Consider the following 72,089-nt stretch of genomic DNA (forward strand, 5'->3'; position numbering starts at 1 on the left):
TTTAATATTTATATTAATGTCGACGGTTTGACAATTGATAAAAGCTCAAAAAGCCAATTTTGGCCTATTATAGGACATATAATTAATATTAATCATCTTAAGCCATTTATTATTATTGCCCTTTATCATGGAACCGGAAAACCTTCTATCACAACAGAATTGTTTTAAATTTTATAGAAGAATAAGCTTTTTTAAAAACAGAATTCTTTGGAAGCCAGTGGAAGACACGATCCTAGAGTTCTTGTATTTTCCACGCGATGAAATTTGGAATTATTATCACGAAGCGAAATTTGATTCTTAGACGGAACTTTTAAGGTTCGATAAAATTGCTTTATTTTTTTTATTAATTTATTGTAATAATTCTCATTAATATGTATATATGTATTTTTTGTAGGTTTTGTCCAACTATATTTACACAAGTTTTCACAATTCTTGGAATCGTGAAAAAAGTGTGTCAGATGTTGAGGACGCACTGAAAGAAAAATATAGAAGGTACAGGCATAGTTTAGGTTATATTACCCATATAGTATTGCTGGAATAGAAACAGCCCAACACATAGGGTATTTCAACCATACCATTAGAACTAGACTTGACAGAAATTCGTAAACATAACCAAATTCCTAACATACCGTAATCATTTCTTTCAGTGCGATGCTTTTAATTACTAGGCTGCTCTCCCATTAGTATACGCTTTGCTTACATCGAAAGAATCCGTGCAATATACTGCCGTACTTAATGCTGTTCAATCTATGGCTGAGCATTATCGCATTGAAAATTGTCATCCCCAAAAATTTGTAACAGATTTTGAAAAAGCCATACACATTTCTTGTACTGAAATTTACCCCGAAGCCGAAATCTCGTGTTGTTTTTTTCACTTAGGACAATCTATATATCGTCGTGTACAAGCCGAAGGCTTACAAGAATCGTATAACAATCCACAAAATCGAGACATAAAAATTTATACGCACATGATGCTGTCCCTGGCATTTGTCCCTCAGGATGACGTAAGGGATGCATTTCAATTACTCCTAAATCAATCACCAAACGAACTTCTTCCGATATTGAACTATTTTTCCGAAAATTACATCTCCGGACGGCCAGCTCGAGGGCGAAGAAGAGCCGTGTTACCTCGATATGCCATTCGTATTTGGAATCAGTACGAAGCAGTCATACAAGGAACCAGCAAAACAAATAATGTCAGCGAAGGCTGGCACAATCGTTTCGCTGTCGTTGTTGCTAAGCATCATCCTGATTTATATTCGCTTTTAACTGAAATACAAAAGGAACAAGCCGACACGGAAGTGGCTATTGCCGAGCTAAGTCTTGGAAGAACAGTAAAAGCTGCCCCTAAAAAAAAATGGTTACTGGTGCAAAGACGAATCCAGGGAATCTGCTCAAATTATCCTGAATATAAAGCAGAGCATAGAGTTGTTGAATATTTACGCAATTTATCGCACAACGTCATTTTATAATTTTTTTATTCAATTTATATATTTTTTACTAACTTTTATATGTAACATTTATATTTTCTCATATTTTGCATATATATTTTAATAAAAAATTTGATTCCTATTTTCGGGAACATAGTCATTCGGGAAAAAGTATTCGGGAAATTCGCATTCGGGTTTTTAGATTTTCGGGAATTTCGCCATTCGGGATATTCACCATTCGGGAGATTGGATTCGGGTAATTGACCGGGAACGTACAACCACCTAACAAATCGCGATATTAAAGATTTCACGCACATGATGATGGCCCTAGCTTTCGTCTCCTCGATCAAGTAAAAACAACGTTTCAGCTTCTCGCTGCACTATGGGAAATTTGATCCTATTTTCTGGCCAAAACCTATTTTTTAAAGTTCCTTAAATTGAAAATTTTTTCTTATGACTAGAATAACCATATTCGAAATGATAAAACAGCATGTTCATTTATTTATCAAAAGTTATTTATATTTTGTAAATTCGCTGTCAAAAACTGCCTTCAGCTAACCTTTGATTTTACTGTGCAACTCGCAATTTTCAACCGTATTTTGAAAATTAATATGTAAAGAATAGAATAAGCAAATTGAAAAAAATAAAATGGATTGTAAAGAACAGAGTAAGTATTTTATGTATAATTACTTAATAGTAAACTATTTTTTTAATATGTTTTTTAAATGTTGTTTATATTGAGTGGTTTTTTTTTTAACCTGAACTTTAATAAGACTTATTCAAAATTGTCGGTATTTGGCAGTCTTCTAATTATTATAAATGTGTCACATATTTAATATTAAAGAAGCATGCCAAAGATTACCTTGCGTTTTTCAAATAAATAATTTTTTCTCAGACAACTAAGATTTAAATGGATCTTTAATTTTCGATAAAATGTTTAACTTTTAAAATATAATATTAAGTAGTTTTGAATAATGTATTGTCAATGTTTTGTTAATATATTATATCTAATAAATTTTAATAAATCTTAAATTCTAATTGCGTCTAGAGACTCCAGAACACGCTACCTACTAAATTATATACAAATAAAATGGTTTTTTAATGATTAGGATTGACAATTTGGCTCCTCCATTTTGAATTTAGAAAATTTTACTTTAAATTACAAATTAGCGACCTCAAAAACCCACAGACATGAAGTTTAAAGAGAATTCAACAATTTTTGGGACTTAGATGAGTCAAAACACGCCAAGTGAGCACCCCTTTAGACATTTTTTTATCAAATTTAATGAAACTTGGTATAAACATTGTACTAATAGAGTAGATGAAAATTTGCCAAATTTCTTTAATTAATAATAACGGGTTGCCTAGTTACAGGGTGTCAAAGTTTAACATTTTCATCGAAACGCAAGATTTCAAAAATTTCTATCTCCTATACTATTGACCGTACGAAAAAATTGCAGGCCTCTCACTCAGTTTTACAATAAAAAATAGTGTCAAAAGTGGCATAAAATGTTCAGAAAAGTGTCAAAATAGTGGCATATTATTTATTAACAAATAAATATTAAATGATTAAATTTATGTTTTAAACTGCTATAGACATTTCCCTGACTTAATTGGCAAAAAATTTTTTTTCCTGACATTTCCCTGACTTTACTGACATGTGGCCACCCTGAACTTTTCAAAAATCAAATAAAAACTCTACTATCGGCTCAAAAAAAGACTTAAAAGCTCATAACTCAGGTAAAAAATTCATATGATATTAAGACAACCTGATATCATCAACGACACTACTTCTACGTTACTATACAAAACTGTAAAATACAAAAAAAAATTTTGCCTCAATTGAGGCTCCGGATTTTAAAAGGGCACTTTCACCATGTAAAGTCTATGCGGAAAGTGCCCTTTTAAGGTCCGGAGCCTCAATTATGAATGTTTGAATTTTTGAAGTACATGGTTTGTTCTCATCATTATGAAAAGGGTCTACTCCCTTGCAAATAAAGACACAGATTTGTCATCATGAAGTGCAAATTGTGAAAAATAATATTACAGTAAGGAAATACATATTTTTTTAATTTTCAGGAATTACTGGCAATAATGATAATTATTTTTATATAATATGTTGCAAAAGGGTTCAAATATTTTATTAAAAAAATTTAGCATGCCAGTAGGATATATTTATTCTATTATTGATGCAAAAAAAAATTTTTTGTGCAGTTTTGTATAGTAAGGTAGGAATAGTGCATCTACTGATATGTATAGGTTGTTTTAAGACCAGAAGAATTTTTTTACTTAATTATGAGTTTTCAAAGTTAGAGGGTATACAAATTTTTTAAGCCGATAGTAGCTTCCTATTTCGTGAAAAATCTAAGGATAGATAATATTTATAAGATTTGTTCAATATTATAATATAATAAAATAATGTCCAATATAGCGATCAGTCAGACTGCGCAATTAGCTGTAGTAAAATTTTGCAGGTAATTAATTTAAACGTAATTTTTTTGGCATCTACGGTTTTTTCAGGTTTTTAAGAAATTTTCAAGGTTTCAAAATTGCATTCTGCATACAAAAATATAAATTTGACAAGCAGAAAAAATTATTTATTTATCAATAAAATTAGTAAAATTCAAGATTTAAGAAAAAATCAAGCATAATTCCAGGTTATTTCAAGGTTTTACAAAATTCACATCCAATTCCAAGTTTTTAAAGTTCAATGCCTGGTGGCCACCCTGAGTTAAAAATTAAACATTAAAGGTTAAAAGTTAAACATGTGAGTTGAAAATAGTGTCTTAAGTGGCCATTTTTTTACATAAAAGTGGCATTTTTTTCAAAATAGTAGCTAAATAGTGGCATCAACTGAAAAAAGTGTCAAAAAGTGTCAATAGTGGCATGAGTGGGAGGCCTGAAATTGTTTATATGTTTTTTGTAGTATTTTTATTAAACTTTTCAAAAAAAATAATTTCACTTAAAAAAATTTTTTTTTTTGAAAAATTGTATTATTTTTTTAAACAATTAACATTTTTTATGCTTTATCCACGCGAAAATTGTTTCTTTTTTACATAAATAAATACGTTGGAATCATAGGTTTAAAAATATGAAAAAAAATTCCACTGCCCGACATTTGTTCAATAGCAAACATATATTGTTTATTGCTCGCCTCGCTCCCGTGACGAGCTCCTCCCGGTACTGCGCGAGACAATAACAACCAAATTATTACATTAAGCTTTATATTGCATTAGTTTCCAATTTGTGGATAAGATCTTGCATTCATGGGTATATTTTAAGGTTTTTATTGACTTAATGGTGTTTTATATGGTGTTTTACAAAATTTTGTTTCCGTGCAAACATGCAATAATTTGTATGACATCACTGAGACTTGTTAAAACTTGTTAGTTGCATTGTTGTAACTTAAATCTTACGCGCAGTTTTACTTAATATTTTATGCTATTAATTGTATGTTTCATTTAAATTAAAACGTGTTTTACGATTTTACGGAGTTAATTTGATTTAGTGCAGTTTTATTGTGTATTATGCTATTATATCAAAAATGAATAATCGAAACAGTGCTGCAACCCGCTAAATAAAAAAAGCATAATTGTGTAAGAAAGAATTTAGTTTTTGTTACAAACATGTCTGTTACATAAGAAGAATTTTTTTAAAATTTTTTCAAATAATTCAATTCATTTAAGAAATTTAATTATAAATATATTGAGAATAATTGTTAAATTGTAATAATAAATGTTATTAAAACTTTTTTATAATATTTTAATTTTTCAAAGATTTTTTATAAAATTTTTAAAAATAATTGCAATTTTCAAGAAATTTATTTAAAATTGTATTAAAAAATAATTAAAATCATGCCTTGAATTTTATTGTTTATGAAAATGATTGAATTCTTTTATCAAATTTTGTTAAAATTTTTAAACAATTGAATTTCTGATAATAGTTTTATTATTCAATAAATATAATTGAATTCTTGTAAAGAATTTTATTAAATTTTTTTTAAATAATTGAATTCTTTCGTGAAATTTTATCAAAATAGTAGATATTTAAAATAATTAAATTTAACCAAAGATTTTCATTATTTGAGATAATAATTGAATTCTTACGAAAACTTTTCTTAAAATTTTTGAAAATAATTGAATAGTTTCAAATCATTAAATTATTTTTATAATTATTAAAATTCATCGCAGAATTTCAATTATTTTTAGTACAATTTTAAATCAACTACGCTAAAAATGCAATTATTCTTAAAATTCTTTCTTACACAATTATGCTTTTTTTATTTAGCGGGTTGCAGCACTGTTTCGATTATTCATTTTTGATATAAAAGCATAATACACAATAAAACTGCACTAAATCAAATTAACTCCGTAAAATCGTAAAACACGTTTTAATTTAAATGAAACATACAATTAATAGCATAAAACATTAAGTAAAACTGCGCGTAAGATTTAAGTTACAACAATGCAACTAACAAGTTTTAACAAGTCTCAGTGATGTCATACAAATTATTGCATGTTTGCACGGAAACAAAATTTTGTAAAACACCATATAAAACACCATTAAGTCAATAAAAACCTTAAAATATACCCATGAATGCAAGATCTTATCCACAAATTGGAAACTAATGCAATATAAAGCTTAATGTAATAATTTGGTTGTTATTGTCTCGCGCAGTACCGGGAGGAGCTCGTCACGGGAGCGAGGCGAGCAATAAACAATATATGTTTGCTATTGAACAAATGTCGGGCAGTGGAATTTTTTTTCATATTTTTAAACCTATGATTCCAACGTATTTATTTATGTAAAAAAGAAACAATTTTCGCGTGGATAAAGCATAAAAAATGTTAATTGTTTAAAAAAATAATACAATTTTTCAAAAAAAAAATTTTTTTAAAGTGAAATTATTTTTTTTGAAAAGTTTGATAAAAATACTACAAAAAACATATAAACAATTTTTTCGTACGGTCAATAGTATAGGAGATAGAAATTTTTGAAATCTTGCGTTTCGATGAAAATGTTAAACTTTCACCCCCTGTAACTAGGCAACCCGTTATTATTAATGAAAGAAATTTGGCAAATTTCATCTACTCTATTAGTACAATGTTTATACCAAGTTTCATTAAATTTGATGAAAAAATGTCCAAAGGGGTGCTCACTTGGCGTGTTTTGACTCAGATCGGACATTTTTTATCCGACATTTTGAATTTTTTAATTCTGGCTTCAAATTCGTTTTCAGCGGCCTCAAAAACACTTACACAACACCTTTTCTAATATATTTTAAGGTTTTGGCCAGAAAATAGGGTCAAATTTCCATAGTGCGCTGACCAAGTTCCTCATAAACTTCTTCCTGTTTTTGATTATTTCGACGAGAACTATATAAATGGAAGACCAGCTCCAGGTCGAAGAAAGGCAGTTCTTTCTCGTCACTCAATTAACACTTAAAACCAACACGCAGCTGCTGTCGAAGGTGCTCTTCGAACGAATAACAATAATGAAGGATAGCACAACAGATTTGCGGTACTGCTAGGGAAACACCATCCTGACTTTTTCTTCCTTCTCAAGCAGTTTCAGAAACAGCAAGCTGATACATAAATATGTATTGTGGAACTGAACTTAGGAAGGTCAATATAAGCAGCCTAAAGTTTAAAGATCTGCGGGAAAAAGGTCTTCGGGAAAATTGTATATTCAAGAAATTTAGTGTTCGGGAATTTCGCTTTCGGGGTTTTTGGATTTGGGAATTTGACTGGATACCTGAAACATGTGTAAGTGGTAAATAACTTACATTTTAAACATTATATAAATTTGTTGCAGAAAAGTTACAGAAAAGTTTTTTTTTAATTTCTTACCCTGACTTTGACTCCTGGCAAAATTTTGTAAAAGTTGATGGATAAAATTGTTACTTTTACAGAATATTTCTTGTAATCTAAGCTTTAAATAGAGACCAAGGACAGCAAGAAATATTAACGGGTTCCCGAGATATTACAAAAACAGTCGTACCCTGCAACCATCGACTCCTCTAATTTGCCGTTGAGTCAGTTGCGTGGCTGTGAAAGTCAAGGTTGAAAATTAATTTTACCAAATAAATCGTTACTGGGATCCACTTTTTAAATATAATTATATAATAAATTTTATTTAAAACACGCAACTGACTCAACGGCAAATTAAAGGAGTCGATAATTGAAAATTTCGCTTCGCACGGTACGACTGTTTTTGTAATATCTCGGGAACCCGTTAATATTTTTTGCTGTTCTTGGTCTCTATTCAAATCTTAGATTACAAGGAATAGTCTGTAAAAGTAACCATTTTTTCATCAACTTTTCCAAATTTTACCAGGAGTCAAAGTAAGGGTAAGAAATACCAAAAAAATGGAATTATTTTTTTGTGTTTATAACATGATATCTTGCTTTCCATTTAGGCAATACAAATGAAAATAGAGTCATTTCATTAAAAATTTAATAAGCTTTCGAATGCAATTTACCAAAAGTATCTAGCTTCAGTTTTGACGGAGTTATCACTGTTTTCGTGCGGGTTTTTTTAAATAGCTCGAGGTGGTAGCGGTCGCACAATTGCAGCGTAAATCTATTAGATAATTTAATCATTTCTAAAAAATTAGTATGCTGTCCTTAATTAATTAGATAATTAATTAATTACTAAAACTAATATATTATATAGCTAAAAAATGTTTTCCGTGCATGGTATTGACAATGCGTTCTGTTCATATATCGACACTAATAAAAAAAATAAAGTTGTTGTAGAAGCAGCTTTATAGAGAGACGCATGCTTATTCCCGAAATCTTTTTTGACCAAATAGGTATTTGATATATACTTAACTTAAAATTCACATAATATGCACATTATTTGACATAAATTTCATTGCACACAAAAACCATTTAACATAAATATCATTTGTCATAGAATTCATTAAACAGAAATATTATGTTACATAAAACTCAGATAACTTAATTCCCATTTGACATAAAAATTATGTCACATAAATTTCTATTGACATAAAAATCATTTAACATAAATTTCTTTTGACATAAAATTCATTTAACGTAAATTTTATTTGTTATAAAATTCATTTGACATCAATTTCATTTGGCATAAATGCCATTTAACGTAATTCTCATTTGACATAAATATCATTAGACATAAAATTAGCTTGTCATAAATTTCATTTGACGGGAATATCATTTAACATAATTATTATTTAACGCAAAATTAAATTTATATAAATTTTATTTAGCATAAATTCTACTTAACATAATTCTCATTTGGCATAAAATTTACTTGACATAAATTTCATTTGGTATAAGTCTCATTTGACATAACTTTCATTTGACATAAAGTTCACTTGACATAAATTTCATTTGACGGATAACTCATTACACATAATTCTCATTTGACATAAAATTCAGTTGTCATAGATTTTATTTTACATAAAGATCATTTGACATGGAAATGTAGGCGCGAATTTCAAAATTGGCGAATCACAGTGATGTTGATAATATCTAATTGGTTACTTTTAAAATTCGCGCCGATATTGTTATGTAAAATGTAATTTGTGTAAAATGATTTTTATGTCAAATGAGAATTTTGTTGAATGACTTTTATGACAAATAAGAATTGTGTTAAATGTCTTTTATGTCAAATGAACTTTATGTCAAATGAGAATTATGTTAAATGGGATTTATACCAAATGAAATTTATGTCAGGTAAATTTTATGCCAAATGAGAATTATGTTAAATGGAATTTATGCTAAATGAAATTTATATAAATTTAATTTTACGTTAAATAATAATTATGTTAAATGATATTCACGTCAAATGAAATTTATGTCAAGCTAATTTTATATCTAATGATATTTATGTCAAATGAGAATTACGTTAAATGGCATTTATGCCAATGAAATTGATGTCAAATGAATTTTATAACAAATAAAGTTTACGTTAAATAAATTTTATGTCAAAAGAAATTTATGTTAAATGATTTTTATGTCAATAGAAATTTATGTTACATAATTTTTATGTCAAATGGGAATTAAGATATATGAGTTTTATGTAACATAATATTTCTGTTTAATGAATTCTATGACAAATGATATTTATGTTAAATGGTTTTTGAGTACAATGAAATTTATGTCAAATAATGTGCATATTATGTGAATTTTAAGTTAAGTAGTTTTATATCAAATAACTATTTGGTCAAAAAAGATTTCGGAAATAAGCATGCGTCTCCTTTATAGATTTTCGAGTCCAATAAATGCTTTTTGACATTTAAAAATTACAAATTAATTACAAATTCTGATATTCAGTAATACGACAATTAGATCCCAACTGTTTAGTGATCGACTTCACAAATTTCAATTGTTCTTAATATGACAATTAAAATCGTCAATTTGTTGGTTATTAAATCCTAATACTTCTAATTTAAGTAGTGACCGTTTACAGAGAATGCGAGCAGCTGAACTTTAAAACTCAATAAATTAAATTCTTTAATTGGCTTGGTTCTTAGTTTTTCATATTTCAATGGAAAGCCATGGAAGGCTATAGAAATACTCCAACAATTTAGCGAACATATCCGGTAACAAAAAAAAGTTAGAGTATTATGTCATTGATTTAAAGTAAATCAGCGTGGTCAATGAATAATAATAAAAGTTTCAGTACATGGTTACATACCAAAATCTAAATACTCTTTAACAATACCACCTCTTGAACTTACAACTGATGGTTTCATTTTGAGTGCTAATGTTTTTGAGAAAATCAAAAATATTCTGTAAGAGATTGTCGAATAAGATAAAAAATGTGATATTATTAGGCATAACATTAAATGCCTATGAAGTAGAAATTTTCGCTAAAACGAAGTTCAAAACGTTTATATTCAACAATTGAAAGAAAAAACATATTTCTTTTTCAAATTAGGAAAAGTGCGCCGGTTGTGGGCACCTCCACGTAAACTTCGACGGTAAGCAGACGTTACTGATCTGCGTATTGCAAGTCGTGTTTGTTGACAGTACACAGTTTTCGTATTGATAACAAAATATATATATTTTCCTTTTCAAAAAAAAATTTTTAATACTTTTTTTAACCATAAAGTAAAAAAACGGTAAAAAATGAGATTTCTCTTCAAATAGACAATATTTTACTAAAAAAACGTTTTTAAAAAAAGGAAAACGAAAAGGCCCCCTAAATTAATCCTAGTTTAATAATTTATCTACAACTTTTTATTCAGATAACCTGGCGAGGCTGTGGATAAAAAATAATTTTAATATAATTAGGGGAAAGTGGTCCTAATTTGGCCGTGGGCCTAAGTTGGCCACCCTTCGTTTCTCAGAAATGGTATACTGGACGAATCTATAATTTCGTGGTGTGATATATTGATAAACCATGATATAATTTGTGGACCTAATTATAATTTTAATTTTTTTACAATAATTGAATTTTGCAGAAGAATTTTGTTATTTGGGTGATTCTCCACAAAGTGGTAACTTTTAAATATGTTAATTTTTTTTTAAATTAAATTTTTTGGAAATTTTTTATGTAGATCTTTTTAATAAAGCTTGAGAATGATTATTTTATAGATATTTGAGCTTAATTCTTTATTTAAATTTATATGGGGCATTCTCCACAATATTTTCATTGAAAAATTTTATTTTGTTGGAATAATTTTTTTTGGATTCTGTATCGAAAAAAAATAAATACGTATTTTTTTATTTTGTGATTTGATGAAAATTACGGAAGTTATTAATGTTTGAAATTTAATGTTTTTGGAAATAGTGACTTTTCAAAACCGTTTTTCTCCCTCAATATTTCAAGTTGGAAAATAGAATGACACATGAAATTTGTCGGAAATTTCATGAACTTTTTAAATATGCAATTATTAATAACGAATCTGCAAAGGGAATACCTAAAAACTTGAAATTAAACTTAAAAAGTGTTATTTCTCAAAGATGGACACATTCGATTTTCAATTTTTTTCTCTCCACTTAATCTTTAAAAAATGAGAAATTTTTTCCTACTTATGAGAATGTGGTGTTATTTCATTTAATTATTATTTACAATATTCTTAAATCTAAATGCTTGCATTTTAGAGTTGCATTATATAAATAAATCTTAGTTTCGTTCAATTTCTATTGAATGTCATTTGTTTTTTTTGTTGATGAATATTATTTATTTTCATAGAAGTGCAAAATAATTTGCAAATTGTATAAAATATAATTATTTATTATTAATAAAGTGTTTTATTTAACGCTCTTGCTATCCTTTTGAATTATTAAAAAAAATAATTATAAATTATATAATTTGCAAATAATTTTGACACTTCACTACAAAAAAAAAACAAATGACATTCAATAGAAATTGAACGAAACTAAGATTTATTTATATAATGCAACTCCAAAATGCAAGCATTTAGATTTAAGAATATTGTAAATAATAATTAAATGAAATAACACCACATGCTCATAAGTAGGAAAAAATTTCTCATTTTTTAAAGATTAAGTGGAGAGAAAAAAATTGAAAATCGAAAGTGTCCATCTTTGAGAAATAACACTTTTTAAGTTTAATTTCAAGTTTTTAGGTATTCCCTTTGCAGATTCGTTATTAATAATTGCATATTTGAAAAGTCCATGAAATTTCCGACAAATTTCATGTGTCATTCTATTTTCAAACTTGAAATATTGAGGGAGAAAAACGGTTTTGAAAAGTCACTGTTTCCAAAAACATTAAATTTCAAAAATTAATAACTTCCGTAATTTTCATCAAATCACAAAATAAAAAAATACGTATTTTTTTTCGATACAGAATCCAAAAAAAATTATTCTAACAAAATAAAATTTTTCAATGAAAATATTGTGGAGAATGCCCCATATACAAACAATTTAAAAATTTTTAATTTAAAGGTTAAATAACTTATTTGAAAAAGTTAATTTTCGACTGTTAATAATTATAAATAGTGTAAATAAACAAATAAAATGTACCCTGAACAAGTTTATTAAATTAAAAATAAGTAACATTCAAATCTAAAATTTTTATTTTTATTTAGATATAGAAAAAATAAATTCTAAATAAACAAACACTTTTATACAAAATATCAAATAATTTTCAAAACTCATGCCAAAATTCAAATTAAATAAACATGTTTTAATAGACAAAAATTCTTAATATTCTTTTTTTTACTTAAAACTACTTTAATTAATAAATAAATAATATTTTTACTCATACCTGTTATTGAAATTTCATGTTTTAATACAGGTTAATCGAGGTTAATAATATTCATTTAAAAAAACAAAACACTTCCATTACGCGAAACGAAATTAGGAACTAGAGTTTACAGGAACTGGAGTTTACAGGAACTGGAGTTTAGAAATCAAAGAAAAAAATTTATTAAAACCGTAAAAATTCATAAAAATAAACAATTTTTGCTGATTAGTAAAGAGATTTGCTTACTCTAAATCACTATTATTTTTATTTTTTTTATACATTTAGAATTCGGTAATTTTGGCGGAACTGGAGTTTACATACCATTAAAATACGCTATAAAATAATATTAACTTTTGCAGTTTTAAGTCTAAAAATTATATTTCTTTTTGCAAATTTAACATAAATACAACTTATTAACTTAATAACATTAATGGCAAATAAAATCGCACTAAAAAAGGGAACAAAATTAATAAAAATCAATGAAATTGTAAGCTCCAGTTCCAAATAAAAAAAGAGTGCGGAAAATATTAAAAAAATATTTTTACACAGATTTGTTAATGGAAATTAAAAAACGACACACAAATACTTAGTTTTTGAGATGAACTTTCGAATAGAATAAATTAAAAAACGTTCAAAATAAAGTTTGTGCTAAATAAAACATATTAAACTTCATGATTCATGTGTGGAGAAACGACAAATGTGCATTTTTGAACATTTGCAATTGAATTACAACTTTTGTTTTAAAATAAAATTTTTTTTTTGATTATGATATTACTAAAAAACATATTGAAGATTAATTATGCAAAAGTTTGAAGTAGATTAGATAACAATTTTTCAAGTTATTAAATAGGGAACAGTGAGGAAGCAAAAGTGACCATTGAATGAAGAATCACCCATTTATAAAGATAATTGTGATTTTGACGAGAATATTTTTTTAATTTTGAACATAATTCAACTTTTGTAAGAAGAATTTTATTATTTTTGAAAATAATTGAATTTCTGTAATCATTTGCAACTTATCCAAAATTCGATTTTTTAAAATGTTTTTAACTAAAATTTTTCTACAAATACATTATTTTTAATAACTAATTAAACATACACTACCGTCCGTGAGTATCAGGACGCCCCTTTTTTATGAGTGGAAAAATGCTTGTAACGTAAAAAATAAGAATGACAAAAATTTTTCGAATTTTTTTCCTGAAAGCTAATGAAATTATAAAAAGACTGACACCTGAACGAAAAATTTTCGTTGACTATTTTGTCAAATACAGAAAAAATACTGGATTTTGCATGCTTTTCGTAATTTTTTAATTTCTCGAAAACTAATTAACTTTTATTAGCGCTCTTGGTCTTCTTTTAATCTCTATTTAATGTAGAATCTAAATTATTAACTGGTATTGTGAAATAAATTTTTCCAAAAAAATTTGAAACTGTGAAAGTCGGATAAAAAAATTTTGAAAAACAGACTGACACTTTTTTAACAAAAAAATTTTTTTTTTAAATTAAATAATTAAGTAATTAAAAAGCTTTTTTAAATTTTAGTATATCTATTAAATGAACATATTTTACATTGACCTTTTTGACACTTTAATATTCATGATAATTTTTTGAATTTTTTTTAATCCTACTTTTACGCTTTCAAATTTTTTTGGAAAAATTTATTTCACAATACCAGTTAATAATTTAGATTATATATTAAATAGAGATTAAAACAAGACCAAGAGCGCTAATAAAAGTTAATTAGTTTACGAGAAATTAAAAAATTACGAAAAGCATGCAAAATCCAGTATTTTTTCTGTATCTGCCAGAATAGTTAACGAAAATTCTTCGATCAGGTTTCAGTCTTTTCATAATTTCATTAGCTTTCAGGAAAAAAATACGAAAAATTTTTGTCATTCTTATTTTCTACGTTTTAATTATTTTTCCACTCATGAAAAAAGGGGCGTCGCGTCCTGATACCCACGGACGGTAGTGTACATTGACAAATTTATCTAATTTCAAGAAGCAATTGAATTATTAACATTTTGCAAAAATCTGAGTTTTTTAAAATTTCTAATTAAATTAATGAAAAATTGAAATTTTATAAAATTTTAAATTAAATTAATGAAAAATTGAAATTTTATAAAATTTTAAATTAAAGCCTTTTGAAGTTCATCTATTTATGAAAATTGTAATCTCAATTCTTTTAAAAGTCAATTAATATTGAAATATTTAAGTAAAATTATTCATTAAATAATTTATAAGTAATAATTGTATGATATTTTTTCAAGAATGAAGTTATTTAAAAAGAAATATTTCTGTCACAAATAGAAAAATTTAAAGGTTTTGTATTAAAATTCGTGGTGATTTCCAAGACACAAAAATTCTGTTTCAGAAAATATGATTATTGTGGTTATAATAGTAATAATCTATATTCCAAATCATATTTTTTATTTTTATTGAACATAAGTTTGAATTAAAAATTTAAAAAATTTATTTTTTTAAAATTGCTAATTTTATTTAAAAAAAAGTATGTAAGAAGTTAGCTGCGCGATTTGTTACTGGTGCTATAGGGTCAGACCAGCTCAACTGTGTTAAAAAAATTTCATTAATTTTCTAAAATGTTAAAACTTTTATGAAAATCTGTAGTTCACAAATTTTTGTTATTTTTTTGCATTAACAAAATAGTACAAAATTTTTTTAAAAAATTAATAACTCAAAAGCCGTTTAGAATAAATTAATGAAACTTACACTGATTACACAAAATTGTTCACTCTCTTAAAAGAAAATATTTGCATGATTGTAAATTTAAAAATTCCATATTTTTAATGACAATTTTAGAAACAATTTGAATTATTAATGTGTTTTACCCCTCCAATTGCAATGAAACTCATAGGAAGTGTACTCACAATCAGTAGTCTCTTCTTGAAGCACCAAAAAAAATTTTGGTATTTTCAATTTGGAATGTACAAAACGAATTTTTTTTACAAAAAATGCGCGTCAATTCCACAGTGGGAAAAAGTTTATTGTCGTAAAAAATTTAGTCTATAGGTTACAAATATTATTTGTTTTTAATAAATTTTTTTAAAATGAAAATTTATAAAATTGCGCACCGATCAGATCAAATCTGACATCTTAACTTAAAAAAATATGAATGCTACACATTTGTTAACTAATATTTTGTTAATTTTTTCTCTTTTGTTCATATATATTGTTATATAAAAATAAATTTGTTGACAGTTTTCACTTCCTATGAGTTTCATTGCAACTGGAGGGGTAGAACACATAAATAATTCAAATCTATCTATATATATAAAATCAGACTTTTGTCTGTACATTGCTCAGAACATTAAATTTCACACATAATTATTCGTTTTGAGTATCAAGGATTCCAAATATACCAATAAAAAATTTTGTGTATGTATGTATGTATGTATGTATGTATGTATGTATGTATGTGTGTATGTATGTATGTATGTCACAAAATCTTTATTCGCGCATCACTTAAAACGGCTGAACCGGTTGAAACCAAATTTGGCAGAATGTTAGACCTTGGGCCAAGGAAGGTTTATAAATTTACAGATTTGAAAAATATTAATTAGAACGGAAGATATGCAATTTTTTCAAAAAATTCAAAAATCAAAAATTTTCAATTTTACATTTTTTTAAAAAATGCTTTCAAACTTTCTATAATTGTGTATAGTATGTTATTTAGTCACATTTTAGAATAGTTTTGCCAAAAATAATGTCCTATAACTAAGATGTAAGTAAAAAAATATTTTCAAAAATTTCAAAAAATCGAAATTTTTCAAATTTTAATTTTTTAATGAATTGCTTTAAAACTCTCTATAATTGAGTTTTACATGTTATTTAGTCAAATTTTATCATAATTTTTCAAAAGTACTGTCTTGTAACTAAGATTTAAGTATAAAAATGATTTCGAAAAATTCAAAAAATCGCAAATTTTATATTTTTTAATGGACTGCTTTTAAACTATCTATAATTAAGTATTACATGTTATTTAGTCACATTTTAGCATAATTTTTCAAAAAATAGTGTCCTAAATAACTAAGATTTAAGTATAAAAATGTATTAAAAAAGTTTAAGAAATCGCAAATTTTCAAAATTTACATTTTTTAATGAATTGCTTTTAAACGCTCTATAGTTGAGTATTAAATGTTATTTAGTCACATTTTAGCATAATTTTGCCTAAAAGAGTGTCCTATAACTAAGATTTAAGTATAAAAATGTTTTCAAATAATTTTAAAAATCACAAATTTTCAAAGTTTACATTTTGTAATGAATTGCTTTTAAACAATGACTTAAATGTAAGTATAAAAATATTTTCGATATCAAAAAATCGAATAAATTATAATTGTTATTAATTACTATCAAGCTTAATTCAGTAGTATTTTTGGGGTCTCTGATTAAGATTTTGGCATCAAAATAATGCAATTCATCCAATATTCTTTAATTGAAACTTTACTTCTAAAGATATTTTGAGCAATGTAAAGACAAAAGTTAAGCATGGGATATATGTTTGTTTAAAAAAATTCCTGGCGTTGTCCAAATTTTAACCGGTTTATTTTTTTTAAACAAATTTAAATTTACTTGATTTTAAGTTTTAGCCATAAATAAATCTGCAGATCCCAGGTAGAAATTGACGACCGGGATGGTACCGACCCGGTACAAACGGCGGATTATAAGTGCCGGGGCGGTACCGGCATAAGACCGCAATTTTCACCGTCTTAGTACCGGCAAATTGCCGGATGATAACTGCGGCAGGTATCCGGCATACGTACCGGGCCGGTACCGAATAATCCACCGGGGCGGTACTGGCCCGGTTATTGTTGGAAGGCATTTGGTGCCGGTTTATTACCGGCTGCACAACCGGCTAGGTACTGGTCCAGTACCGGCATAACTGTGTTCATTCCACCGGCGCAGTACCGGTAAATTGCCGGATGATAACTTCGGTAGGTATCCGGCAACCGTACCGGGCCGGCACTAATAAATATCTGACGCAGTACCGGGCCGGCACTAAAAAAACAACCGGTGTGGTACCGGGCCGGTTAAAAAAATTATATTTCAGTCTGATTAATTGTTTAATTATCATTATTATTATCAATGTTATTATTAATTTTAAATTGGAAACAGTAAATATATTAAATGCTGAAACAGAGAAACATAAACAATTATAGAAAAATCAGAAGACTTGAGGAATTGAACTCCGGACCCTGAGGCTGCAAAGTCGACACCACATCCGCTAACCTAAACCTGCATATGGAAAGCAAATGCAAAGTGAGCTTATAAAGTCCAACCGACATTCCACCTGGCAGCAGTACCGGGCCGGCACTAATATTCAACCGGTGCGGTACCGGGCCAGTATTTGTATTTCTAATTTATTTTAATTCAATTTAAATTATTAAAAATAAATAAATAAAAATAGTAATTATAAATAATAACAACCACCCTATTCGCCGGTTAAATACCGGGCCGGCACCAATAAGCAACCTACTCGGTATTAATATAATAGCCGGCACAACTAACTAATTAATTTATTATTAATAATTAAATTAATAAATTAATTTTCAAATTTTTTTTCTTTTCTTTAATTCTTTTTCTGATAGTTTAACATTGGCAAACAACCGGGAGGACACTGGGTTAGTACTAATATTTTTGTCGGCAAAACTTCTGTTCCAGTAGAAAGCATTAAGTAAATTATGCTGGGCCGGTGCTGGGCCGGCACAAATATTATCACCGGAAAATCTCCTTCATCCGTATAAAAACAAAACCAAATAGTAGTACCGGGCCGGTGCTGGGCCGGTAAAAATATTATCACCGGCAAATCTCCTTCGGCGGTATAAACCAGAGCGAAATGACAGTACCGGGCCGGTGATACGCCGGTGCTGGGCCGGTAAAAATATTATCACCGGCAAATCTCCTTCGGCGGTATAAAAACAGAAGTAAATTATAGTACCGGGCCGGTGATACGCCGGTGCTGGGCCGGTACAAATATTATCACCGGCAAATCTCCTTCGGCGGTATAAACCAGAGCGAAATGACAGTACCGGGCCGGTGATACGCCGGTGCTAGGCCGGTAAAAATATTATTACCGGCAAATCTCCTTCGGCGGTATAAAAAAAGAAGTAAATTATAGTACCGGGCCGGTGCTGGGCCAGATATTTTTAATCAACCGGCCCGGTACACACTACCAGTACCGGTAGAAATCCACATTTACCACCGGGCCGGTACTGGGCCGGTATTTATTTCATATCCGGCCCGGTACCTTTTTGCCGGTACCGGCATATGTCCGACTTTACAACCGGTTCGGTACCATGCCGGTCGTTAGTGCTGGCACACCTCCAACTTTTCTGCCTGGGATGGCTACAAAAATTGACTTATTTTATGAAAATACTCTTTTTTAAGTAAATATGTTATATACCAGTACCAGTCTTTGGCGGGTTTTAGTTTCTACTAAAATATATTTGACAGAGTGTCTACCAATTGCGCGGGGAAACCGATAAATAGCCGGAAATTTAATTTAACCAGGAAAAACCGGGAATTTCCTCTCCAAATTAAAAAAGTTTTATTATATTAATTTGTTTTTAAAAACTGCTTTTTCCTTTAATTTTTATTAATGTAATATTTATGTAAACAGACCCGAGTCAAAATTAAAGCCCTACTTTCAGCCTAAACATAGATTTTATTTAGGTTTTAGCATTCGTAAGGTAGGATCTAATTGCGACACAATTATTTCGAAATAGACTCTACTTTGACTCCAAAAGCTGGTGGAAAATTAGGATTAATTTTTCATATATTAATTGAAATACTACAAACGCATAAAGTACTACAAACTGACAAATACTATTCCTGAATAACAAATTTGATAGAAAACAGTCTGTCACTGATTAAAATAGTAATATTTTCCTAACGAAATAGTTAATGTTAATAACTTATTATTAGTTTTTCACAGTAAACTTTAATTTCCGGTAAACACCCTTTCAAATGTATTAGCAGAAACTAAAACCTGTCGAAGACGGGTCCGACAGCTAGTTGTTTATAAAATTGTTATTAAAAGTATGGAATTTTTAAATTTACAATCTTGCAAATATTTTCTTTAAAAAAAGTGAACAATTTTGTGTAATCAGTGTAAGTTTTATTAATTTATTATAAACGGCTTTTGAGTTATTAATTAAAAAAAAATTTTTTTTAATATTTTGTTAATGCAAAAAAAATTTAACATTTCAAAAAACGGTTAAAAGTGTTTTTTTGTTTTGTTATGAACTACAGATTTTCATAAAAGTTTTAACATTTTAGAAAATCAATTAAATTTTTTTAACACAGTTGAGCTGGTCTGACCCTATATAATATTTAAGTATATTAGTTTTTAAAGAGGGGTTAAGGTCTATTCGGTGAAAAAACGCATGTTTTTAAGAATTTTTTTTTGGCGATACGCAGAAAGTTAATTTATTTTATCGCTTTGCATATAATATTGTAACATTTGAACAATATTTCTCTAAATTTTAATTAAAAAATATTAAGAATTGAGCCAAATAATGAGATTTTCCTCAGGCGTCTCCAAAAAAAATTAACTAGAAATATTTTCTATTTAACATAAACAATTTATTAATGAAAAAAAAATTAAAAATCACCTTTGTCCATCTGTTGACAGACAATTGCACTAAATGTTTCTTTCGTTGAGCGGCTCAATTCATTATCATGAGAATAGTTTATCGATTGACCATTCTTGCCGACAGTGTGATACCTTCTACAGCTCTCCTGCAGGACATGGACGCGCTGCGCCTCCCTATTGAGGGGGTAGTAGTTAAAGTATTGATTGAAAGAGCTTCTAAAGTTGGAAGGTGTATAAAACGCTTGCGTGTACAAAAGTGAGATAGCGAACAAGTTGGAGAGCTTCTAGTAGTAAAAACAGTGAAGAGAAAAGAAGAGAGAAACAGCGCAAAATATGGAGAAAAGGCGAGCGCCATCAGGCGGGAGACCGCGGCTGTAGGGGTGGTCTGTCAATCCCCTCAGCTTATCTTTCTTTAAATTACTTGAAAAAATGGTCATGATGGCTGGCATGGACGATCACGAGCGAAAAATAGTTCTAGAATTTTGTCATTTGCTTGAAAAAAGCAAGCAATTATTTAATGGGCTGAGGGATTTGCCGCAGTACGGCCACAAACAGTGGCAGGCATACTTTGGCCGTACATTTGACATTTACACTAAACTTTGGAAGTTTCAGCAACAGCATAGGTAAGTCATTCTTCTTCTTCTTCTTATTCACGATATTAGACAAATCTTCAGTTAGTTCTCAGCACAATTTTATTATAAAGTTTCTTCTCTGTCAGAAAAATGAAATCTGCTTGCATTTTCATAACGAAGGTACATAATATTTAACTGCAAACCATGTGATACAAAAATTTTGTAATTAAGTATTTTTATTTAAATATTTCTTTATTAATACTCATAGTTTATGTTTCAAAGCTTTAAATACATTAGAAACAATTAAATTTTACGCAGAATATTATATTTGAAATGAAAAATAATTTTTATTACTTTACCTGAAGCGTTACTTAATTTGTAACATAATACTTATCTGTAAATAAATATTTAATCTCAAAAATCTTAAATTCAATAATGTATTTTACAGAAAAAATTATGCTGGGTCTTTTGTACCGATTGTACTTAATAAACCAGATGAAATAATAACCATTTATTAGATTTAACTACCTAATTCTATTAGATTTTCAGTAAATAACTTATTATTTTCACATATAACGTTTAGAATTTCTTTCTTTGAATATCAATTAAAAGTAATTAACGTTAATTATAATAATTAAAGGAATATGAAAAGATACATAGAAACTACCTAAATTAAAAAAAAATTATAAAGAGTACATGACTTATAGTTCTGCTTCTAATTATTTTGCTATGGAAGAAAATTTTATTAAACTTTTATATTTAATTTGTCTAAACTATTACATTTATTATATGAACAGATAAAAAAACATTAAAGGTTTAATAATAATAATAATTATGTACTTAATTACAATTTCAGGGCTCGAACCAGTGAAAGTATTTAAAAATACGGACTTTACGGATCAAAAATGAAAAATTACGGACCTAATAATATTCAAAAATATAACAAAAAATACAACCAGTCCGAGTCAAATAAGAGAACATTTTACTTAAAACTAGAAATTAAATTTTTCATAACTATAAAACATGAAGATATCGATAATTTTCTTCATGTTTTGTAATAATTAAAGAAAAAAATTCTTCTTTCAATCAATTATTTTTAATAATTTTCAAAAAGTCCTTTAACAATTTTCAAATCCATTTGTTTGCAATATTTAGTTTTACAAAATTTCAATTATTCGTAAATTCTTCAATTAAATATATATTAGAAAATAAAAACTTTAAATACTTTTTTTAAAAAATCCGCAATTAAACTTTTTCAAAAAAATTAATATCAAAAATTCAATTATTTCTAAAAATGTACTCTGTATTGCAATTAATATTCAATTATTATCTAAAATTTAATCTGAAATTAATTTTTATTAGAAAATTCTAGAAGAATCAATTCTATAAATACAAAAAAACCAATTTATTGAATAATTGAATGTTTTTTAAAATTCAATTCCCATAAAGAATTTTATAAATAAATTTTTCAATAATTGTATTTTATTATTTTTGAAGAATATTTCATTTTTGCGAAGAATATTATTGCTCTTAAAAATAATTGAATTTCTGCGATAATTTATAACTTTCTCCAAAATTAAATTTTATTTCGTGTTCTTAACTAAAATTCTTCTATAAATGCATTATTTTTAATAATTTTTGAAAAAGTTCTTTGAGAATTTTCAAATTCTTTTGTTGACAATTCAATTTTAGAAAATTTCAATTATTCGTAAATTCTTTAATTGAATTTGTATTAGAAAATAAAAACCTTAAATATTTTTAAAAAAAAATCCGCAATTAAACTTTCTTAAAAAAATTCATTGCACAGAATTGTTAGTTAAAAATATAAAAATTCTACTAGAATTAAATTATTTAAATACAAAAATAAATAATTAAATGTTTCTTAAAATTCAATTCCCATAAAGAATTTTATCAACAAATTTTTAAATAATTGAATTTTTCGACGAATTTTCATAAAATTTGTAAGAATTATTACATTTTTCGAGAAATTTGATTAAAATTGTATTAAAAATATATGAAATGTGAAAGAACTTAGATTTTTACCGAATAATAAATTCGTTTTCTTTAATTGTATACACAATAATTGAAATTCTGCTATGAGTTTTATTATTTGTGAAAATTATTGAATCCCTAAAAAGAATTTTATTATTTTTGAACAATATTTAGTGTTTGCGAAGAATATTATGACTCTTAAAAATAATTGAATTTCTGCAATAATTTGTAAGTTTCTCCAAAATTTAATTTTTTTTTCGTGTTCTTAACTAAAATTCTTCTATTAATGCATTATTTTTAATAATTTTTGGAAAAGTTCTTTACGAATTTTTAAATGCATTTATTTACAATTCAATTTTACAAATCTCAATTATTCGTAAATTCTTTAATTGAATATGTATTAGAAAATAAAAACCTTAAATATTTTTAAAGAAAAATCCGCAATTAAACTTTCTTTAAAAAATTCATTGCACAGAATTGTTAGTTAAAAATATGAAAAATTAAAATTTTCACAGATTTTGAATTCAAACCTTTTCAAAATTCAATTATTTCTAAAAATTCACGCTATAATGCTTTTAATATTCAATTATAAACTAAAATTTTTAATCAAATCTATTTTTAAATCAATTTTTTATAAAAATTCTTTTAGAATTCAATTATTTAAATACAAACAGAAAGAATTTATTGAATAGTTGGATGTTTCTTAAAATTTAATTCTTATAAAGAATTTTATCAATAAATTTGTAAATAATTGAATTCTTTCGACGAATTTTCATAAAATTTTTAAGAAAAATTACATTTTTCGAGAAATTGTATTAAAAATAATTAAAATTTTGCAATGAGTTTTATTATTTAAGAAAACAATTGAATTTTATTATTAACGAAACTAATTGAATCCCTGTAGAAATGAAAATAATTAAATGATTGCGAAGAGATTTATAAAAAATTTGTAAATAATTGAATTCCTGTGAAATTTTTATTATTTTATGAAAATAATTAAAGGTTTGTGTAGGATTTTATTAAATTTTTTTTAAATAATTGAATTTTTTCGGAAAATTTTATTAAAAATCATTAAAGTGAGAAAATTTTTTGGAAATAATTGAAATTTTGCCAAGAATTTTATTAAAATTTTTGAAAATAATTTAATTTTGGAGAAGAATTTAATTATTTTTAAAGATGATTTAAATTTTGACTAGAATTTTTAAAAATGTTTGAACATAATGGAATTTCTACGAAGAATTTTATCACATTCTTTAATTACGAATTTACTTTTTTTCAAAAAAACTGACTTTTACGGACTTTTACGTGATTTACGGACCTAGTTCGAGCCCTGCAATTGTAAAGACACTTTTCGCTCATTTAAATTTGTAAATTTAGAACAGGATTTACACGCTTATTTATGCTTATGTTTTTTAAGAACAATCCTAAGTTTATAAGTTACCTTTAAAGTACAATAATTTCAATTAATAGCAAAAGAAATATGTAACTTTACTCGTAAGTTTATTTATAATGTTTAAGTTTAATTTCGTATGTAACTATTATGATCTTATGTAGAAAGTTTATTTATAAATGCAGAATCATACATAAATTTAATTTAGTTATTATTACCATGCAGTATGCAAGCTTCCAGAAAGATCACTTCTTAAACTTGTAGCAAAATTGCATATAGATTTGCAAAAAAGGTTTTATTTTAAAAATCTAATACTATCGTCTTAAATAATTTTTTTTAAAACACTAATTCACGTAGTACATTCATTTAACAATACGTCAATTGTGTAGCAATGTTTTTGCTTAACATTACATTAAGCCAGATATTTTAACATGATTGTGATACTTAATAGAACAAATTTTTAATCTAATATTATCGTTATATTCAGGTAACATTTTTTGCTGTTTGAAAAGTACTATTGTTGTAATAATAGTTATACAATTAAGGGTCCCAATCAAAGAACCGCTTATAAGTTTTCGAGACTCAAAATTCTCGACATTTAAATAAAAAAGGGATTTAAAATTTCAATTTCTTGAAAACATTCCGTATTTGTATAAAGATTACCAAAATGTTTCTCAAGAAATTGGGATTAAAAACAGTTTAATTTTTGACTTACAGGGCAATGATTTTGAGCTTAAAAAAATTATAACCGGTTCATTGATTGGGACCCTCAATTATGCCAAATTTAATGTTTTTATTTCTAATATTTGTAAACTGTTCTATATTGAATGGTAAGAATAAAACTTTTTGTGTATTTTGTAGACAAGTGCTCGACACAAAGTACGGCTTGAAACGTTGGCAAATAGGCGAGATTGCTAGTAAAATTGGTCAGCTGTATTATCACTACTACTTGCGAACGAGTGAAACAAGTTACTTACATGAAGCTTATTCATTTTATGCAGCGATAAGAGGACGTGCTTATTACAGTCGTGCAGCAAAAGAAGATCGTAGTGATTTAATGGTGAAGAAGCTTAGGTATTATGCTCGATTTATTGTTGTCTGTTTGTTACTGAACAGAATGAAGCTCGTAAGGGAACTTGTACAAGAGCTTGACGCCCAAATTGCTGACTATACGAGTACTTACGAGCCTGAGGACCAAGTCGAGTGGAATTTAGTCCTAGATGAAATAAAAGCGTTTGTTAAGGCGGAGGCTGCTGTTGGGGTACTCCACACGGATGTTAGTCCAACTGTTACTTCGCATAGATTAGGTCCTCTAACGTCTCCACCAGTTGAACGATCGCCACCCATGTGCCTATCTCTACAAGAGATTTTGATCGTCGGCAATTGTACCGATCAGGTCAAGTTTAGTGAATTATCAATGGATATGTTTAGAATGTTGCAAACTTTAGAGCGCGAGCCCAGGGATGATCTAAATCATTTGCATGATGCATCGCCTGCCGGGAGACTACCATTTAGGCCAGGTCATTATCCTATGGAAAACGGTGCACCTAGACGCGACAATCCACACAAATATCTTCTTTATAAACCAACATATAGTCAAGTTCAGGTATTCCTTGCTAGTGGATTTAAAGAACTGCCAGCAAACGGGGCACTTCTTCTTTATCTTTCTGCAGATGGATGTTTTTCTACTGTTAAACGACCTGAAGAAAGTAAGTATCCTTCTATCATTAAAAAATTGCACAATGAAAAATGTTGACTCAAGTACAATTGTCATCTATTAGCAATGGAGCTGTGTAAAGTTGAGAGCCCCATCTCAAAATTTTTTCAATTCTTTTATTGCATTCGTTTGTCCAACAAATACTTTCCTTCTATTATCATTCACATTATCAGAAAATTAAAAAAAAACTTTTTCTGGTGAACATAAAAAAAATTTTAAAATGCGAATTTAACAGCTCAATTTAACAGTCAAGCAAATCTTAAATCAAACATACTAGCAACAATTCGCGCGCTAAAGCTCGCGGCTAACTTCTTACTGCCTTTTTTAAATAAAATTAGCAATTTTAAAAATAATAGAATTTGAAAACTTTCTAATTCAAATTTTTGTTGAAAACAATAAAAAAAATTCAATTTTAGAGAAATTACAAATAATTGCAGAAATTCAACTATTTAAAAAAAAATAAATAAAATTCTTCTTATAAAATTCAACTATGTACAAAATTTGAAAAAAAAATTTGTAAAAATCACAATTATCTTTATAAGTAACAAAATTCTTCTCCAAAGTTTAATTATTTTCCTAAATGTCAAAAAAATTCTTGTCCTAATATCAATTATTTTCAAAAATAAAATGCATTTTTCTAATTTCAATGATTTTCAATATAAACTATTTTAATAAAATTTCCCAAAAAAATTCAATTATTTAAAAAAATTTTAATAAAATTGTATGCAAACATTTAATTATTTTCATAAATAATAAAAATTGCACAGGAATTAAATTATTATTTTTATAAATAATCAATTTTTTTTAAGGAATTCAATTATTTTCATAAAAAATAATTTAAAATTCTAGAAAATAATAATTGAATTAAAATGATGAAAATAATTTTGATGAAGTTACAGTAACAATATTCTTATAATAATATAAAATAATGATTTTATTACTTGGTCATCTTTAATTATTATAAAACATGAAGAAATCGATCACTCCGAGTCTTCGACTCGGAGCAATCGATATCTTCATATTTTATAAAAATATTTTTATAAGTTGTTTAATTTAAAAAAGGTTTGAATTTTGAATTTTTGAATGTCTTAATTCCTGTGGAAAATCCTGTTCCAAAAATAAGAAAAAAAAATAGGAATTTCGCAAATATTTTTCTTTTTTTTCTAAAACAAAATAATAATTTTGTTAAAAAAATTGTGATTCATAAACAAAAATAATGCAAAATAAATTGCATTATTATTATCTTTTTTATAATTTTTCTTTTCAAATATTTTCAATTTTAAAATTAATATATTTAAAATCATCGAATTATTGCAAAGAATTTTATCAAAAAATTTGATGATAATAGAATTCCTTCAAAGAATTTTATTATTTAGGAAAATAACTGAATTCTCACAAAGAATTTTATTAAAATTTTTTAAAATCCTAATTAAATTCTTTTGAAGAATTTCTTTGAATTTTTTTTTTAAACTAATGGAATTTCTTTAATAATTTTAATTGAAAATTTTGAAAGCATTTGAATTTTATGAAGAAGAATTTTATTAAAAGTGAATTGAAAATAATTGAATTCTTGCGGAGAATTTTACTAATATTTATAAAAATTGTTTCGAAGAATTTATTAAAATTTTGGACATAATTGAAATTTATGGAAATATTAAAAAATATTTGAATTCATCCGAGGAATTAAATTAAAATTGTTTTAAAAATCATTGGATTTTTGTAAAGATTTTACTATTAAAAAAATAATTGAATATTGTTTATAGAAAGATTTTACTATTTATAAAAAATAATTAAAATGTTTCGCGAGAATTTTTAAAAATTTTAAGAAATAATTAAATTGTTATGAAGAATTTTATAGAAATATTTTAAAATAATGAAATTTTTTCGAGAAATTCAATTAAAGTTGTTTCGAAAATAATGGAATTTCTTTAAAGAATTTTCTTAAAATTATGTATATTCAAAATCATTGAATTCATCACAAGAATTTTATTACTTTTTTGAAAATAATTGGATTCTTTCAATTTTTTGACGAATATATTTAAAAATTGCATTGAAAGTAATTTAATTTTTATATGGAATTTTTTAAAAATATTTTCAGAATAATTGAATTATTTTTAGAGAATTTTAAATTCTTGTTAAAATTGCATTTTATGGAAATTTTTGACAATAATTAAATTATTTCATGTAATTTTATTTAAATTTGATTAAAAATAATTTAATTCTTGTGAAGAATTTCACTACCTATTTATAAAAATAATTGAATTTTTTCGAAGGATTTATTAAAATTTTAGAAAATATGAACAATAATAATTAATTTTGTACTTAATAAGCGAATTTTTTTAATTTTGATTATGAAATTATTTTGAAAATTTATATTTGAAGATTAGAAATATTTGTAATTTGCATAACAATAATAAATTGAATATCACGTTCCGCACGTAAAATTTTCTAGTAATAATATAATATACAGTTTATCTAAAGATAACAAAAACAAAAATATAAATAGAAGACAACTTCAGAGTGTGAGGGACAGAAAAAGTGAATGAATGAAAGAATGAAAGAACATTCAAATTAATATAGTTAATTACATATTTTTGCAAGTTTCAAGGTTGGGCAATTAATTTCAAAAGTTGGACAATCAAAAACTGACCCTTAACAATATTTTAAGTCAATTTTTAGGACAGTAAACGTCAAGATAATCTTAGATCAAACAGATTCCACTTTTTCGGAAGTATCAAAGTTGGACAATCGTTTTTAATGGATGGACAATTAATTTCAAGAGTTGGAGAATCAATTTTAGAAGTTGAACAATCAAAAACTTACCCTTAACAATTTTTTAAATCATTTTCTTAAACAGTTTACATCTTGGAAAACATAAATCAATCAGATTCCACTTTTTAATAAGTTTTAAGATTGGCCAATCATTCTTAATGGCTGGACAATCAATTTCAAGAGTTGGACAAATTAAAACAGTCCCTTAATAATTTTTTAAGTAATTATTTTTGACAGTCTACGACTTTTTAAATTTAAATGAGTCATATTCCACTTTTTTGCAAGTTTCAAGATTGGACAATTATTTTTAATGGTTGGACAATTTATTTTAAGCGTAGGACAATCAATTTCTTGAGTTGGACAATTCAAAACTTACCCTTAACAATTTTGTAATCCATTTTTTAGACAGTCAACGTTAAGGGAATCTTAAATCAAACAGATTCGATTTTTTTTGCAAATTTCAAGCTTGGACAATTATTTTTAATGGTTGGACAATTAATTTCGAAAGTTGGACAATTAAAAACTGACCCTTAATAATTTTTCAAGTCAATTTTTAGGACAGTAAACGTCAAAGCGTTGGACAATTAATTTCATGAGTTGGATAATCAAAACCAGACCCTTAACAATTTTTTAAGTAATTTTCTTGAACAGTCTACATTTTGGAAAACTCAAATCAATCAGATTTCACTTTTTGTCAAGTTTCAAGATTGAACAATTATTTTTCATAACGCGGTGCAAAAAAGGGCACTTTTTTGCACCTTGTTATGAAAAATATCGTTCGTAACTAGTGCTAGCAGTTGCCAATTTTTGAACGAGCACTTTTTTTGGAAAAAAGTGCTCATTCAAAAATTGACAACTCTTCGCACTCGTTACGAAATATACTATTTTATGGTTAGACAATTAATTTTAAGAGTTGGGTAATCAAAATCAAATTTTTAAGTCAATTTTTGGGATAGTAAATGTAGATGAAAATTGTTGTGAATTTCGATCGAGTTTTAGTGCTTTATTGGAAGTTTAAAGGTTCCTCAATTCTAAGGTTTTTTTCTTTCTTAAAATTGATTGACCAACTATTTATAAGAAATGTCCAACCCTTAAAATTGTCAAAAAGTGGATTCTGTAATACTTAAAGTTTCCTGGACGTTCACTGTTGAAAAAGTTGACCAGAAAAATCGTAACGTCCGTTTTTGATTTTCCAACCTTTGAAAAGAATAAAATTGTCCAACAAAAATGGTTTTACAACCTTGAAACTTGTAAAACAGTGCATTCTGTTTGACTAAAACTTTCCTTGACGCAGACTATGTTAAAAATGACTTAAAAAATTGTTAAGGGTCAGTTTTTGATTATCCAACTTTTGAAATTGATTGTCCAACCATTAAAAATAATTGTCCAACCTTGAAACTTGCAAAAAAGTTGAATCTGTTTGATTTAAGATTTCCTTGACGTTTACTGTCCTAAAAATTGACTTAAAAAATTGTTAAGGGTCACTTTTTGATTGTCCAAATTTTGAAATTGATTGTCCAACTCTTGAAATTGATTGTCTAAACATTAAATTTTAATTAATAATTAAACGTTTTTTTTGAATAATACTGTAAGGTAAATATGAATCTGGGCACAAACATATCTAACCTGGCTAGCACGTAACCACACAGTAAAAAATGTTTTTTTTTATAATTACAATGATGTTTGTAAATTGAAAATGTTGGACGTAGTATGAAAGTTAGAACGTCCAACGTGATTTACAAATTTTTTGCAATATAAAAAAGTTAACCCTAGATCAAACACCCCGAAAATTTTTGTAACTTTCTGTAAAATATCATAATATGCGAATTAAGGTTTGTGAAGCCAGCTACGTTTAATTTGGCTTCATTTTAAATTGTTAGCTTTCATCCACGTTCAACATTGTAAATTTACAAGATTTACAAACATCCTTGTAAATCTGAAAAAACATTATAGTAAGTCTTTAACGTCCGAGTGGTTTTAATAATAAGAAAGAAGCAAAAAGAAAAAACAAAAAAAAAAAAACATTGAAACAAAGATTCGTTTAATGTTACTCCAACGTTTCGAAATCCACAGATTTCCTCTTCAGGGAGTCAATTTGGCAACAGTCAGAACTTTTTGTCATAAATAAATTTTAAATGCGTCAGAAAATAAAAATATTACACCCATACATTGGAGCCATACAGATTCGAAAAAATAATTAATAATCCATTTAGTAAAATAATAAAAAATAAGACACATATAATAATTAATAAATAAGAACAATAAACAAAAAAAAATTTCAATCAGCAATGACCATTATTATATATATGTCTTATTTTTTATTATTTTACTAAATGGATTATTAATTATTTTTTCGAATCTGTATGGCTCCAATGTATGGGTGTAATATTTTTATTTTCTGACGCATTTAAAATTTATTTATGACAAAAAGTTCTGACTGTTGACAAATTGACTCCCTGAAGAGGAAATCTGTGGATTTCGAAACGTTGGAGTAATATTAAACGAATCTTTGTCTGAATATTTTCGTTTTATTTAAATAATAATTGTTTTGTTTTATTCCAATCTTTTGTTTTATAGTTCGAATTTTTAAGTCAAAAGTTTGACAGTTAATTTGTAAATAATAAAATAAGTGGAGTAAAAAAATTTAACCTCAATTTCAAAAACTCAATAAAGAGGTACAGTTGCAATTTTTTAAAATAATTAATTATTCTATGAATTATTTATTTTTGTATTTAAACAATTAAATTCTGATAAGAATTTATTTTTAAAAAAATTTTAGTTAATACTTTAGAAAATAATTAGAAGTGTTAAAAAAGGATTCTCTAGAAATAATTAATTTTGATGTTTTTAAACAATCTTTGAAATTCTAATTGCTGTAATTAAAGTATCATAAAACTTAAATATAAAAAATTATTAATTTGTTAGCTTCCTTGAAAATTAAAAGTTTTGAATATCATTATTAAAAATTATAGAAGAATAATTGAATTTTGGAAGACTTGCAGTTCAAATTTTCATAAAAAATTTTTCCAATGGTTTTACATTGAATGTATTTTGATTAAGCAAATGAAGAACAATAAGAATTTAAATATTTATTCTATAATAATGATTAAAATTTGAAAGATTTAATTTGAAAATTCTGAAAAAATTAGGTTTTTGAAAAATAGTAATTAAAATTTTTTTAAAGTTTAACTGTCTTTGATAATAATAATAATAATAATAATATTATAAATTTACACAAATTATTCTATTCAAATAATTCAGTTCTCGTCGTTGAATTCTAATAGCAAGAATTAAAAAAATTATAGTTAAATTTTCAGAAAATAATTGAATATTTAAAGCGTTATAACAGAAATTTTAGGAATCAATTAAATTTAAAAATTTTTTAAATAAATTCTTTGAAAATTTAAGAGAAACAAAAGTATAAAAATATTTAAACTTCTATTTTAAAAAATTATTAAATACATTATTTTTCTCTAAAAATTCTTAAAGTTTTTCAATAATTTCACTCAAAAATTCTAAAAAAAATAATTGAATTTTGGAAAAATTACAGTTGCAATTTTTAGAAATAATTAGATTTTATGAAGTTTTTCATTGAAATTATTTGAAATTCTAATTCCTGTGGAAAAATAAATAAGAATAATTTTTTTTAATTTCTGTTGAACAAAAAGTATTGAAGTTTTGAATAATTTAATTCATAAATTCCGAAAAATTATTTCTTGAAAATGTGTAATTAAATTTTTTTAAAGATAATTGTATTTCCGAAAATAATTTTAAAAAACTGAAACAATTGAAAATTTTGTCAAATTTCATTGAAATAAATTTTATATTTTAATGAATTTTATTTGTTTACTTTTACTAATTATTTTGAAATATAATTGAATTTAAAAAAATTTAAACTTATTAGCAGGATATTTCAATTATTTAATCAAAATTATCTTCCATTCAAGTTTGTTTGAAATATCTTGGCGATTAAAGAAAGTTTGATGTTTTTTAAAAAAAAGACAATCGAATGCAAATTAACATTAAAAAAAATTAAGAAATTTATATTTTTCTATTTAAGCATTCATTTGTTTACATTAAAATTTGTATTCGATTGTCTTTTATTCTCAAAAATTTAAAAAAAATGAATGTTTGAATAAAAAAATATAAATTTATTCTTTTTTTTTAATGTTAATTTGTATTCGATTGTCTTTTTTTCTCGAAAAATATCAAACTTTTTATTTTAAAGAAAAATTATATTTTTAAGCAAATTTTATCTTCAAATGAACTAGATATACACATGCGTTTCCTAAAAAAAATAATTTTCCTTATATTTCACTAATAGAAAATAAAGTTTGGCTTCAATAAATAGGAAAAATAATTATTTAAAAATTGCCTTACAATTTCAACTGTTCACAAGGAGGGTCATTTTAAAATGAAATGTTTTTTGGTATTTTAAAATTGGTTCTGTAGATTTCGGAAAAAATGTTATTTCCCGTTGTCAAAAATGTGTTTTCGAGAAAAACGTGTTTAAAGTTTTCGTAACGTATTTTTATGATACTAAAGAAAATTCTAAGGCAAGAAAAGAAAAATCGATTTTTTTAAATCTTTGACCAGAAAGTTCCTTTAAAAAATTACATGTAATATTCTAATAAAAATATTAAAATATTATTTTTGGTTTTTTAAGAAGAAATTTGTTTATTATATTGAGGAAGCTACATTATCATGAAATAAATAACTTGCTTATGTATTTATTTGGAAAAAATAAAAAAAGTTCTAAGAAAAACTAAAAGTTAGTAACAGATACTGTATATTTCGTGAGTGTTAATTTAATTTAATGATTTCCCTTTCTCACAATGAATGGATAAAAATAGAAAAATAAGGTCATTTGTGAGGTGAAATTTTAATTATATTTTATTTAATATTGCTTATCTTTAGTTATTTTTATCCATTTATACTAACAAATTAAGCCATTCTTAATAAATTGCAATACTTTTTTTACATTTAAATAGGAAATCATGTGTTATATAATTAAAATGTGTTATAATATGTTCTATTAGATAAAAAAGTGCCAAATTTTCAAAAAAGAGATTTTTTTAATAAAAGAATCAAGTAAATTTATTTGCACACTTCTGTAAAAGGATCTGCTAAATTATGTTTAGCAGATGTTTTTTTTAAACTCGTTTTTAATAAAAATTAGAATAACAAATTGTTTTGAATTTTCACTTCTAATGAAATTCAACTGAAAAACAAAAGAAATCAATAATATTATGAATAGATTAATAATGTTAAAAATATTGTTTTATTTTTGATATCCTTAAATATATAAAACAATAACTCCTATAGAAATTTAAATTTTGCAAATGCAAGGATTAAATTTTTATTCGAAAAAGCTATTAAAAAATGAGTGTACCCTCTATAAAATTTTTATCAAAAATGAGCACCAAAGAGGACAATTATAAATTTTCTATAACACTACCGACCTTAAAATATTTCCCTTTAAAAAATTATAATCTCCCACGTCGAAAAATTCCCTGGAAATTCCGTGGAACTTCTCCATGGAATTTCCATGGAGATTTCATAGAAATTCTGCAAATTTTTAATTTTAATATATTAAAATAAAAAATTTGCAGTAATATATGAAATTAACATTTCTAGGACGATTAGAGTCTCATAATAAAATTTGCATAATACTTTTTTTCTTTGCTGATTAATAATAAAACAAAAGAATTTTTTAAGGTTTAGATTTCAAAAAAACCGATGTCAAAATTCAAGTGAAATAAGAAAATAAATTATAAATTAATGTAAGTAGTAATTACACAGGTCAACAAAAAAAAGACTTACTTTTTTTATGAGATATCAGAATGGTTTCCGATGTATTTTTGGACGCTGAACACGATCCCGAATTCCAAAATTGCCCATCACGTCAGGATTTTGAAAAAAGTGGGGGTAAAGACCCCAAAAACGCTTTTTTGAGGATTTTCAACATTTTTTTTCTCTTTAACCTGACGTGCTAGAGACTTCCACAAGGTCTTAAATTAAAGCTTATAATGTGCACTACAAGACTCATATCCATAAAATAAAAAAAAATTAAAAGCTTTTTCAAAAAATGGGGTTGAAGACACCAAAAAGATGTGTTTTTGGATTGCTTTAATAGACTTCATGCAATTGCTTGGATTCGCTTGAAAATTGTTACTCGGGGTTTTTGGAGTCGTTGATTACGAATCCGAAATTAGTTTTCAAAAATTTAAAATGGCGAAACCAAGATGGCAGATGTAAAAATTAAGAATTGCTTGGATTCGCTTGAAAGTTTGTTACTCCAGGGTTTTTGGGGTCGCTGATTATGAATTCGCCCTTTTGAATTTTTGAAAACTAATATCGGATTCGTAATCAACGACTCCAAAAACCCCGAGTAACAATTTTCAAGCGAATCCAAGCAATTGCATGAAGTCTATTAAAGCAATCCAAAAACACACCTTTTTGGTGTTTTCAACCCCATTTTTTAAAAGAAATCTTATTTTTTTTTTATTTTATGGATATGAGTCTTGTAGTGCACATTACAAGCTTTAATTTAAGCCCTTGTGCAAGTCTCTAGCACGTCAGGTTAAAGAGAAAAAAATGTTGAAAATCCTCAAAAAAGCGTTTTTGGGGTCTTTACCCCCACTTTTCTCAAAATCCTGACGTGATGGGCAATTTTGGAATTCGGGATCGTGTTCAGCGTCCAAAAATACATCGGAAACCATTCCGATATCTCATAAAAAAAAGTAAGTCTTTTTTTGTTGACCTGTGTTATTAATCATTAATTATATTTATTTAATTAAAACCATTTATTTAGTGCGTCAGAATTGTTTTATTTATCTGTTCATAACCATTATGATGTACTATTATCATAACCCTTATGGTTATAAAATGATAAAAAATCAATATTATTTATATATTTTCGATTAAATATATTAATTTTAATTAAATATTATTTGTACAATATTCTAAACATATATTTATTATTTAAATACTATAATAATTGTGGTCAAATGAATTGATAAAATAAGCAATTGTGATGCACTAAATTAATGTTTTTATTTAAATAAATACAACAAATTATTATAGTATTCAAATAATAATTATGATAATAAATATATGTTTATGGTATTGTACAAATAGTAGAGTAGGGTGGGGCATTACTATTCTTCTTTGGATTTTTGAGTCTAGAAAATGTATTTAAAAAAATAAAAAAATGAGTAGGACTGTTTGAAAACTTGACTTCTTCTTATTATAATGATATAATACTAAAAAAAATATAAAAATTAATTTGTTAATTGGAGGAGTTTTTCTGGTTTTTCTCTTCCAATTTCTTACCATTCTAACCCAGAAACAAGCACACACAAAAAATACACTGTTTTGTAGTTTTCGCTGTCATCAGTGGAAGAATAGTTTCGCCCCATCTGCACATTTTTTGAAAAAACAATTGTAAAATTTTTGAACAATAGAATATCAAAAATCCATTATGATATTCGTGTTCAGCACAAAATTTGACTTTAGAAATAATTTTTCCGATAATTTTTCCGACCGTTTATCACTATTCACAATGGCAGACTAAATGAGTGAAAACAAGTAAGCGAGTATATCAAAATCACATTTGAGTACCTAACTCCTACGATAGATGGCGCCAGAAGCTCAAATGTGGCGTACAATGTTCATTTCACATGACAAGTATACAGTGTAAAAAGAACTTTAATCGGATGAATAGTTTTCTCTCCAGGACTAAGAATAGTTTCGCCCCGCGAATAGTAATGCCCCACCCTACCCTATTAAAATAAAATTAATATATTTAATCAAAAATATATAAATAATATTGATTTCTTATTAGTTTATAACCATAAGGGTTATGATAATAGTACATCATAATGGTTATGAACAGATAACTAAAACAATTCTGATGCACTAAATAAATAGTTTTAATTAAATAAATATAATTTATGATTAACAATTAACTACTTACATTAATTTATAAATTTATTTATTTTCTTATTTAACTTGAATTTTGACATCGGTTTTTTTTTGCATCTAAACCTAAAAAATTGTTTTGTTTTATTATTAATCAGCAAAGAATAAAAATATTATACAAAGTTTATTATAAGACTCTAATTTATTTGTTCGCCGTTTGAAAATAGCGACAATTTTATCCCAAGGGAAAAAATAAGACATGGAACCATGCGTTATTTTTGCTAATGGGATAAAATGAAGGCTCTCCTTTTTTAAGAAAAGTATTCAGAAGAGTAAAGTTATATTGGTGTTATAAGTAAGTCTTATATCTCCCCTAATGAGTTCTGCCTAGAGTTCATCAAATTCAGGTGCATCTGGATTACTCGAAACATTCATACTGATTGGAGTCTTTTCTTGAAAAGCTCTTACCAAACTCTTAATGCAATTGGATTTTGTAGGTATTGGTTTCTGTTTTTAAATGGATGGGTACCATCCTTTGGTATCTTACGTAAGATTTCAGTTCAGTGTTATGCTTCCACTCTTCCTGTAGGAGGAGAATAAACTGATAAAACAAAAATTTTCCCTCCAAAAATGATTAATTTAATGCATACTGCCATCTAATGGTTCCGTCAAAATCTCTCCAACTTTTTCATTTCCGTGTTAAGTGATATTCTGCGATCAGATCTGAACGTTTTGAAGCCTCTGAAATCCCACTTTTTGTTGATTTGGTTCAGCTATATGTCTGTACTCTGTGACTGATAGCAAGTCGACATTTAATTCATACAAGTGATTTAACGCTAATCTCTATTCAAGAAGAATAGCATAAGCACTTCTTTTTTTAACATTGTTTATCTTTTTCTACACAATTACAACAGCTATCAGCTTATCTTCGTCTGGAAATCTTACTGTTCTCTACTTCGTTTTGACATAAAACTGACATAAGACTATCTTTCCTCAAATTCAACAGTGCATTTCTTTCTCTTTCCAAAATAAAGTAATATGTCATCTTAGAATGATGTTTGAGTTTATGGTTATTATGTATATGTTGTTATTATTACTGTTATTATTTTTTCTGCTTGAAGTCATAGAAACAAATGGGGGAGTTTCTTCGGATATTTTTCTTTGTATACTTCTTCCTCGTTGATTAGGTGACAATTCTTCCGGGTACTCCCTTAGAAATCTAGCTTCTGCATCTGACAAGTTATATAGGTATCTCTCTATCATCACTTGGAATTTGTTTTTATAGGTTATACAAATAGTGAAAGAGACTTTACGGTTACCCTTGCAGTCCATACTGTAATCCCACGTTCTTGGTGCTTCACAATCCTTTTCAGTATGTGATTCTCCACAGTGCTCACATGTGGGATTTTCTAATTTGCGTTGTTAAGTAAGGTAGTCAAATCTCTATCACCAAAAACATCTCCTCGGTGTCGATATAGATGGAGTAACGAACGCTCTCGAACTCCAAGAATAGGTATATCGTGGGATCGTTGTCGACCTGAAAACAATATCCACGATGTCCATGAGCATCTTATTGATTTTGGACCTCCTTCCTGCTGTCATTATTATCGATTTCATGACATCATTCAGATTTTCCACGATGTTAGAAGCCGAGAGACAGGTTTGAGCCTTAATAAATTTTATTTTGAACGATGTAAAGAAAGGAATGAAGATTTTGAATCCTTGTTCTTTTGGGACTTGTGATACTAATGCGGTGTTGGCATTCTCCACTTAGTAACAAATCTTTATCTGATTACGACCTGCTACGTGAATTCTCATTTTGGCGCTTATTATACTTGAAATCAATTTACCTGTTGTCTGAGGATCATATCTCCCTATTCTTTTACCTTTCTTGATGGATTCCATAAGTACAAGAAAAAGACCCTACTCTTTCTGGGAGTATTAAATGTGGAAATCTGAAATATCATTTTCGCAGTAGATATTTGGATCCAGCAGGTCTATATCTGGAGAGAAGACCTTATTTCTGCTTGCTCCTTTTTCTTTCTTCTCACTTAACTTTTTTTCCATTTGTTTTTTAAAAAAATGTAGAGGTTTCGTTTCGAAGCTGTATTTCGTTCCCCATTTTATTTAAATTATTTAGTTGGTACATTTAGACACTTGAGAATTTAGCAAACAATGTTAAATTTATTATATTATCCAATTAATTATTAATATTTTCAAATTCACAAAAAGGTTATATGTACTCATTTCTATTTAGAATTCATATATTCAAAGATTTAATCAAATCTATCCAGATGTGTGTATTTCACAAAATAATGTGTGCAAATTATCTTAGATATGCTTTGACGGACTAACCTGAAATTTCGTAGGTTTAGAAGAATTAATTAATTGTTTACACTATACTTATGGTTTTAATTGTTAAAAAATTTATTTATTGCATTAAAACAAAATGATTAAATTTAATTTATATAATAAAATGATGTTTAATTTTAGGCATTAATATTTGAAAATTAAGTTTGGTACGCCAGCTGTAGAAAACATAAGAATTTGAGCTTCTTTTACTTTCTTTTATGTTTTCAGTGGGCTACGACCTAGGAGGGGTATCAACTAGTAGTAAAAGAGAATTGGAACATGGGAAAAGGCCGACTGGAGGAAAGGAACCTCACTGCCTTTACCCTGGTGATCTGTATCCGTTTACGCGAAAACCTCTTTTTGTAGTCGTTGATTCGGATAACAGCTTCGTGTTTCAACAAATACCTCGATACTTTGGTCAACCACTAATGGTCCTAATGTCGCCCCAAGATACACCATCAAATCTTAGAGATCTTCGCCACGGTGGTAGCCTTTTTACTTTATTTCTTCATGCTCCACTCGCCGCTTTTTGCCTTATCTGCAACGTTGGAAGTCTTGCTATTCATCATTGGGAGCGCTGCCAAAGTTTCATAGAACGATTTCTCATCGAAGCTAGTCGACTCGTCGTGCGAGCTAAATGCGGTAAGGCCAACAAGTTTATTATTTGAATATATCTAAATGAGAAGTATTAGATTTATTTATTTTAAATATTAATGTTTAAAGTGACACATAGAACCCTTTTATGTAACATAAATGTTGCACTGAATCTTTTGATCATTACGTTTAAGATAAAACGCATTCAACGTTTGAATGGAAAACGGTTTTATTTACTTTAAATATTATTCTCTTTCAAGTACCAGATAGATACGTCTGGACACAGTACAATCTCTACAAAAACGTATCCAGGTGGACGTGATATACCTTGATTTTGCTAAGATTTTCGACACTATTGATCATAAAATCCTTGCAAAAAAATTTGATACCATTAACATCCCTCCAAACTTAAAGCAGCTCCTCCTATCTATCTCTATCTAGACGAAAGATCACACGCAATCGCAGTTGGATGCTATCTTCCTAAAGAATCAACTCCTGTTCGTTTAACTATAAAATAAACAATCAAAAATTGGAAAGAGTGCATTTAAGCTGTGATCTTGGAGTCACCTTTAATTCTACACTTACTTTTGCCGAGCATATAACAGCTATGATCTCCAGTGCCTCCAAAGCCTTAGGATATCTGATCAGATCCTCAAAAAAATTTTCTAACATAAATGCGATGATCTAATTGTTCAAATCACTAGTCCTATCAAAAATGGAATATGCTAACCTAGTATGGGACCCAATTTATAAAAAAATATGTAGATGATATTGAACATATAGAAAAACGCTTTTTGAAGTACTTGTTCTTCAGGATCGATGGAAGATACCCCCCGCAAGGATCTGATTATTTAGCGTTGTGTGAAAGGTTTGGTTTTGTTACTCTTGAGGAACGAGGAATCATAGCTGCAACTATGTTTATTTTCAAAGTCCTTAATTCCAAAATAGATGCCCCATCGCTCCAAAATTTGGTAAATTTTAGAGTACCCAGACCTGGATTACAATACACTGCTCCTTTCTATCTCAAAAACACAATATCATTCTCTGGCTCAACAATACCCATTTTTTATGCGTGTTATCACATAAACAATGTTTTCTCTACTATGAATCTAAATCTGGATCTATTTAATAGCACTCAAAATGAATTTGTGTAGACGATGAAATAGTATATTTCGTAACAACTGCTAGCACTAGTTACGAACGATATTTTTCATAACAAGGTGCAAAAAAGTACCCTTTTTTGCACCGCGTTATGAAAAGTTATATTATGAAACTTAGAACGCAACAATAAATATGTAAAATTATTATACTCAAACTATGTATATAGAAACCCATTTATGGTCCTCATAGACTTCGGGTAAAAGTAAATAAATAAATATTCTTAAGATACCTAATTTCCACTAAGAGATCCATCGGATTCATAATATTCTATTTATTGAAAGTTATGTGCAATGGTGTTTAGGGGATCGTGTGATGCACGTCTAATTGAGGATCATGATTAAAGAACTAGGCATGGTTAATTGGCCTATTGATGATGATTTTTTACCACAGACTTCGAATCAAATATGACAAACTTAATTACTTCTAATTATATTGGAATAAATTTATATCTCGATATACAACATCATGTTTTGACTGTAAAAGCATTCATATAATGAAATTCACATGAGCCACCTTTAGAGCATCCTATATAAAATTTTCCAAGAGCAAAACATTCTGAACCACTAACATATTTTCCTGGAATACTTAGAGTTTAAACTTTAGACTGATTTATCTTCATAGAGAAAAAAGGGCAACTGTAAACTGTAATATTGCATAAACTTGACTGAACGATTGCTCGTTCAAAATTATAAATCCATATAATAATAATTAAAACATCTTTCTCATAAGAAAGATACGGATTTAGATCTTCATCTAACATTATCAAAAGAAGCTTTAACATCTAAATGTTAAATTGATATTCATAATGTTTAATTAAATTCTTTTTCAGAAACCAGTGTTTTACAATTTTTTGGAGATGACTTTTTGCGACTCCTACTACTTCGTTATGTATTCTGTGATGTCGTTTTGCACTTACATCGTTCGTTTCGTGGCAGACAACAGAGACCACGTTGTCATCCACCTCTACCAGAAGCTGAAGTTCTAGAGCATCCTAGTTTACATCAGTTCGTCTATGATTTGGCATCTAGTTTAGATGCACGAGACCATTTTCCTGATAGTAACGAATTAGCTTGACCCAAGCATTTAAAGGAGGAAAATCAAGATATAACACCACTGTTGGCTTCGTATAACCAAGATTACGATTATGATAACAGCAGATACAACTATAATAAGAAAATATACCCAATAAGACTTCATTAAACTGTAGATTGCAGTTTTATGTGGTCTATCTGTACATATATATAAAAGGGACACATACATAAACACAATTTAAGCAGACATCGTTACCTTTTCATCACCTTTATGAACTGATATCAAATATATTTCCTAATTTAAAAATGCGAACAATATGTAAAGTTCCATTCTGTTTCTAAAATTGGATTACATCAATAATATTTTAATAACTCTCGTAATAATCATTTTTCATTAACCATGCATAATTATAAATGTCACAGTTAATTTATCTATATTTGTATATTAAGATAATTCAAAACTTTTTTAATCCTTTAGCATTTATCATTAATTCTGTAATTTTTTATTATAATTTTAACTCTTATTTTTGTCAATCTTGGGTAGCAGATGATTTATCCTTGTTCTATTATGTTTTTGTTTAGAATTTTTACTTATATTTAAGAAAGAAACTTAAAATTTTTCATGATTTTTAAATATTTTTAAGTTTACATAATTCTTTATTCCTTTGTAAAATATTGAATCTCTGATGATTTATACCAAAATAAGTAATTTTAGTAGCATTGTATTTTACTCTCTCCACGGCATTTTTTCTACTATTTTTTTGATTATTAAAATATGTACAGAATGTATTATTTTAATAATTATGAAAAATCATCATCTAGCACAGTAAAAATAGAAATTTTAGTGATACATCGCCGATACATATATATTTATAAAATAATTTTAAATTAAGCAATGAAAAATGACTTTAAAAAGAAATCGGATTTAAAATAAATTTTTCAATGAGTTTATCGATTATAACCGGAATCAAAGTATTGAACATGATTGTATAGTTGTCAAATTTTGTATGTAAGTTGTATAACGACAAAATTTAAAGAGTATGTTATTTTGATATTATAATTTTAATTGAAATTAATTTATAGGTAAAACTCATCGCCAACATGAAAGTCCTTTAATCTAATAACGCCCAAAAGAAAGCAAAGTTTATCTTGTCTTTAAAGTACTAATTTTATATAAAAATAAAACGTTAAGAAAATTTATCAATACCATTTTTGACAAAGATTATCGCATAAAAGAAGTTAATAAATAGAATCCTGTAAAGACATAAAAACTTTAATTAGTTTAGATAAGTAGATTTTTATTTAGTCTAACCACCTATACGTTTCAATGCACACAAAAAAAATTAAGTCTATAAATTCTACAAATTTTTCCAAATTAGCATTTATAGCCATTTAGGAAACTTAGTTTTGTAAAATGTTACAAGTGTTAAAGGACAGCTTTTATAAATGTTTACTAGAAACATTACTTTACAATTTTTAGAAATTATTCTAAAATGTAAGCAACATTTTACAAACCTGAGATTCATAAAAGGCTGTATGCACTAGATTAGAAAAATTAAGTAAAATTTATAACCTATTTTTTTGTCTAAAGTTAAAAAAATTGAATTCACTTTTTTACTAAATAATAATTAATAAATATCATAAATGCACATATTATTTTCACGTCCAACTGCATCTATTATTTTGCTTTTTTACATTTTTATTAACATTCTGGCACATACTGCATCTTCAAGTTCCTGTGATTTTAGAAATAATACGGAAATACAAATAATAAAGATTGGTGAAGTTTGCGTATAGTTTTTGAGGAAGCTTTCAGGGAGTTTATAATAGTCGCACAGTGAGCGAAAACGACAACAAAGCTGTCAAAAGTTGTTTCTCAGGCATAATTTTTATTACATTTTAATATCCTTGCATTTAAAATATAGTTTTAACGTAGGACTCTAAGAGATATATGCGACTTTTTTCATTTAACCTGTATAGCTTTTTTATATAATTTACATAAAAAATCTATCAGTTTGTTTGCTTAAACAAAAATAGCAGTCGATCACGTGACAAAATGGCTTTCTCCAAATCATTGGCACACCAAACTTCATGTCACGTCTACTATGAAAATTAATATAATTCTTTTCGTAAAAAACAAAAGTATTTGATATTAATTATTTTAAAGGATATGTTTAGTTGAAGATTTGAATTTTTTATTTTTATATTTAAATAAAAAAGAATTTAGAAATTAATAAATTTTATGTTAATTAATGAAATTCTAAAGAAAACGAATTTTCGAAAAATCGTTCTTTCTTATAAAACAAGTTTTTACAAAAAAGAAACAGTTTTATCTGAAACAACTAATTTTATTTCTTTTTTTTAAATAAAAAATTTAAACACATTTGAAACAAGAAATTTCTACATACTCTGTCAAATTGGAATTCCATCCACTAAGATTCATTTTCTTAGATTCATTTTCAGAGACAAACAATGTTTGAAGTCCATGGTTCATCCAGATTTTCTGCTGCGATTCTGAAATATTTTAAATATATTTCTTGTAAAGAATCATTAAATTTTCGTTGATTCTTTTTGATAGAATATTTCCCACAAACGTAACAAAAGTCGTTTGGACAGTTTTTGCATTGAAACTTTTTTTGTCTGGTATTCATTGTATCACCTTTCAATTAAGAGAATTAAATGGCTTGACATATAAACAAAACTACAAACAGATGAAAAATGACTCTCGCCTCACATGTTAAGCGAAGTATTGTTAATCAACAATAAATACATAACTTAAATGTTTCAAAAAAGGACGTTCGAATAGCAGATTCAAAATTTAAATCAAAAATATATAAAAAATCTAAATTTTAAAAAAAATTTCTAAAATTCTGGTTTTTTCTAAAATCTAAATTTTCGAAAAATTTTCTTGACTAAAATTGTTTATTTCACGGATTAACCGACAATAGATATTGTAAATAACGAAATAATAAAAAAAATGAATTTTGACCTTTTTCACTTAACTGGGGTTACACCTTCAGTAAATATTCATAGATTTACTTCAATGATGGCTTGTTTCCAAAGGCGTTGAAATGAATTTTGTTATTTTCAATAATTGAATTTTTCTCATATTTTGAACTATTACGTGTAAGTAACTAAGCTGTTCGGAAATAATTTTAATAATTTTTGTTGGCCAATCATTAAGCTTTAATTGTTCATTATATAAGTCATACCTGTGTCTCATAGTTCTACATTTAAGCTATATTTTAAGCACAAAGGTATTAAAATGCAATAAAAATTACGCCGAAGAAACAATTTCGGACGTATTTGTCATTTTCTAAGAGAAACTTTTACCATATTCTTTAAAAAAAAGTTTTCTTTCCAATTTCCGTAATATTTAACCACCCACACAGCACCGAAGTTTCATAAAAATTTATTAAAAATTTACTTACAAATTTGGAGTATTTACTTGCAAATTACGAACGAATTCTCTTTCAAAACACAAATTCTTATAGAAATTTTTCATAATTTCTGAAATAATTTTGAATGAAATTCCGAACGAATTTTGTACGAATCATTTTCATCTAGGAGCCTTAATAATTAGGAGGCTGTTTATACTGTGTTATTTAAAGTGCTGAAATCATAAAATTATCAACTAAACAGTTGCTTACATTTAAATTCGCGTTTGTGCCTGTGACCACCAGTTCTAAATAAATTAAATAAGCCGCTGGATCGTAGAAAAGCAAGTAAATTTTTCTTGTTCGAAATCAAAGTTCTTTTGGGTACTCAAAATTTAACTTTTCAATTGAAATATTTTGAATGGATATCCTTATGGCAAATTTCATTATGAATTAAAAATATTTAAAGTCAAAAGTTATTAATAATTGTTTCCGAGTCTGACTGCTCATTTAGGAATTCATTAACCTATTAAGTCCCATGAAAAAACCAGCCATTGTATTAAAAAAACTAAGAATTGGATTTATAGGCAAATGGAAAAAAAAGATATACCTGTTTTTTTGTTTTTAATTTCCAAATGTTGAACAACAATTGTTTAAACAAATTAATAAAAAATTTAATTTTTTAAAAACAAAAATAACAAAATATTTCACTTTTCTGTTAAATTTGATTAATTTACGGAAATATTGGAAAAGTCTGGCAAAGTATGGGAAGCAGCTATAATGAATTTTGACGAAATATTTTTCTTTTCTGTTAAATTTTATTAATTTTCGGAAATATGGGAAGAATCTGACAAACAATGGGAAGCAGCTAAAGCAATTTTGAAATAATATTTAACTTTTATATTAAATTTTATTAATTTTCCGAAATATAAGAAGAGTCTGGCAAAGTATGGGAAGCAGCTAAAATTACTTTATTTCATAATTTTACTTTTCTGTTGAATTTTATTAATTTTCCGAAATATTGGAAAAGTCTGTCAAAGTATGGGAAGCAGCTAAATCAATTTTGAAAAAATATTTCACTTTTATATTAAATTTTATTAATTTTCCGAAATATGGGAATAGTCTGGCAAACTATGGGAAGCAGCTAAAATGAATTTTGACAAAATATTAATATTAATAAATAAAGTTTAATAGAAAAAGAAATATTTCGTTAAGAATTATTTTAGCCGTTTCCCATACTCTGACAGACTCTTCCCACACTTTGGATAATTAATAAAGTTTAATAGAAAAAGAAATATTTCGTAATGAATTATTTTAGCCGCTTCCCATACTCAAACAGACTCTTCCCATACTTTTTCCTTAGTGTCTACATTTTTGGACTTTGTCAAATTAATTTTTCTGAAAGAAAAAAGATAAAAAATGGTGTTTAATTTTGTGTATGGTACCCTCGAATTTAATGCGAGTGCAAGTCGCACTTGTCTAATTTTTGTATCTATTTCATTGGATATGTAGCTGAGAATTTTTCCAAAAAATTAGGTAAAGTTTGAAAATGGGATAACAAGGGATTTTCAAGCAAATAAAGAATAAGTGTTTAAATATGTTAGTTTTCTTTTATTTTATCTAATGTATATTGTTGTCTGGCAAAATATTGTCGAAGGTTAGAATTTGATTATTTTAAGATTTTCAAGTTTTCCAACATTTTTTCTAGAAGTATGAGAACAGTGTATCAACAAAGTATTGTAAAAGGTTAGAATTAATGTTTTCCAAATTTTCCATTAAAATTTTTTTTTTAATTTTTAAAGTATGGGAAGAGTATAGCAAAGTAATGAAGAAAGCTAGAATAACTTGTATTTTTAAATTTTAGTGAAAACATAATTTATCTTATAAGTAACGTAATTTATATTATAAATAAATATTTTCAAATATTTTAATTATCTTTAAATAAATAAAATCACATTATCTGATCACTATTAGAGTATTTGTAAAGATTTTGAATTTACAAGTAAAACAAAATATTTTGAAATGAAAAACATGATCGAAATTTTTTTGCTAGCTATGAATCTTTAGTGAATTTAAAATTTTATACGTAATCAATTCATATTTTATTAAAAGTAATTATTGGGAAATATATTTATATAAATAAATTATATATTTTATTTAAATTATAAAATTATTTAAATTTATTTATTACAATTATGAAAGGTAATTTGATAAGTAATTTTCACAATTCTTTACTATCATCTGTATCACTCTTTTCTACTTCACTTTTTTCTTCACTGTTTCTATCATCATCATCATCATCATCTTCTTCTTCTCCTTCTGTGTCACTCTCTTCTACTTTCCTTTCTTTTTTATTTTTGTTGGATTTGATCTTTTTTATATTTGATTTATTTTTTTTTTGAACTTCTCAATGTTCCGCAGGTATTGTTAATTAATTTTGTAAATGATTTAAGGTCAAATCCTCCTGGCACCACATTGTGCACGTAAACTATAAAGTAAAGGTGATGGTTACTGTAATAATATTTTCTGACCCGTTCAATTTTAAATATAAGTATAATTATTAATCATAATAACTTTTTATTTTTTTCTCTTTAAGTAATTTAAAAAAATATTTAACTTTGCAAAGTATGAGAAGAGACTGTCAGAGTATGGTTAAAGGGGAAAATTAATCTTATTTAAATTTTTCAGTTTTTTAAAAAAATCTTTTCATTTTGCAAAGTGTGGAAAGAGACTGTCAAAGTATAGACGACGGGAAAAAGCTAATTTTTATTGAATTTTACACCATATTAAAAAAATCTTTTTATTTTCAAAAGTCTCGAAAAAATCTATCAAAGTATTGGTGACTGGACAAATTAATTTTTATTAAATTTTACACCTATTAAAAAATCTTTTAATTTTGAAAAGTCTAGGAAGAGTCTATCAAAGTATGGGCCACGGTTGAAGTTTGTGAAAAATATTTCAGCGTTTAAAGCAAACTTTTTTCAATATACAAAGTATGGGAAGAGACCTTCAAAGTATGAGTGACAGGAAAAAGTAATTTTTAAAAGGGTCGTCTATATTTTGACAATCTCTCTCCACACTTTGCAAAATAAATTTTTTTTTAAACAAAAAAATTTAAGTAAAATTAATTTTTTCATCACCTATACCTTGATGTACTTTTCCCACAGTTTGTAAAATGAACAGATTCTTTTAAAAAACTAAAAAACTTAAATAAGGTTAATGTTCTCCGTCACCCATACTTTGCCATACTTTTCCCATACTTTCAAAAATTAAATATTTTTATAAAAAATCTACAATTATATTTTAAATTTGAATTTAGCAATTAATATTTTATTTTTTACCTCCATTTTTCCCTGTTTGCTCTGTTGCTCTCTTTCTAAAATTTTTTCTATTTCACTGATATTTATTTTTCACGCTCTCTGCTTGACAACTTATTGGGGTATAATTTTGTTTTATACATAATAACATTCACTTTTTTTAATTTATTCTTTGAAGTTAGGTTTTCTCTTTAGAACCGTTAAAATGACTAGAAATGTAGTGTGAAAATGATGATTGTCGAGTGTAATCATTTTTCTGGTGTAAACAAATGGATTTTAAGTAAAACTAACAATTGGATTCATAGGCAAATGGAAAAAAAGATATACCTGTCTTTTTGTTTTTAATTTCCAACTGTTTAACAACAATTGGCGTTAACAGTTTTTAAAAAATTTTAAATTTTTATTAATTTGTTTAAACAATTGTTGTTAAACAATTGGAAATTAAAACAAAAATACAGGTATATCTTTTTTTTCCATTTGCCTATTAATCAAATTGTTAGTTTCACTTAAAATCCATTTGTTTATGCTTGGGATGAAACACCCTTTACCCAGCTTAATTTGTTTATAACAATTTTATAAACAAAATACGACTTGTAGAAAAAAATGACCTATACAAAACATTCTTATTTTTCCACGTAGAATCGATTGGCGTTAACAGTATTTAAAAAATTTTAAATTTTTATTAATTTGTTTAAACAATTGTTGTTAAACAATTGGAAATTAAAAACAAAAAAACAGGTATATCTTTTTTTTCCATTTGCTTATGAATCCAATTGTTAGTTTTTTAATACAATGGCTGGTTTCTTCATGGGACTTAATGGGTTAAGCGCCGAATATAAGTTAGGATTATGTTTTCCAGCCACTAAACGAAAGCGATTATGCCATCCTTCACTGACATTATTTGTCCTTTGAGCTCCGCTTAATGTTGCTTGATGTTGATTCCATAATGCTATTGGATACCGTGGTTGCACAGCTCTTCGACGACCTATAGCTCGACGTCCAATAACATAATACTCCTCGAAGTAATCAATAACGGGCAATAATTGTTCAGGTACTTCATCAGCAACAAGTTCAAAAGTGTCCTGAACGTCATCTGATAGATTAAAGACAAAAGCTAAAATCACGTGCGTGCTAAGTTTAATTCCTCGTTCTTCTGCACTATTATACATATCTTGCAACCCTTCGTTTTGTACTTTGCGATAAAAAGATTGTCCAAGTTGAAAGAAGCAAGCAAATAATTGCTAATTCAAAATCCATCATAATTTTTTGAGGAACACACTGTATATTATTGCTTGTTGATGCGGATAAGACAGCACGAAGTACAAGTTCATATTGTTGTTGAGATTTAGATGATAGCAAAGCATACATTTTTTCTATTACTCCCAAGATATTAAATACTTGAGTAAATATCTGTGGACATACCTAAAAAGTTAAGTTAATTATTTTTAACTTAATTATGATTAAATCATTATTAGCAATAATAAAAATACCATTTTGTTACTTTTCATAAAAAACAAACCTTAAAGGTTCCATCTAAAAACCATGCAGAACTAGCAGCGATAAGCTCTGAATCTCTCCACGTTGCAAATTTGTCACCTGCAAAAGTCTGTGATTTATTATTCTAAAACTTCAGAAGTCTATTAGGAGCATACCTGAAGAAGTCCGACGACATCTGTCATGAATTTGTTCCAGATCATTTAAAGATCCAATAAGTAATTTGTTCACAATCATTTAAGGGTGAAAAGTCATTTTATTTAAAAAAAAAACTATAAATTATATAAGAGGACAAAAATTTAGAATATAAAAACCAACAGTTGTCAAATGTGATAAAAAAATAATAAACAAATGTAAAGTTGTCCAATGTTATGTTTCGAGTGCAATTCCACTTATTTGATGAAGGCACTCAATTGTTTTGAGCAAACGTGATTTAAGATAAGTAACTGTTTGGGTGTCCCTACTTTATGTCTAACAGCCTCTAATTAAAGTATTAAAAACAATCAAGATAACTTCATAAAATCCACGTATAAAACACGATCGGTATTAAGTTGCACTCACAGCGTTTTTAATAAGTTAAAAACAGTTAGTAACAGTGACTAAGAATCTTCTGAGGCTGAGTCCACAATAGACAACTATTCCTTAAGCAATGCATACGGGAAAATCTATGGAACTGCTGATTTAACGTCGTAAATATAAAGATTTTGAAATTACAAGCACACATTTTATTTATAGAAAATTATGATAAGAATAAACACAAAGAGCTAAATATTGTTATATGATATGTATTTTTAAAAGCACACAATTAAATAATGATTCAAGTTCCCGTGTAGAAATTGAAACGTGGTAGTCATTCGGCCCTGATCAGGTTAAATACACTGAAAAAGTTTTAGGCCTTTGGCTGTACTGGTTCTCTTAAAACGCCAGAACAAGTGTTTTCCTTCTGACCAGCACGTCAAAAGTCCTTTTTCTTGACAGTAGACTTACTTTTTCAGTTCAACCGCCGTGCTGATAGCTATTTCCTTAAACCACATAACAACGCATGCGCTGAAGAAGTATGTCTACTGTCTTGAAAAAGGACGTCTGACGTGCTGGTTGAAAGGGGAACTGGTTGTTTCGGAACCAGTACAGCCAACGGCCTAACATTTTTTCAGTGTGTACATCGATTATTATGTATTGGTTTACAATGTTTTCTTATTTTGAGCTTTGCAGAGACTGTGCTTTACTTAAGATATATTTGTCTATTGTAGACTCAACCTGATACTCACTTCAGTTCCAAATTTACTTACAAGGGTACCATCAGACGTGGTGTTTTTTAAAAAAATTAATACTTCGTTAAAATGACCCACCTTTAATTGTGACAAAGCAGTTCGATGCGCTTCTAAAATAATTTCGAGAAAAACGAGTTTGAAATTTTCCATATGATGGACGCTCACAATCAGTGGTGGTAGCGCTTTAGGTAGTTAGTTCACTTTTTCCAAATTTATATCTTGGAAACGGATTTACTTGCACAATTTTAATTTTTACATTATACTACACTGAAAGAATTTTAGGCAGGCTGCTGGCTTTTCATGTCCGAAATCAGTGCCCCTTGCGCAGGGCTCGCAGCTCACCTCAAAAAAGCGAGCATCTACTCCCGAAAGGTGAGCAGCTGCCCCTGAGGAGTTGCTGCTTACCTTTCGGGAGTAGATTCTCGCCTTTTTGAGGTTAACTGCGAGCTTAAGGCAGCGAGCTCTAGCGGCACTCATGTAAAGCCTGCAGCCTGCCCAAAATTCTTTCAGTGTATGTTATAAACAGATAAATATATCATATAGATGTTAAGAATGCTTACAATTTGTTAATTTGATAATTAAAAAAAAGCTTTGTTTCAGGTTTTAAAATTCAATTGATTTGTACTGCAGGTAAAGTTATTTTTTTAAATACTTAGGTACATAATTTGTTAACCAAAAAATTGAAAAAATGTGACAGATTATAATTAAATAATTTATAAAAATTCATCAATTCAAATCTTTGAAGATATAATGGACATATTCGCTTATTATTTACTATGAGAATTATAAATTAATAGAGTTACGAAATATAAGATAAAATAATTTCTAATTGTTTATAACCTATTATATTGTGAAAAGTAAAAATCTGCAAGAAAATCCGGTTTCCAGATTAAATTCTTTATTCTTGAAAACACTTCAGCATTTTTTAGCAGTTAATCCCCTACTTATTGCTTACAATATTGGAGATACCATGCTACAACATTTATTTTTTTGTACCAAATTATTTTAGTATTGGTGTACGGAACCCGTTATTTCAGTGCGAGTGCAACTCACAATTGTCCAATTTTTTTATTTTAAATTTGAAATTATATGATTATGAAAGTTCCATAAAAAATACGGAAAATTCTATTTTTAACAATCGACAGCACAACATTTTTTGGTAGCTAATTCAAAAAATAAAGAATTTGTTTTGATTTTTAATTGTTATTTCGCAGAACTTCATGGGAGATTCGTTTCATTATATATATTGAAGGAATTTTTTCTCGTTTAAATACTTTAGAGAAAAATATGCATCGAATTTTCCTGTAACATTCACTTAAATTTTTCAGAAAATTTTCTTTCATCTTTGTCAGCAACACAAATCAAAGTTTCCTGAAACGTGACAGCAGTTTGCCTGCAAGGTATTGTATTATTGAGGGACGAAGATGAAATAAATTAAGTTCTAAAGAAATCTGTGAGAGTAAATATTTTATTTTATGTAATATAATAACTTTTGAAGTTAATGCAAAATGCCAACACCCCTGCAAGAAGATAGGTAGATGATTATGACAATGAAATGAATGTTCTAAATTAATTATTATCTTTTTATTATTTTTTTCCTCCGACATTCTAAGGACATCTGGAAACTATTATATTTGCATAATGTCCAAGGAACATCCCTGGGATACCTTGAGGACATCCTAGGAACATGTGATGGGTTATTCAAATCCACACTGGTTATTTCCAAAGACTTACGTAAGATTACTTTAAATTTTCTAATAACTTAAAGTTTTTTAAATTGTTATCTCGTATGAGTAGTTATTCAACTGTTGAAAAAGGTTTCTGAAGAAAGCAATAAGAAGAATAATGAATTTGAGGAAATGAATGATCCTTTATTTGATGTTCCAGAATTTACCAGTAATTCTAATGAAGCTTTATTGTCAATTGGATTGCAACCAAGTAAAATAAGAAAACTAAATAGTTACCAGAGACAATGTGAAATTGAAAATGCTTTCAATAATACATCGAGGGTAGTTGCAGATAATTTGAACATTTCTTTTGATTTTTATGTAAAAAATCAGACTTCAGAAGATGTTTTATGGACCAAAGGTTCAAGAACGTTAATAGAAAAACTAAAAAAAATTGAAGTTTATGAAAAACAGAAAAAATGAAGATATCGAGTTTAGTTTCAAAATTTTGGACGATAGAAAAAGTTTGCAAGGAATTGAACGACACTGAATATGAGGCTAAAAAGTTTAGGAAATTAACTGAATCATAAAGAGCGCTACCTGAAGTTATCTATAAACCTGGAGAAGGAATAGATGATTCGTTGAAAAAAGAAGTAATAAATTTTTATGAAAATGATGAAAATACTAGAATGTGCCCTGGTGCCAAAAATTATTGTGCGTCCTTTCGAAATACATCTGTCAAGAAAGCAAAAAAACAAAAGTTTTTAGTTCTACTGAGTATAAAAGAATTGTATTTAAGCTTTAAAGAGAAAATGTCAATTGTAAAATTAGAAATTTCAAAATTTGCTGAACTAAAGCCAAAGTGGTGCATTTTAGCAGGTCCAAAGAGCTCTCATTACGTGTGTATATGTGCGTTCATCATGAAAATGTAAAACTTATGATAGCTTCATAAAAACCTGACAATTGTTTGACAAATCTACTGGAGCTAGGCATCTGTGATATTAATAGCGAGAAATGTATGATTAGAAATTGCAAAAATTGCCTTGGATTTGAAGAAATACATAATATTATTGAAGCAAATATAAATGAAGCCACAACCGTGAAATATAAACAATGAGTTCAAGTTGGCAAATCGGATTTAATTACAATTGCTAGTCTCTAGCTGAATTTGTTAAGTCTTTAAAAGCACATTTTTTTGTCTCACAGAAACAAGGAAAATACTTAAAACGTCTAAAAGAAAATATTCCTGAGAACAAGATGATTGTGTTACTACATTTTTCTCAAAATTACACATTTATTATCCAAGACGATATCCAATATCGTCACTGGATCAGTGATCAAGATACTCTACATTCTATTATTATCTGTTATCGACAAAATGAAGATTTAAAAATACAAAGCTTTTGCATAATTTTCGGTTGTAAAGACTACACGGAGAGTTTCTGTTAATTTTTGTAAGGAAATTATGGAAAAAATTACTGTGCTTCCGTATAAAATAGGTTCGTTTTGTTGGCAAAGTAGAATGTACCATTAACCAACACAGTTTATACCTAAAAAAACGAAAATATTTGCTGTCTCTTTAACTACAAAAATTACTGTGCTTCCTCAGCAAAGAAAATACACAGAAAAATAATTTGACATAAGCTATTTGTGTATGAGACATTCTTTTTTTACAATTCATGTAATGAATTAACATAAATTAAATAATGTTTGTTAATTAATTACTGTTAATATTTATTTGTTTTACATGTGACGCGATTATTATATTCCATGTATATCATGATACTATCAAATCAATATTTGAGGTTAAGTTGGAATTCCATAGTAAACGCATTGCATACAAGGCACACAAGTTTGATTTCAATATTTCTAGGTTAAGTGAAATCATGGACAGTAAAAATTATTTCATTTCCAATATTTCTTTATATCACTAATTGAAACATAAAATCGAAAACGTCGCAAAAATTTACCTTGCCGACAGGTGAGGAAAGTACGATAGTAACAATCGTAGCAATATTAAATGGATGTTCGTGATACTTCGGGTATCATCGGCCTTCTTCAACTTGACTTCAAGCAGGCAGCACAGTAAAAATTTGTGGGGAGCACAGTCTATTTTATTAACCTGCGCATGACTATTTCATGGTACGGTTAATATATTTTGCTTAGGACGAAATTAGAAAGTCCTGGTTCAGCAATTTTTACAGTGCTTTCAAAGAAATATTCCGAGGACATTTTGGAAATAAAACTGTTTTCCATATATGAAATAAAATTGTGCGCAAGTCAATAATTCTATTCTTCCGATACAAATAGTTCAGTAAAAACATTTTGCACATACTTTCAGGTGACAAGCACAGTAATTTTTATTGGAAATTTCTCTCCCTGTACTCAACTTCAACAGTTTACACTTTTCAAATGAAAGTAATTGAACGAATTAAACATCTTTTTCTAAGTGTCAAACATTTTCATTATTTTTCTGATGGTGTTGCTAGCCAACACAAAAATAAAAATGGAAAATTGTAATCATTTGAATCCAAATAGATTGTTACTTAGAATGAAAGGAGTACGTGGTATGAATACAATCTCTCCCGTAGCACAACCAGTAAGAATTTCGGCTTCTATGATGAATCTATGTAATACTCTAACTCTGAGGCGTGTACAATTACAAAGTTTAGGAGGATTAATATTTTTTATTCGACTGAAAGTCGAACTTTTAGAGTTAACCATGAGCTTCGAAAAAAGGAAACACTTTTCTGTTAAATTTTAACGCTATCTCGTCAGTAGGTGTAAGGATTGTTTGATCACAAAGCCAAGCACTCTGTACTTGATAGTAATTGTACAAAGCGCATCTTGCGTACGGGAATGTGTATACTTAGGACCACCAGCGATAATCGAGGGTAAAATCATCACTTGTCATAGGTGTCATACTTGATTCTAAATTCTCATCCCTCCTAATCTCATCTTGGAGATTAATTATACTTCTCAGTTCTAATTTGAGTTTGATGAGTTCGAATATAAAGCAACCTTTTCGACTCAATTTCAACGTACATATCTACCAAAAATTGGTTAAACAATTGCCTAAATTGATGCAAATGATTTGGATCATTTTGCCTGACCATTATACGAAAGGCATAAAACTTTAGAGCTGAGACCTCCTTTTATTAACGGACTGACCGGTTTGTGGATTTATATGGCGATACAGGAAGTGATATTCATCTTCATCCTAGAAAAACATTAAAGGATATTGTAAGGCATCATAAGGTCGATGAGTCTCACATATTCCAGACCCAACACCTGCCCTTGTCTCTAAAACAATATCGCTTGAATCACGTGGATCTCCAACTATCACAACTATCTATATTTTAGATATAGAAGGAACACTATATTTGCCAGGATAATGACCGGGTGGTTGTTAATCAGCTTTAATTAATACTCGATATTCTTGAGAATCTAAAGGTAATGATTTTAATGCAATTTTCAAACTTCTAACATAAGAATTGTGTTGATGAAGCAAATCCTGCAACAGGAGTATTAGGTTTAAATTTAGATGACGAAAAATCGTTCCCGGACATTTTCCCGAATCAATTTCACAGAACAGTAATTTTACCGAATGTTATTAATCTCGAAAAAATTCTATTAAATGTAATTAAAAGTAAATGTTATAGCAAATTGTTTTTCGAAATTCCAAATCCTGGTTGTCATTTTTATATTCGCGATATAGTTCTATAATGCTTCTTATTCGCCTCTGATGCTCTATCCACTTTCTTTTCGTAGCTGCCTTCACTCTTCTTTCCAAACTCAGCTCAGCGACAACAATCTCACAATCCGACTGCTCTTATTGAAATTCGGAGAGAGCGAAATAGAGGTCCGAATGAAGTTTTCTGACGACGAGTCTAAAGCGGTTGTGCCAACCCTCACTGACGTTGTTAGTCTAATGAAAACCGTAATTTTGCTGCAATCCTTCTGCCTCAATTTTACGATATATAGTCTGACCAAGGTGGAATAAGCAACACCTGTATTGAAGATGTTAATCGTTCCGCTTTACACTCCTCTTGATTTGGTGGATGATATTCTGTTTGTGACATTAGGTCCAATTCTTTGAAAACAGTAATTTGTGAACCTGAATCAGGATTTGACGTTATTACTCGCGCGTGACATTGCTTAAAACGTAACCTTCTATACTCCCAATAAGTTTTCAGAATAAGGATAATCACCATTAAAAGGGGAGTCTGGTCAAACCGGAGCTCTGAATTCCACAAAAATCATTTAAAACAAGAATCCCAAGAATTTTTGGATAAAATATGATAATAAAATACAGTTAAACCTCGAATATTTATTAATTTTTGTTATAAAAAAGTAAAAGCAAAATAAATGACAACATTTTCCTTCACTTGTTTTATTTTTCTCGACATTTTTGCAAATTGAGGTTCATCCGCATTTTACGATCATATTTTAACCAAAAATTCTTGGGATTTAAGTCAGAATTTCTCAAACGGATCACCTAAAACTAAAAAAATTTCTTTTTGAACCAAAATATATTTTTTGACTTTTAATATTGTTAAGAAGAATCCCTAAAAATATTAAGCCAAAAAAAAATTGTATTAAAAATTGAATTTTTTAGTACTGCTAAATTAACAAATTTTTTTCTCGAGTTCCAGTTGACGGATTTAAAATTTAAAATATGGGTTTTTTTCTTCTTGAATTACACTTTTCGAATATATTTTTTGTTTTTAATTTTTTTTTACTATTTTACATTATTTGTTTATAAAATGTTAATAAACAAATATGTTCTTCACGTCCTAACAAAAAAATACAAATTGTATTATATTCCTTAAACGTCTCCGAGTGTAAAACTGTTTTGAAAAAAATGAGCCTTAATTAGAAAAAGTTATTAATTAAACACTGAAGCTGTGTAAAGTTTTACATGACGTTAAACTCGCCCCGCGCACATTGGCATTTTTTACAATTTAATGTTCAAAATTGTCTGGAGCCTACAAATTTTATCGGATTTTGATGGTTTTCATCTTAAATTAAAGAGGATAAAATTTCTAAGAGATCCCTCTAAACCAATTTTTAAATTTTGAATTGTTTATATTTTTTTTGTTATTTAAAGTTAACAATTTACAATATTTTTTTAAAAAATCATGTTTATTTTTTATTTTTCCATTGCAAATGATTGAAATCAATTTAAATTAGTCTAGCATGACCACCAGACAAATAATAATGCATAACACAATTTATTTAAATTGTTGCAAACAATCTTAATTCACAAATAGATAACTTTGGTTCTTTTTAATAAAAAAATTCTTTTTTTTGCAGACAAATTTATGTTTATTTAAGTAATCTATGTCGATTTTGGTAAAACATGATTTGAAATTTAATTATTACCATGGTAATTAAAAATTATTATGAATAATAATCAAGTTTTTTTGACATTTGTAAACATTTTAGGTATTGTTTAAACATAAAATGTTTATATCATTATGTACATTAGGGTGGGCCAAAAAAAATTTTTTTAGACATCTCAGGCCTTAAAGACTTCTATTTGGTGCTAAAGGATTGTGGAAAAATTCCTGATAAAAAAAGTTAAATTTTTTGTGAGTGGAAGTGTAAAAATCAAAAATATTAAAAATCACTCTTTTTTGAATAAACTTTTAGGGTTATAAAATTGAGTTCTCCTTAACAATACTATTTTTATCGTTAAAATGTTAAATAGAAGCTTTTAAGGCCTGAGGCCTATAAAAAAAAGAAAAAAATATTTTCAAAAACTTCATTAGCACAAACAATTACATTTGTTATAAACAAATTATTTACTTTTTAAACAAAAAAATGGATTATTTCTGGAAAAAGAAAAATTGTTTTTCTTATTTTAACGAGTTTAATGTCATGTTAAGCTCTACTTAATTATTGATAACTAGATTATTGTTCATATGATTGCTAATAACAATGGTAATTATTAACTTTCAAATCATTTTTTACCAAAATCGATATAGATTACTTAAATAAACATAAATTTGTCTGCAAAAAAAAGAATTTTTTTATTAAAAAGAACCAAAGTTATCTATTTGTTAATTAGGATTGTTTGCAACAATTTAAATAAATTGTGTTATGCATTATTATTTGTCTAGTGGTCATGCTAGACTAATTTAAATTGATTTCAATCATTTGCCATGGGAAAATAAAATAATAAACATGATTTTTTAAAAAATATTGTAAATTGTTAACTTTAAATAACAAAAAAAATATAAACAATTCAAAATTTAAAAATTGGTTTAGAGGGATCTCTTAGAAATTTTATCCCTTTTAATTTAAGACCAAGACCATCAAAATCCGATAAAATTTGTAGGCTCCAGACAATTTTAAAAATTAAATTGTAAAAAATGATAATGTGCGTGGGGCGAGTTTAACGTCATGTAAAGCTCTACACAGCTTCAGTGTTTAATTAATAACTTTTTTTCTAATTAAGGCTCATTTTTTTTTAAAAACAGTTTTACACTCGGAGACGTTTAAGGAATATAATACAATTTTTTTTTTAGGACGTGAAGAACATATTTGTTTATTAACATTTTATAAACAAATAATGTAAAATATTATAAAAAATAAAAAAATTTAAAAACAAAAAATATATTCAAATAGTGCAATTCAAGACGAAAAAAACCCATATTTTAAATTTTAAATCCTTCAACTGGAACTCGAGAAAAAAAATTTGTTAATTTAGCAGTACTAAAAAATTCAATTGTTAATAACTTTTACAAAAAATTTTTTTTTGGCTTAATATTTTTAGGGATTCTTTTTAACAATATTAAGAGTTAAAAAAAAATATTTTGGTTCAAAAAGAAAATTTTTTAGTTTTAGGTGATCCGTTTGAGAAATTCTGACCCATTTATGTTTTAGACGATTTTTGTGGACTCCAGAGCTCCCATTGATTTTAACGACCTTTAGGCTAATCACTGCAATGTCTATATGGGTGATTAAGAATAAGTGTCCTCCACTGTAGGATTGGAAAGATTGAAACGCGCTGAAAAAACGTACAAATTAGTTTTTCGATTATTTCAATAGATTTTAAATGAGATGAAATTGAAAATTGGATTTAATTAGCGAATGGAAGAGCATGCATTTTGTTTGAGAGGAATTTTCGTTGAAAAAAATGATTGTCAAAATATATTGCATATCTTCTCCTAAAGCCAACTTCTTGTTGTAAAAAGTTGTGTAACATTGCCTTCAAACGTCAAAACAATTTGAAAAATGTAAACAAACCAAGTTGCAAAAATATTTCAGTTAATAAATTTAATAAACAATAATAGAAATAATTAGTCTTTTTTAAGAAAAAGTGTTGGTGTTTCAAGTGCGGCGATGAATGATTTAATATCGGTAAGTAGAAACAAATGTTAATAATGAAAAGATTAAGTAAAAAAATGCAGTTAGGTTTAAAAAATTTCAAATAAAATTTTTGTACTTAAATGAAGTTTCTTTTAATTTATTTATTTAATAATTAATTTAAATATCCAAACAAATTAAATAATTAGATAATTAAAAAAAATAAAAATGTAAAGTACCTAGGAAATTTTTTTTCCATTTATAACCCAAATAAAAATAATAAAATGAAGAGGTTAAAATAATATTTTTATTGCATATTATTAAAAATGTAATGATTTATTTTGTTAATGGCAGTATTAGTAAATAAATCTTCTTTTGTTATATTCATTTTTCTTTAAGGTTAATTTTTAATCAAGGAGAATTGAACAATTTTTGCAGAAGTAAGTTTTTAATTTTATTTTTAAATTAAATAATATTTTTGTGAATTTAAATTTATTTTTTTCATTCCTTTTTGAGTGCTAAATGAAGGAAGAATAAGAATCAGTAAAATGAATAATTTTCAAAAATTGAAAATTCTTGAATATGTTGACAGATTTCCATTTTTATTAATGGCTAAGCCACGGAAAAGTTCTAGAAACATTGACGATTCTTCCTTGTGGGGGATATAAAATTTATTTTAAATGAAATGAATCCCTCAAGTGCTAGGGGAGCGGAAGAATGGAGACAGGTTAGTTTAATAATAATAATTATTTAATTTCAATAATCTATATTAATAATTAATGTATCTTGTAATCTGTTCGCAACTTGAAGTTAGTTATTTTGTTTCTTAACTTTTTAAATAATTTTTATTTTTTTTTAAATTTTCCATTTTAATATTAATGTTATAAAAATCATTGAATTCTTGCAAGGAATTTTACAATTTATAAAAATAATTGATTTTTAAGAACCCGTGTGGAAATTGTCTAATGGCCCTTTATAGTTTCTACCTAGATTTCCACTTTATTAACTTGGTCCTAGCTTGTTTATCCTTATAGGCCCTATGTTGAAACGTCATGCTCTTCTAGCCTGGTTCTACCTAGAGAATCTAGTTAGGCCCAATAAAAGAAACAGTTTAATTAACTATTTGAAAAAAAAATATTTATTATTATTAAGATCAGGGCCGGATTTACAGTTGTGGAGGCCCCAGGGCTAAATTTATGTGGAGGCCCTTTCTAAAATTTTGTTTAATGTAAGGAAATATTAAATTATAATTAGTTGAAAGGAAATGTCATTAAATGACATAAGTGCATTTATTTTTTTAGAAAAAATACGTACATATGAAATTATAAAATAATTGGTGATTTTTTATTTTTTTACTTCTTATATTAATCAAAGATGAACTTTACGTGATTTTTCTTTGGCAAAATCATCTATAATTTGATTAAAACTCAAGTTGCGAAGGATGTCATTTTCCAAACTTAGAAGCGTTAGATTTTCTAAACGATTTTGTCCCATGCTAGTTCGCAATCTGTTTTTTATTATTTTCATCTTAGAAAATGACCTTTCTCCACTGCAATTGGTCACCATTAAGGTCAGGTATATGCGAAGAGCTATTTCTGCATTGCAAAATGATGACTTAAAATTATTTTCTAAAATTAATCTATAAAGGAATACTTCTGTAGATTCTCCCTCCCTTTTTTCATATTGCTTAGAAAAAGCCACAAGGTGAACAAGTTCATTTGTCAGATTCCGTTCGAGATCTTCAGGATAGGCGTCTACAAGATTATTTGCTTTTATTTCTAATTCGCAAGGTTCTATATCATTCAATTCGGCCAAGAACCCGAATCTTTCACAAATAGCCTCATAAGCCATTATTCGTTCAGCCAATGCCAAATTTAATTGGTCAATAACCGGAAGAAAACATTCGGTTCGAAATTTGTCTCTCGCCGATAATTGAACTGCAGGTGCTTGTCCATAATCAAGAGGTCGGAGCTTCACACTTGGTCTTCTCACACGTACAGATTCATACTCTTCAGTATTAGATAATTCCTTACCCGCTATTTCGTACGTTTCGAATGAATCTCTTTTCGATTCTACAAATGTTTTTAAAGACTTGAGTCCGTTAACAGCTGTAGACAGAATCATTGTGGAACTTTGCAGAATTTTATTTGTTGAATTGAACCTTTCAAGTATATCATGCCAAAATTTAATATAAATTGTAGTTTCAAGTTTAGACATTTTTTGCAAAAGACCGAGAGCTTCGTTTCTTACGATACTTTTTTGTTCGACGTCATCATAAATTTGAGCTAATGAATCTTGAATAGGTTTATAACCATAAGCCAGAGCTTTAGTGGCATCGGCCCGACATGACCATCTAGTATCGCTTAATTTCTTTAAAGTATAGAAGTTACCCTTTGTTTTCGAAGAGGATAATTTCTCAATTAGGATTTTATGTCGTGCAGTCGAATTGGTGAAAAATACAAAAAGTTCTTGGACAAAGCTAAAAAAAAGAACTGCAGCAAGGCACGTATTAGCAGCTGATTTTCCTACTAAATTCAATGAATGAGCAAAGCATGGAAGATGTTCAGCTAGAGGATTTTCCACCTTTATTAAAGCCTGCATACCTTTATATTTGCCACTCATATTTGCTGCATTATCAAAAGACTGACTTCGACAGTCCATTATGTTCAAACTTTGTTTACTTAAAAACTCAAGAAGAGCTTGAGCCATATCTTTGCCGGTATGGCCACAATTCGGAATAAAAGTTAAAAAACGTTCTACTGGATTCAAATTTTCCACGTATCGTATAACTACCGTTAATTGATCAATGTGTCCTTCATCAGCCGTAGAATCAACTGATATAGAATAGTATTTTGCTATTTTTATGCGAGCGACTATTTCACGCAATACTTCTTTGCCCATAAGGAAAATGATGTCTTCGACTACTGTTGATGATAAATAACTTGTGTGGCCACTTCCTTTATTTCCATATTCTTTCATATGAGCAGCAAGAAAAGGATCAAACTGAGAAATTAATTCCATAATTCCCAAAAAATTTCCATTATTTGGCGAACCAATAATTTCATCAAGACCTCGGAAAGCTAGTCCACGCTCAGCAATAAATGTAACGGTGCTTACAACTCTTTTAAGGACTTCTCGCCAATATCCAGCTACTTCAGAGGCCTAATAACCCAGTTAATGTAAATTGTTATGTTATTAGTATTGCTCATAATTTATTACACAGAAAAATTAGATTGTTATAGAACCAAAAATGTTTGTTATTGTTACCTACTATTTAAAGTTTTGTTATAGCAAGCTTTTAAAAATTTTATTTAATGAAAATTCGAATTTATAATGAAAGCAACTAAGCAAGCAAATTTTTATCAAAAATTAAACTTTGTGGTTCTATATTTTATTAACACATGGCACTCAACAATTTAGAAGTAAATACTTACTTGTTCTTGAAGTTTACGGTCAATACAATTTACTTCATTTAAACGCGTTGAAAAAACTATAACTGAATTCAAGTGATTCTTCGACAGTTCATGTTGACGTACACGTTCCGATGCATGTTTCCAATCACAGTAGCCTTCTTTACCTAATGCTACATACGTTGAAGTTGACAATAATTTGCATAAGAAACAATATATTTTTCCGGTAGATGGTGAAAAACATAACCAAAACCGATTAACTACTTCTTTGTTTTGATTAGTTCGATAAAAGAGACTTGATGTGCATTTTCTTTTACTCTCATTCACATTTTGTGTTGTCTGAGTAGCAGACAATTTAGAGATAGTTTCCTCGTCGCAGTTTTGTAATTCAGTTGAACCTTTTTTAATCCAAAAGTTAATTATATCGTCTGTGAAAGGTTCTTTCCAAAGACCTATATCAGTCGTAAAATTAAGATTATCCGATATCTTCTCCAAGTGTGCAGTGGTGGCCAATTTTATTTCAACTTCATCAAATTTTGAAATATTTGAACTGGAAGAAGAAGTAGATGGTTGTTCGTTACTTGTGACTTCAGGATTTCTGTTGTTAGTGGCGTCAATTTTTGATTCAGTTTCATCAAATTGAGAAATAGTTGAACTTGAAGTAGTAGTTGGTTTATCGATATTCGCAGGTTCAGGAATTTTGGAATCAATAAAATAATTGCTTATTTTTGGAGTTTTACAAAGTATCTGTTCAAATTTTTGTTCTTTTTCTGCAGCAATTTTCCTTTTTTGCGCACCACTTTGAAAACTTCGCCGAGATTTATGTCGATCTTCACTTCGATTGTACATTTTAATCTGCTCTATAAATAACGATAAAAATTACAATTAAGAACTAAGTGTTTATCTCAATAACCTTTATTAACAGGTAATACTTACTGTATTTTCCATACAAAATATTTGAAATTCGAACACAAACACTACAATCAGGCCTGACTACAATATATTTTATTAGACTTCAAAATGGAAATAATCTTGCATGTAGAACTAAAATAAGATACAGTTCATAATTTCCATCCCTTAGGTAAGGTTATGTGCAAAAAAATACATGATTACACCGTAAAAAATTCTAAAACTATTGCGGTTTGAAAGTGTCACATTTTCCTGAAAAATGAAAAGTCCTACATTTAATGTGACAACATAACCTTAATTAATGCAGCATTTTTACCATTGTCTGTAAAATATGACACTTTTAAACTATGTAATATTTTTAGGACTTTTTACAGTGTAAGTATAATACACAAAACTTAACCCAAAAACGACACTATAAATTTCACACTGCTGTCTGTCCACGTTAAAACAATAGGATATTCAATAAACTACATCTCTTCTCGTATATATACTTTACATTTACAAATTTTATTTAATTCGATCACGATTTTCTTATTAAAGCAAAAGCAAAATGGAGGTCTAACTACAAAGCATCTGGAGATAATAAACAGTGTTGATTGATATATATATATATAGACATATAGTTCTAGGAACTGTGATGTCAGGAGAAGGTTCAGATTTTGAACAAACAGATAGTTCTAAAAAGGACCACCACCTTGAGCACAACGATCGCAAGGTGGCGAATTAAAAGAAAGTAATTTCTTCAAACGTTACTAAGGTCGTAAATTATGACCTGGAGAATATTTTTTTAAACACGAGCAGAGAATTTTTAAACACGAGCAAAAATCATGAAATTTGTATTTGAGTTGGTGGAGGCCTTAAATGGTGGAGGCCCTGGGGCGACGGCCCCACTGGCCCCGCGGTAAATCCGGCCCTGCATGAGATACAAAACTAACAAAAGAAATCAATTTTAACGAGCATCCAATTGAAACCAGCTTAGACAGCAGAGAATCGATATTAACATTATCGAAAGCACCTTGCACATCAAGGAATGCTGTCAAAACGTGTTTTTTTTCAATATAAGCTTCATCAATCTTTAAAGTTAAGTTTGATAGGTTGTCCATACAAGATCTACCCTTTCGAAAACCGTTTTGCGATTTAGGAATTAAGCTCTGCGTTTCAGCCCACCATTGTAATCTATTTTTAATCAAAGTTTCAAATAGCTTCAGAAAACAGGAAGTAAGAGTTATGGGTCTCAGACCAATATTATCAGGTTTTTTGACAAAATGGACAAAACACTCCCTCCAGCTCAAGGGATACTCTCTGGTTTGGTAAAGCAAATTAAAAATGTCTAAAAGAATTAACCTGTACTTTATTGATAATCTCTTTAAAATGTCAAAATCCACGCCATCTAAACCAGGCGAAGATTTAGTTTTTTTACTGTCCAAAGAAGCATTAAATTCAACAAAGTCAAATGGAGCGTCAAAGAAGACACTCTCTTGAGCTGGAGGCAGCCAATCTGGATCCGTCTGAACCCAAGGAGGACCTATTTTATTTAAAGCTTCTCTAACCTTACTTTCCATTTGTAAATTTTCAGAAGTGTGAAGAGGAGAAACTTTAACCCATTTATTTTTAAAAATTTTACATTTATTCCAAACAAAGGTAGGATCCGTACGGAAGTTAATACTTTCAGCAAATTTTTTAAATCCATCTTTTTTCTTTTTTTTATAAGTTTTTTTTGCCAAGGCACTATTTTTTTTATACTCTATTAGATCAATCATATTTTGAGAGAATTCCCACTTTTTATAACTAGCTTTTCTTAATCTCTTTATTTTATTGCAATCTTCGTCCCACCATGAAACTGGATTTTTTTTTATTTGACGATTTTTTAAGGGAAAGCTTTTTCTCTTCGGAGTACAATTTTTAAGAGCATTATTTATTTTACTAAGAAAGAATTTATATTTATTACTTGGAGACATCAATTCGTAATCTAAAGACAAAAACTCGTTATAAGATTCCTCCAAAAGACTCGAAAACTTATCCCAATTAGTACGCAAAGACTTGATCTTAAATGACTTCCTATCATAAGACACTTTTTCAGAATTTAACAAAATAAATATCGGAAAGTGGTCAGAACCCATAGGATCGTCACAAACCCGAAAATGAATTTTGTCAGACAAGTTAACAGTAGATATAAGATCAAGATTTGATTTAGTTTTATGGTACATATTAACATAAGTAGAAGAACTAGTATTATGTAAAAAAAGGTCATATTCTTCAAGTGAGTTTTCCAATCTAATTCCGTTTGCATCAGTATGCATGCAGTTCCAACTTCTGTTATGAGCGTTAAAATCACCAACAAAAATTGCATTATCACTGACTTTAACATTTTGAAAAATTTTATTCCATTGAGATTGCAGAAGAGTAGAACCAGGTGACCTATAACACACAATAACCTTAACAGGAGGATAGACATTGTTTAAACATATACCACAAAGTTCAACACTTTTATCTGGAGACTGGATGTCAATTATCTCTTTAAAGGCCAGAGTTTTCCGAATTAGCAGCAAAAGACCACTTCCCCTAGAGTGAATCCTGTCCTTTCGAAAAGTTATAAAACCCGGAAATTGTATGTCTCTGTCATTAGTTAGCCACGATTCAACACAGATAAAAATGTCAATATCATTGAGAAGAGATTGTATGTCACTTAGACGATGCACAACACTTCTCACATTCCAAAAAACAATCCTTAAAGAATTATATTTATCCTTAAAAATCTTTTTTAGTTTTAAAAGTTAAATTATTATTTCTTTTCTTTTTTTTAAAATACCGTTAAAAGTCTGTATCGTCCAAAGCAGAAGAATCCCCACTTATAACATCATTATGGGTATTCTGCAATTTGTTAACAATTTTAGTGATTCGATACTTTAGTTTGCGTTGCAAGATTAGCGGCCTAACTGCGGAAATCATTTGAATAAATAGAGAAATATCCTGAGTATATTTATATACTAACTTCAAAACGTCCGGATTTTCAAAAGATAAAAACAAAAATTCTGTTAGCTGGTTTAAGTTCAATGGATAATTATTAACATTGTTTGTAAACAGGTCTGAAGTAAGTATGAGCGCAGCAGAAACCTCCTCCAAGGTTAATCCTGATGTGGAGGTCTTTCTCACTCTTTTGCCACTATCCAAAGGGTTTGACACTTTGTTCTTTTTCGAATCATCGAGCTCACTATCTATCAAATTAGAAGGAGAAAGATGTCTTTTTTTTCTCATTGTAGGAGAGGGTTGGGCGAAGACATGTTCCTTTGTTAACTTCTGCTTCTGTTCTGAGGAGTTACCCTGAACTTCTTCTGGAACTTCACCAGAAACTTTGGCATCTTTACAAAACTTTGCGACGTGGCCCTCTTGATTACACAAAAAACATGTTATCAGATTAGCTGAGGGGAAAATAGAATAAGAAGTATCATCATATTCCACTTTCAATATTTCTGGAAGCTTTGAAACATCTTCTGGTTTGAGAAACACTTGTCGTCGAAAGCTAAAAATGTGAGAATAACCTGCTTCTTTTATTCCCGCTCTGATAAACGATATTTGTGACATGGGTTGTACGTTTAACTTTAAAAGTTCATTCAAAATAACAGAGTGAGGAATTATCGGGCAGACGTTAGATAATATTATTCTCTTACTTTTGGCAATGAGAGGCCGAATTTCCAACTCAATAGATTGAATGTTTACCTTCGTCGGCTTGTTGACAAGTTTATCAGCTGTTTCTTTACTGTTCAGATATAAACAAACGCGTCCGTGTGATATTCTTGACACAAATATTATATTTTTAGGATCTATTAATTTACCGATAGCAATAGTATACTCTTGGATCGAAGATCCCTCAACTGCATCCAGAACAATTGCATGCTCCTTTGTGGGGAAGCTTATAGTCTGAACAGCTTGAGCAAAGGATACTTGTTGCACTGTTTTTTGCTGATTAGATGTCATATTTACAATTTAAAATTGACAGGTGCTTATAGAAACAAGCACCTGAGAATGTGTAAAAGTCACTCCACTTTTAACTCGGATAGCACAAATAATTATTAGGAAAAGTCACAATCACAAAACAGTTACTTTCGCTTAATTAATTTTAGCTTACACTTGATCACGAAAACATAAACAGAGACCAGTAAACACGTCTGTTCTCTACGGTGTCTCAAACCGAACTTCAGTCCAAATGTTAATTTATTTTTTAATTTTTTATATTAAGTGGATAATTAATTAATCATATTGGATTTTTTAACTTATAGGCTAGTAGAATATAATGCAAGAAGCCGAATTAAAAAAAATCTTAACATTTACGAGAAAAACAGTTTTTATTGATTCCTGGACAATTTCGAATTATGGACTTATGCTGTTTCTGCACAAAACGCTTCAATTATAATTATTATTTAACACATAAAAATATAACACAAACAAATATATATATATATATACATATATCACTTTATTCGACTCACAGCCACAAAAATACACATATTACGATTTTTGTAAAAAATGAGAATTTTTATTATAAAACATATCATTTTCAAAATAAACAGTTTAAAGTTGTAAAAATACTCAACATTTACGAAACAGTCGAAGTCATTATTAAGAAACGAAGTTAAAAAACAAAAATGATCAACCGATCCGAATCATAACACCGCAAGGGGCGCAAGGAAACACTATTGTCAAGGAGGTTAGATATATAGAGATGGGAAGTTACGTGTTACTTGAAATATTAATAATAAATATAACAGCAAACAAAATTTATTCAATTTCTTTCTTAAATATATTGTATAAATATATTATTATTATATTTATTATTAATATTTCAAGTAACACGTAACTTCCCATCTCTGTATATCTAACCTGCTTGACAATAGTGATTCCTTGCGGTGTTGTGATTCGCGTCGGTTGATCATTTTTTTTTTAACTTCGTTTCTTAATAATGACTTCGATTGTTTCGTAAATAATGATTTTTTTACAACTTTAAACTGTTTATTTTGAAAATTATATGTTTTATAATAAAAATTCTCATTTTTTACAAACATTGTATTATGTGTATTTTTGTGGCTGTGAGTCAAATAAAGTGATATAGGTATATATTTTTATATGTTAAATAATAATTATAATTATAGTATAATTATAATTCTAATGAAACATTATCTTCTACTAATGTTAAATAATATTATCCTCATTCCTAATATATCCTTAAATTGTTTTTTTCATTTTGCATTTCTTTTATTTGAACGCTTAAAAAAATTTCAAATTATTTAAGAATAAATTATATTTTAATACTTATCTGAAAAAATATATTATTTTAGTGCAGTATAATGTTTAATATATATGAAAAAATAGTATTCACATGCGACCGTAAATACGACCTTAAATACGGCTGTATTTACTGTTTCAATTACACCACCCTACTGAGGCTCGTATTTATGCCCGTATTTAGGGTCGTTCTTACGGTCATATTGACGCCCATATTTACGGTCGAAAGCCCCCGAATAATCATTTTCAAGCGAATACGATTGATTAAAAAAAATTGTTCGCCATATTGGATCCGCCATTTATTTATTTATTTATTCGCCAGTCCTAAAAGGACACTAAACAAAATTCACAAAACAGATTTTTAAATAATTTCGAATAAACGAAGGCTAATTACCGACAATTATTTAAATTAAATTAAATTTATTTATTATCGACACACGAGGCCACCAGGCTAAGTGTCAATAAATAAATACACAGCAAAGACAAAACCTTTTGAGACAAACTAATTATCAATACACAAAGGCTACCAAGCTAAGTATTAATAATTTTTGTATTTATCTCAAAAGAAACAGAAACAAAATTAAGACACCAATTTAATCTTCCTAAAATATGTCCAGGCTAACTACAGTCCCATAACTTGAAAAATAGTAGAGGGGGTGATTCGTTATTTAACCAAAAATAAATATCCGCAAAATTAAGTCAATAAAATTCGAAAATTAACAAAAAGAAATTAACAATTTATTCAGTGAATTAAAATTTCGAGGTTAGACACATAAATTAAATTGTCATTTTGACAATAATCGATAATTCCGAGGTTAGACAATGACAAAATTGACGTGATTCTATATAATTTCAATATTAATTACCGAAACATTTAAATTAAACAAACATTAAACTTATTCTAAAATAGAATAAGGATTCTTTTTCAATTCGAGATATAAAGGATAGACAATATGATTGAAATTATAATCTTGACTTTTAATCAGATCAATGAAAATAATTAATAAACGAATGATATCTCAATAAAAATTAAAGATTTGAATTATTAAGTTAAAGCAAAAATAAAGACATTCAGTCTCAAAAATCAAGAAAATAGAAATAATTTTGAGATATCATACATAAAATAGAAATTAAATTTGTACCAGAATAAATGTTAATACACGGCCAACGAATTTCCAATTGACATTCAAGAAATAATTAGATTCTTTCAAAAAAAAATAACAAAAATAAGACGACTTGTCTCTTATGATTTCACAAAAAGAATTAATAAAATGGCGTTGTTTGTTTATCACCTAGGAAATTCGTTGCCAACATAAAAAAAAGAAAGTCACATAACAAAACTAGATTCACGCGACATTATTAAAGTCTAAAACAATCTTCTATTGAAATCGCTACTCTTGGTCCCAAAATGCTGATCGTCTCTTTTCCTTCTGTGAAATGCTTTTTCTGTGAATTGACGACTTAACAATTATTTCAAAAAAATTTAATTATAATTGTATTTAAAATATTTTTTCTATTTTTAACAATAATTTCTTTTTAAATAACTTTTAAATAACTCTGCATAAATTCAAATATGTTCAAAATTTTTTTTAAATTCTTGTCAAAATTTCAATTATCTTTATAAATAATAAAATTCTTCTCCAAAATTCAATTATTTTCAAAAAATTTAATAAAATTCTTGGCAAAATTTCAATTATTTTTAAAAAATTTCCTCATTTCAATTATTTTTTATATCTACTATTTTAATATAATTTTAAATCAAATAAACAAAGACACTTGGGAGACTAATGTCCCTCACGCAACGTAAAGTTTAGTACAAAATGTGTCGTCCAATAGCGACATATGTTCAATTTTTACGACTTTAAGGGGTTACGTACAGTTAGAGCTTCAAAAAAGCTGTTTTTTAGGAATTTTTTGTGGCCACACTTTAAAATAATTAATAACAAATCTTTTTCCTCATAAAATATATATATATTTCAATAAAATTTTCTAAAATTATAGTCCATAAATATAAAGAAATATGCGAATGATAGAACATTTGCGTGAGCTCCTTAAATAAAAATGGTTTCGCGGTGATCACGCTATCTCTTGACTGGATCATCTAAAATCAAATCGCGAAGAAGAAATCGTTAGGTAATGATATTTTGATTTTTCGCAAAATGTGGGATGTTGAAAGTCTAAAATTGTTTTTTGACCAAAATTCTACTCACATTTTCAGCTATAAAAAAAAATTATTGCAAAAAAAAATCCTTCGTTCAAGTACCGGCCAATTATATAACAAATAAGTGGTAAAAATTTC

At 27.6% G+C, this 72,089-nt stretch overlaps 1 protein-coding gene across 2 annotated transcripts; it reads left to right on the forward strand.

Moving 5' to 3' along the window:
• Nucleotides 1-20,457: 20,457 nt before the first annotated feature.
• On the forward strand, nt 20,458-42,283 carry LOC122507660 (protein SCAI). 2 transcript variants are annotated; one of them, XM_043620494.1, is made up of 4 exons: nt 20,458-20,870; nt 25,063-25,910; nt 39,197-39,607; nt 41,550-42,283. In XM_043620494.1, the coding sequence occupies exons 1-4, from the start codon at nt 20,677-20,679 to the stop codon at nt 41,792-41,794; spliced, it is 1,698 nt and encodes a 565-aa protein (XP_043476429.1). In that variant the 5' UTR covers nt 20,458-20,676; the 3' UTR covers nt 41,795-42,283. The 2 variants fall into 2 exon arrangements, with proteins under 2 accessions (XP_043476429.1, XP_043476428.1); XM_043620493.1 differs by having other exon boundaries at nt 20,459-20,870; nt 39,194-39,607; nt 41,550-42,282.
• The last annotated feature ends 29,806 nt before the right edge of the window (nt 42,284-72,089 follow it).

The sequence above is a fragment of the Leptopilina heterotoma genome, unplaced genomic scaffold, assembly GCF_015476425.1.
Source record: "Leptopilina heterotoma isolate Lh14 unplaced genomic scaffold, ASM1547642v1 Lhet_509, whole genome shotgun sequence".
NCBI classification, from domain to species: domain Eukaryota; kingdom Metazoa; phylum Arthropoda; class Insecta; order Hymenoptera; family Figitidae; genus Leptopilina; species Leptopilina heterotoma.

Coding starts and splice junctions, on each gene's coding strand:
- LOC122507660 (XM_043620493.1), top strand. CDS start 20,677: ATGGTCATGATGGCTGGCATGGACGATCACGAGCGAAAAATAGTTCTA. Junction 25,911..39,193: donor TGTTAAACGACCTGAAGAAA/GTAAGTATCCTT, acceptor TTATGTTTTCAG/TGGGCTACGACCTAGGAGGG. Junction 39,608..41,549: donor CGTCGTGCGAGCTAAATGCG/GTAAGGCCAACA, acceptor ATTCTTTTTCAG/AAACCAGTGTTTTACAATTT.